The following is a 71,507-nucleotide window of genomic DNA, read 5'->3' on the forward strand; positions in this document are numbered from 1 at the left end:
CCTGCTTTACTAAATCTTGTTATGCGAGAGCAATTTTCTGGTGTTAGTTCTGATGATGCTGCTGCCCATCTCAATAACTTTGTTGAACTATGTGAAATGCAAAAGTATAAAGATGTAGATGGTGACATAATAAAATTAAAATTGTTTCCTTTCTCACTAAGAGGAAGAGCTAAAGATTGGTTGCTATCTCTGCCTAAGAATAGTATTGATTCATGGATTAAATGCAAGGATGCTTTTATTGGTAGATATTATCCCCCTGCTAAAATTATATCTTTGAGGAGTAGCATAATGAATTTTAAACAATTGGATACTGAGCATGTTGCACAAGCATGGGAAAGAATGAAATCTTTGGTTGAAAATTGCCCAACCCATGGACTGACTACTTGGATGATCATCCAAACCTTTTATGCAGGACTGAATTTTTCTTCGCGGAACCTATTGGATTCAGCTGCTGGAGGTACCTTTATGTCCATCACTCTTGGCGAGGCAACAAAGCTTCTTGATAATATGATGATTAATTACTCTGAATGGCACACGAAAAGAGCTCCACAAGGTAAGAAGGTAAATTCTGTCGAAGAAACCTCTTCCTTGAGTGATAAGATTGATGCTATTATGTCTATGCTTGTGAATGATAGGACAAATATTGATCCTAATAATGTTCCGTTAGCTTCATTGGTTGCTCAAGAAGAACATGTTGATGTAAACTACATTAAAAATAATAATTTCAACAACAATGCTTACCGGAACAATTCTAGTAACAACTATAGGCCATATCCTTATAATAATGGCAACGGCTATGGTAATTCTTATGGGAATTCTTACAACAATAATAGGAATACACCCCCTGGACTTGAAGCCATGCTTAAAGAATTTATTAGTACACAAACTGCTTTTAACAAATCTGTTGAAGAAAAACTTGGGAAAATTGATATACTTGCTTCTAAAGTCAATAGTCTTGCTGCTGATGTTGATCTTTTGAAATCGAAAGTTATGCCTCATGAGAATCATAATAATAAAATTGTTACTACAGCAAATGCCATCCAAGTTAGAATTAATGAGAATATAAGATTGATGGCCAAATTGCGTACTAGGTGGGAACAAGAAGAAAATGAAAAAGAAGATAATATAGCTAAAGTCTGGACTATTACCACCACTAGCAATGCTAATGCTACACATGTTGCTGCACCTGCTACTAATAACGGTAAAAGAATTGGTGTTGGCAATGTTTCCACTTCAAATGCATAGAGCGAAAAACTGCCTGAAACTGCCTGTGATAAAACTGCTGAAATTTTTTCCAACATTGGGGATGATGATGCCATTGCTTTAGATTATAATGGTTTGAATTTTGATGATTGTCATATCTCTGAAGTTATAAAGTTCTTACAAAAACTTGCTAAGAGTCCTAATGCTAGTGCTATAAATTTGGCTTTCACGAAACATATTACAAATGCTCTCATAAAAGCTAGAGAAGAGAAACTAGAACGCGAAACTTCTATTCCTAGGAAGCTAGAGGATGGTAAGAGCCCATCATTAAGATGAAGGTATCTTGTCCCATTATATTGGGAAGACCTTTTCTTCGAACTGTTGGTGCTATTATTGACATGAAGGAAGGTAATATTAAATATCAATTTCCTCTCAAGAAAGGTATGGAACACTTCCCTAGAAAGAGAATGAAGTTACCTTTTGATTCTATTATTAGAACAAATTATGATGTTGACACTTCGTCTCTTGACAATACTTGATATACACTTTGTGCGCCTAGCTGAAAGGCGTTAAAGAAAAGCGCTTATGGGAGACAACCCATGTTTTTTACTACAGTACTTTTATTTTATATTTGAGTCTTGGAAGTTGTTACTACTGTAGCAACCTCTCCTTATCTTAGTTTTGTTCATTGTTGTGCCAAGTAAAGTCGTTGATAGTAAGGTTCATACTAGATTTGGATTACTGCGCAGAAACAGATTTCTTTGCTGTCACGAATCTGGGCCTAATTCTCTGTAGGTAACTCAGAAAATTATGCCAATTTACGTGAGTGATCCTCAGATATGTACGCAACTTTCATTCAATTTGAGCATTTTCATTTGAGCAAGTCTGGTGCCTCAATAAAATTCGTCTTTACGAACTGTTCTGTTTTGACAGATTCTGCCTTTTATTTCGCATTGCCTGTTTTGCTATGCTTGATGGATTTTTCGATTCCATTGACTTTCAGTAGCTTTGTGAAATGTCCAGAAGTGTTAAGAATGATTATGTCACCTCTGAACATATAAGTTTTAATTGTGCACTAACCCTCTAATGAGTTGTTTTGAGTTTGGTGTGGAGGAAGTTTTCAAGGATCAAGAGAGGGAGATGATACAACATGATCAAGGAGAGTGAAAGCTCTAAGCTTGGGGATGCCCCGGTGGTTCACCCCTGCATATATCAAGAAGACTCAAGCGTCTAAGCTTGGGGATGCCCAAGGCATCCCCTTCTTCATCGACAACATTATCAGGTTCCTCTAGTGAAACTATATTTTTATTCCATCACATCTTATGTGCTTTGCTTGGAGCGTCTGATTGTTTTTGTTTTTGTTTTATTTGAATAAAATGGATCCTAGCATTCTTTGTGTGGGAGAGAGACACGCTCCGCTGTTGCATATGGACAAATATGTCCTTAGGCTTTACTCATAGTATTCATGGCGAAGTTTCTTCTTCGTTAAATTGTTATATGGTTGGAATTGGAAAATGATACATGTAGTAATTGCTATAATGTCTTGGATAATGTGATACTTGGCAATTATTGTGCTCATGTTTAAGCTCTTGCATCATATACTTTGCACCCATTAATGAAGAAATACATAGAGCATGCTAAAATTTGGTTTGCATAATTGGTCTCTCTAAGGTCTAGATAATTTCTAGTATTGAGTTTGAACAACAAGGAAGACTGTGTAGAGTCTTATAATGTTTACAATATGTCTTTTATGTGAGTTTTGCTGCACCGGTTCATCCTTGTGTTTGTTTCAAATAAACCTTGCTAGCCTAAACCTTGTATCGAGAGGGAATACTTCTCATGCATCCAAATCCTTGAGCCAACCACTATGCCATTTGTGTCCACCAAACCTACCTACTACATGGTATTTCTCCGCCATTCCAAAGTAAATTGCTTGAGTGCTACCTTTAAAATTTCTATCCTCTACCTTTACAATATACAGCTCATGGGACAAATAGCCTAAAAACTATTGTGGTATTGAATATGTACTTATGCACTTTATCTCTTATTAAGTTGCTTGTTGTGCGATAACCATGTTCCTGTGGACGCCATCAACTACTCTTTGTTGAATATCATGTGAGTTGCTATGCATGTTCGTCTTGTCTGAAGTAAGGGAGATTTACCGCTAGAATGGTTAGAGCATTGCATAATGTTAGAGAAGAACATTGGGCCACTAACTAAAGCCATGATCCATGGTGGAAGTTTCAGTTTTGGACAAATATCCTCAATCTCATATGAGAAAATTAATTGTTGTTGAATGCTTATGCATAAAAGAGGAGTCCATTATATGTTGTCTATGTTGTCCCGGTATGGATGTCTAAGTTGAGAATAATCAATAGCGAGAAATCCGATGCGAGCTTTCTCCTTAGACCTTTGTACAGGCGGCATAGAGGTACCCCTTTGTGACACTTGGTTAAAACATGTGCATTGCGATGATAATCCAGGTAATCCGAGCTAATTAGGACAAGGTGCGGGCACTATTAGTATACTATGCATGAGGCTTGCAACTTGTAAGATATAATTTACATAACACATATGCTTTATTACTACCGTTGACAAAATTGTTTCTTGTTTTCAAAATCAAAGCTCTAGCACAAATATAGCAATCGATGCTTTCCTCTTTGAAGGATCTTTCTTTTACTTTTATGTTGAGTCAGTTCACCTATCTCTCTCCACCTCAAGAAGCAAACACTTGTGTGAACTGTGCATTGATTCCTACATACTTGCATATTGCACTTGTTATATTACTCTATGTTGACAATTATCCATGAGATATACATGTTACAAGTTGAAAGCAACCGCTGAAACTTAATCTTCCTTTGTGTTGCTTCAATACCTCTACTTTAAATTATTGCTTTATGAGTTAACTCTTATGCAAGACTTATTGATGCTTGTCTTGAAGTACTATTCATGAAAAGTCTTTGCTATATGATTCATTTGTTTACTCATATCATTTACATTGTTTGGATCGCTGCATTCATTACATATGCTTACAATAGTATGATCAAGGTTATGATGGCATGTCACTCCAGAAATTATCTTTGTTATCGTTTACCTGCTCGGGACGAGCAGAAACTAAGCTTGGGGATGCTGATACGTCTCCGACGTATCGATAATTTCTTATGTTCCATGCCACATTATTGATGATATCTACATGTTTTATGCATACTTTATGTCATATTTATGCATTTTCCGGCACTAACCTATTAACGAGATGCCGAAGAGCCAGTTGCTGTTTTCTACTGTTTTTGGTTTCAGAAATCCTAGTAAGGAAATATTCTCGGAATTGGACGAAATCAACGCCCAGGGGCCTATTTTACCACGAAGCTTCCAGAAGACCGAAGAGGAGACGAAGTGGGGCCACGAGGTGGCCAGACACTAGGGCGGCGCGGCCCAGGTCTTGGCCGCACCGGCCTGTCGTCTGGGCCCCTCGTGTGGCCCCCTGACCTGCACTTCCGCCTACAAATAGCCTTCGTCGCGAAACCCCCAGTACCGAGAGCCACGATACGGAAAACCTTCCAGAGACGCCGCCGCCGCCAATCCCATCTCGGGGGATTCAGGAGATCGCCTCCGGCACCCTGCTGGAGAGGGGATTCATCTCCCGGAGGACTCTACACCGCCATGGTCGCCTCCGGAGTGATGAGTGAGTAGTTCACCCCTGGACTATGGGTCCATAGCAGTAGCTAGATGGTTGTCTTCTCCTTATGTGCTTCATTGTCGGATCTTGTGAGCTGCCTAACATGATCAAGATCATCTATCTGTAATGCTATATGTTGTGTTTGTTGGGATCCGATGGATAGAGAATACTATGTTATGTTGATTATCAATCTTTTACCTATGTGTTGTTTATGATCTTGCATGCTCTCCGTTATTAGTAGAGGCTCTGGCCAAGTTTTTGCTAGTAACTCCAAGAGGGAGTATTTATGCTCGATAGTGGGTTCATGTCTCCGTGAATCTGGGGGAGTGACAGAAACCCCTAAGGTTATGGATGTGCTGTTGCCACTAGGGATAAAATATTGATGCTATGTCCGAGGATGTAGTTATTGATTACATTACGCACCATACTTAATGCAATTATCTGTTGTTTGCAACTTAATACTGCAAGAGGTTCGGATGATAACCTGAAGGTGGACTTTTTAGGCATAGATGCATGCTGGATAGCGGTCTATGTACTTTGTCGTAATGCCCAATTAAATCTCACAATACTCATCATATCATGTATGTGCATGGTCATGCCCTCTCTATTTGTCAATTGCCCAACTGTAATTTGTTCACCCAACATGCTATTTATCTTATGGGAGAGACACCACTAGTGAACTGTGGACCCCGGTCCATTCTTTTACATCGAATACAATCCACTGCAATACTTGTTCTACTGTTCTGTGCAAACAATCATCATCCACACTATACATCTAATCCTTTGTTACAGCAAGCCGGTGAGATTGACAACCTCACTGTTTCGTTGGGGCAAAGTACTTTGGTTGTGTTGTGCAGGTTCCACGTTGGCGCCGCAATCCCTGGTGTTGCGCCGCACTACATCTCGCCGCCATCAACCTTCAACGTGCTTCTTGGCTCCTACTGGTTCGATAAACCTTGGTTTCTTACTGAGGGAAAACTTGCCGCTGTACGCATCACACCTTCCTCTTGGGGTTCCCAACGGACGTGTGCTGTAGGCGTATCAACCATACCTACCTACTATGTGGTATTTCCTGCCATTCCAAGTAAATACTTCATGTGCTACCTTTAAACAATTCAAAATTTACTATCTCTTATTTGTGTCAATGCTTTATAGCTCATGAGGAAGTATGTGGTGTTTTATCTTTCAATCTTGTTGGGCAGCTTTCACCAATGGACTAGTGGCTTCATCCACTTATCCAATAATTTTGCAAAAAGAGCTGGCAGCGGGGTTCCCAGCCCCAATTAATTAACTTTCATTAATAATTCTCTTCACATGTTTTGCTCTGATTCATCAGTAAGCAACTTAATTTTGCAAATAGACACTCCTCCATGGTATGTGAAATGTTGGAAGGCACCCGAGGATTCGGTTAGCCATGGCTTGAGAAAGCAAAGGTGGGGAGGAGTGTCATCTCTAAATAAAACTAAAATAAATAGACACTCCTTCATGGTATGTGATTGTTGGAAGGCACCCGAGGATTCGGTTAGCCATGGTTTGTGAAAGCAAAGGTTGGAAGGAGTGTCACCCAAAAATAAAATAAACTACACTAAAATACATGTGTAAACAAAAGAGAAGAGGGATGATCTACCTTGCTGGTAGAGATAACGTCCTTCATGGGAGCCGCTCTTTGAAAGTCTGTTTGGCAAGGGAGTTAGAGTGCCCACTACCATTCGTTGACAACAACAAACACCTCTCAAAACTTTACTTTTATGCTCTCTATATGATTTCAAAACTTGAAAAGCTCTAGCACATGATTTTATCCCTGCTTTCCTCTGCGAAGGGCCTTTCTTCTACTTTATGTTGAGTCAGTTTACCTACTTCCTTCCATCTTAGAAGCAAACACTTGTGTTAACTATACATTGATTCTTACATACTTGCTTATTTGCATTCATCATATTACTTTGTGTTGACAATTATCCATGAGATATGCATGTTGAAAGTTGAAAGCAATTGCTGAAACTTAATCTTCCTTAGTGTTGCTTCGATGCCTTTACTTTGAATTTATTGCTTTATGAGTTAACTCTTATGCAAGACTTTTGATGCTTGTCTTGAAAGTACAACTATTCATGAAAAGTTTTGCTATATGTTATCTATTTGTTAGCAACTATAGATCATTGCCTTGAGTCACTTCATTCATCTCATATGCTTTACAATAGTATGATCAAGATTATGTAAGTAGCATGTCACTACAGAAATTATTCTTTTTATCGTTTACCTACTCGAGGGCGAGTAGGAACTAAGCTTGGGGATGCTCATACGTCTCCAGCGTATCTATAATTTCTGATGTTCCATGCTTGTTTTATGACAATACCTACATGTTTTGCTCACACTTTATAATGTTTTTATGTGTTTTCCGGAACTAACCTATTAACAAGATGCCACAGTGCCAGTTCCTGTTTTCTGTTGTTTTTGGTTCCAGAAAGGCTGTTCGGGCAATATTCTCGGAATTCGACGAAACAAAGACCCAGTATCTTATTTTTCCCGGAAGACCCCAGAACACCGAAGGAGAGTCGGAGGCGGGCCAGAGGGCCACCACACCATAAGGCGGCGCGGACCCAGGCCTGGCCGCGCCAGCCTATGGTGAGGAGGCCCCAGGCACCCTCCTGCGCCGCCTCTTCGCCTATAAGACCCCTTTCGACCTAAAAACGCGAGACGAATCGACGAAACTCCAGAAAGACTCCAGGGGCGCCGCCGCCATCGCGAAACTCCAATTTAGGGGACAGAATCTCTGTTCCGGCACCCTGCCGGGACCGAGTGGCATGATCTTTGATTTAAGCTCTATAATTATTGCTTAGATTGTATCTACAAGTTGTTTGCACATATTGCTGTCCGGAACCTGAGGCTTCAAAGTGACAGAAATTGGGACAACTGGAGGGGAAGGCTGTGATATGAGGATCACATGTTTTCACCAAGTGTTAATGCTTTGCTCTGGTGCTCTATTAAAAGGAGTACCTTAATAGCCAGTAGATTCCCTTGAGGCCCGGCTGCCACCGGCTGGTAGGACAAAAGATGTTGTACAAGTTTCTCATTGCGAGCACGTATGACTATATATGGAAAACATGCCTACATGATTAATAATCTTGATGTTCTATCTTAATGCTATTTCAATCCTATCAATTGCCCAACTGTAATTTGTTCACCCAACACTTGTCACTTGTTATTGGAGAGTTACCACTAGTATAGATCGCTGGGAACCCCGGTCCATCTTTCATCATCATATACTTGTTCTACATGTCATTGGAAGTAGTATCAACTATTTTCTGGTGCCATTGCCTACGTATTCTTGTTATTATTGTTGCCGTATTCTTGTTACTATTGCTCTCATATTACTGCTACTTTCACATCACCCCTGTTACTAGTGCTTTTCCAGGTGCAGCTGAATTGAGAACTCAGTTGTTAAGGCTTATAAGTATTCTTTACCTCCCCTTGTGTCGAATCAATAAATTTGGGTTTTAGTTCCCTCGAAGACTGTTGCGATCCCCTATACTTGTGGGTTATCATCAACACGTGTAGAGAGGCAAAGAGGCAGCGGGAGGCCGGGCGCGGAAGGAGCCTGCGGGGAATTTAGAATAAATTGTGAAAGCCAGGACTCGAACTTGAGACCATGGGCTCTGATACCATGTTAAACTTCATGCACTAGCCACTTGAACCAAAAGTACGAACTGATGGAAAGGGCTAGGCAATCTACTTATACACTTCAACACCCACTCTCACGTGTGACGGGAAGACGAGAAGACAAGTCAACACGTGTAGAGAGGCAAAGAGGCAGCGGGAGGCCGGGCGCGGCAGGAGGCTGCGGGGAATTTAGAATAAATTGTGAAAGCCATGACTCGAACTTGAGACCATGGGCTCTGATACCATGTTAAGCTTCATGCACTAGCCACTTGAACCAAAGTCCGAACTGATGGAAAGGGCTAGGCAATCTACTTATACACTTCAACACCCCCTCTTACGTGTGACGGGAAGACGAGAAGACAAGTCAACACGTGTAGAGAGGCAAAGAGGCAGCGGGAGGCCGGGCGCGGCAGGAGGCTGCGGGGAATTTAGAATAAATTGTGAAAGCCAGGACTCGAACTTGAGACCATGGACTCTGATACCATGTTAAGCTTCATGCAGTAGCCACTTGAACCAAAAGTCCGAACTGATGGAAAGGGCTAGGAAATCTACTTATACACTTCAACACCCCCTCTCACGTGTGACGGGAAGACGAGAAGACAAGTCAACACGTGTATAGAGGCAAAGAGGCAGCGGGAGGCCGAGCGCGGCAGGAGGCTGCGAGAAGAGGGGGGAGAAGAGATAATTTTTAGAATAAATTGTGAAATCCAGGATTTGAACTCGAGACCTGGGGCTTAGATACCATGTTAAGCTTCATGCACTAGCCAATTAAACCAAAAGTCCGAACTGATGGAAAGAGCTAGGCAATCTACTTATATACTTCAACAGGTACGACTTGTACACTCAAAATTCTCCTTTCTGCTACTGGTGACGAGGCAAAAACACTTTCGAAGAATATTGAGTTTTTGGAGCAGCTAGGAAGCATCTTAGTTTGTATAGAGTCTAGGATGAATCACTTCTCAAAAAGAGTCTATGAGTCTCTTCCAATTGGTTGGATTATAGGGACGATGATTTACTTCACAGGCGAGGTCTCTGGTTTAATTAAGTCCAGGATGGCCAAGCCGCGCCAAGGATAAGAATAGAAGAATCATCTAACTCTTTCATGCATACTCCACTTGGACGGGGAGTGTGTGTGTGGGGGGGTGGTTATAGCTTAGTTGGTAGAGTCCGCTCTTCAACTGGGTCTTGCGATTACAGGTTGGTTGTCTAATTGCCAGACGGTAATGATAGTATCTTGTAACTGAGTTGGTGGCTCACTTTTTCTAAGTAATGGGGAAGAATACTGAAACATGCAACATGATACTGAAAGACTTTACCAAGACAAAAAAAAGGGGGTATCCCTGTGGTGACCCGGCATACCACTGCATGGTGTAGTATGCAAGTCTGATACAACACCAATGAAACACCGTTCCACTAGTATTATATCGCTCAGAGTGGTACAACAGAAACATATGCGGGTCCAAGGCATGTCTATAGAATTACAACTCTGACTCTATTACATAAGATCAGCACAACCTCCTACTTTACAATGAGGTAAATCTGCAAATAAACTTCAGAAGAACGACTCGTAGCCTAGTCTTATCACGAACTCTATTTGTAGAGTATTTACTATCTATAGAGGCTGAGAATAGATTCTAGCTAAGTAGGAACTAGGTTTAGGAAGCTAGTTCCCTTCTATGGCTAAACTAGGTTATCTCCTTGCTGGATGTGGTATTTGACTCCTCTGACTTGGTCCTGTCTCTTGAAGTAGTTGTTGACTCCTCGGTCTTCGAATTGCACTGTAGATCCTCCTTCGAGGCCTCCATATCTAAGCAGGGGATTTAAGAGTGGGATGAGTACGAGCGTACTCAACAAGTTCATTATAGGAAAGAGGTGTTTAATGCACTAGCTACAGTATTAGACCAGAAAGTCCAATACCAATGCAGGTTTTCATAATCATTTCTTCAAAGGGTTGCTTTTATTCAGAAGAACTATGTCCGTCAGCCTTCACCGGTTTACTAGAACTTCATGGAGCTCCTTTCCGGCCGCGTTCGCAGTTCCATATCCCGGAACAGGGAGTGACAGGTCACGGTTCTTTACACTCTGCGAGAGGTGTGTTGCTTTACCCATAAGAGATCTTAACCTTGGTGCCAACCGGGCATATGTTCCCGTCCACACTTCCTTTGGTGTGAGGCCCGGTATAAGGTCTAGCCAATCATGTTCCTCCGCTACCTCGAACACCCACCCTTTGTTGCATGCCCCGACCCTGGGTCCTCGCCGGTCCCATTACTCCCACTCAGGGGTGGACCCCGACCACGACGACAGTTTGGGATCGAACCAAACTCCTTCGCCGGAAGCTGCAACCCATCATAGACCGCAATACCGTGGGGACTTTAGGCTTCCCCAGCCCACCGCTTGCACTTCGAGCGACAAGTGTCTACGGACTATGCCGTGGGGACTTTAGGCTTCCCCAGCCCACCGCTTGCCCTGACAGATACAAGTGTCTACGGTAAAGCGCATCCGTTGATGAACGAGAGGTGGAAACACTTTTGACTACTCCGTCCCACTCCGGATCTTATGGTTAACACGGATATTACGGCACAAGAATCTCTGGCGACATTTGTTGTTTAATCCTAGATGGATATAAACCCGTGCAATGGAACCTCCACCATATCAACACAATCCATGGTTCCATTGCCCACCACATAGTCATATTCATAGTTATGAAAGTAGTGGTTTTGATTTTTATGCAATAGTGATAACCATAATACTTTGCAAGTAATTTGATAGAAATACTCAAATGACATGAGCAAGTGATGAACTTGCCTTTCTTGGCTGCAAGATTATGCAGACAAGGTCTTCGATGCGTAATAACTCCAAATTCTGAAATAGCATCATCGTCCGGTAAGGACGATGTTTAAAAGATTGGCAAGAATGCAATAATGCATAAGAATGAGATGCAATCGCTCTAAGCGTGATCTAACCCCGATGATTTAGGATTAGTGAGTGGTAATGATTAGTTCAGGGTGTGTTGCACTTTTAGAGTGATCCACAAACAAGGTTCTTATTCAGGTAGTATTACTTGGTATCATGGACAGGTAGATAATAACACATAGTAATCAATTGAGCACACAAAAAATAATATTAGGCATAATGTTAACATGTAAAGAATAGTTGTCAGTTTTAGTACTATATGGCATGGTTAATGATTAATTATCATATACTTCAAAAGAATAACTTTTGAAGAACATGTTCTTAATAAAGAACAAGTATGATAATTAGGTTGGTGGGTTCTATGGTTAACTATGGTTCCAATTGGCTCGGAGTAGATATTAGATGGATCCTAACAAGGTTGGATTTATCAATACCAGGTGGAGTTATGCCTAGGCATCCTAAGCAATTAATTACACATGGGTGCTATCAAGATTGATTTATCTTGCTAATGATAGTTGGCTAGGGTTTATAAGTCCTTGTAAGCAGGGTTGGTGATGATTCCTTATTTTCTTCAAAAGAATAACTTTTGAAGAACATACTTCTTAAATAATAAGAAGTATATCAATTAAGGTTGAGGTTGTCTTTTATTAGCTATTGGATCTCTAAGTAGAGAATAGTTGGTTCCTAAATAGGATGGTTCATAAGTATCTCACCTTTGGTAGAGTTTAGGGGAGTATGGTAGGTAATGCAAGACATTAGGTATGATTGCTATTGAGTATTCATCACAATAATGTGTTGTTAAGCATGGATAATTAAAGATGGTGGTCTTGGAAATAGGATCTAGGGTTTACCCTTGGTTAATTCTACTTTGATTATCTAGGTTGGATAAGTACTAGATTTGATTAAGGTGAACACATGGAATGCTAAGCTACTAGTGATAGAGTTCTACATTTGATGTGGTTATAGCAAATATTTAGTTGCTACTATGGTTATATGACTATTATTGAAGTAATATGATCACATGTGAACTTGGGTTTAGGTTTGGAGCTATTTAGAGTTCACACATAAAATAGTGGAGTTAGGGTTTCTAGTGAATTAGGGTTTTGGGTTTACACATGAAATGATGAGTTTCTAGTTCTATTACTTCTGAAATTAGGGTTTTCTAAATACCCTCAAGTTCTTGAGTTAATAACTTCACTTTAAGGTTGAAGTTATTAATAACTTTGGAATAAAATTAATATTTGGATTTGGCATTTTATTACTTTTAAATAATTAATAATTAGGTAATTATTAATTAGGGTTTAAATCTCTCTAATAGAGATTTAACAAATAATAAATAAAGAAAATTAATTTTAATGTTTTCTTTATTTATTTACTGGTTTTTATTTACTTTTGGAATTTTTTACTAATTCTTGAATTTTAATTGAATTTAGAATTAGAATTAAAGGTTTAAATAACAAGTATAAAATAATTGAAAAATAAAAATTTCATTTTATATTTTTATTGGATAGATTTTATTTTTAGGAACATTTTTATATCTCATTTTCATTTTTCTGAGTTAATATGAATTTTCTAAATTACTTCAAAGTTTCTGGAATTATGAGATTTAAATGAACAATAGTTTTGTTACCGTGGCAGACCCTAGGGTTAGACACTGACCTGTGGGTCCCGTGCCACGTAGGCTGCCACGTAAGCGCGACTGGTCAGGTTTGACCGGGCGTGTTGACCTCGCCGACGTTGAGTCGTCGGCGGCCTCCTGGGGACGGCGCCGCCGATCTAAGGCACCCCCGGAAGCGAAACTCGTACCTACGGACTCCCCTAGACACGCTGGACAACATAGTGGTCTTGGATTTTCGAATGGGTCACCGGAGCGTCGCCGGCAAACATGCCCGCGGCGGAGCAACTCCGGCGGGATCTCGAATCGTAGGCTACGGTTAATGAAATTGCACAAATAAGGGGTCTCTGAGCGCGCATACTCACCCTGAAGTTGAGAGCATGCTCGACGAGGAGGATTGACTGCGGTGGCGAGCTCGATTTGGCGAATGTCGAGGATGACCGGAGGAAGGGAATGGCTAAATCGGCCTAGCTCCGACTCCCCCAGGATGCTGGGCTTCTACCAGATGCTTTACACGACGAGGCGCACCTACTCGACCACTGCACGGATACTGGGGAGGCTCCTATCGCCGGCTTCTTCCACGGCTCCGTGACGGTACTTGAGGCTGGTGAGAAATGGAGAGGGTTTGAGAAAGGGTGGAGTGGCTTCGAAGAACAAGGAGTTCACAGAGATCTTCTTGGCCTATTTATAGCCCAAGGAGATCACGGAGGCGATGGCACGTCGCCGGTGATGGCACAAATGCGGCGGTGACGTCGCCGATGATTTCTGGCACGAATTTGATCGTGTTTAGATAAGGTTCGGACGCGGGGATTCTTGTCCATGTTGTTGAGCTGATCGCTGGCATCCGCGCTCGCCCTTATCGACGAGGGTGAGGTGGCCGGCGAAATCCTTCACGGTGTCTCGGTGGCGACCATGCGCAAGAGGAAGGAGAAGACGGTTTCCTCCCTCACGTTCGTTTCACGTTGCCGAAAGGGTATTGGGCCTAATTGGGTTGGAGTGTGGGCTGCTCGGTGGGCTGTAGCGTGGGCTGTCCGGCCAGGTAAGCCTGTTTCTTCTTTTTCTTTTATTTCTATTTTTTCTGTTTTCTGTTTTCCATATAGTTCATTTAAATACTGTTTTGAATTCAATATTTTGTAAACTTCATTGTTTGAATTTAAGTGAGATTCACTTCAGGCACTTAAAAGTTTGTTATTGTATATTATAAAACCTCATAGGAATACTAAAGCATTTATTTATTAATTGCCATTAATATTTGAATTTAAATTTCCATATGGACATGAATTTGAATATTATCTTTGGAACTATTCAAATTCTTTTCTAACTGATAGTTTTCTTACTTAGTGATATGTAGAATTTTATTTGGTTTTTATCTTGAAAGAAACAATTCCAAAGTAATGTTTATTTATGAATTTTAAATAAGAGAGTGGTTTTGATGACATAATTTCATGGGCTAAAATATCTCTAAGGACTTGACCTCCTATTTGAGAATGTTGCCCCTTGCATTATTTTATGTGAACACTTATTTGATAGGGTCTTGTAAGGTTTATAATAACCCTATTTCAAGGTTAGCACTGCTATTATATTTTAATATACCTTGAAATATCAAGAGTAGATATTACTCTCATCATGGTTTGGGTCTTGTTATGAAGATAAGTGGTTGATCACCACTTATGGTTTTTTAATTATGGGATTTAGCATTAGGTGCCTCTTATGTTCAAGAATGGAAGCATAAGATATTAATGAGGTTGCAATACTGATTGCAGCGTTGAGATGACACCATATTGCATTTGTTAGGGTTTAATCTTCCCTAACCATGATAAGGTGGTTACTTGCTTAATATTTCATGTGCTTCTCTAATTACTAAGGATTTGGGAATTGGTTTTTATCCTCAACCAATTAACTTCTATTATTATCCCCAACTTATCATTATAGTAACTATGTTGATTGTAGTTCTTTTTATAGTTAACTTTGGTCATATGGATTGATGATTTCTCACCATATCAAGTATGGAGTTTTACTCTAAAGATTTCTTAGAGGAAGAATAAGTGGAATGTAGGTGTGGTAGAATCCTACTTGTGATCACCAAGTGGTTCACAAGTTAGGGTTTAGGATATAAGTCTAGGTTTGTTTACTAGTGAGCTCCCTATGATTTCTTGTGGGGAATAACATCTACTAATCATATAAGTGTTAGTATTTGGATTATTCTCCTATTTCTCCAAAGCATGGTCATGGATTAAGCATGATCCACTTGTTCTTAATATCTCTACCTCAAGTTCTTAGGGTTTATGATCATCACTCAATTTGTAATGATCAAAGTTTAGCTTCCTAAGATATCTCTCATTTAATAGGTTTCCCACTCTCAAGATCAAGTGTTGTCTTGATCAATTAAATATATACTTTTCTTTTATAGTTTCTTGAATGGGCATGGTTATGGTTATCTCAATTATCTTGGGTATAACACCATAGGTTGAGCTTTCTCATTTAAGAATGGTTATTCTAGGGTTTATGGTGTACTCCTAATATCTCCTTAGGTATCTAGACTAAGGTTTCATTTGTCTAGCTTAATTGGGTTGGTCTCTTCCTCACCTTATCAATTCAGGGGTATTATTATTATTCCATGTGATATTAGGTTATCTCATCATTCCAAGGGAAATGGTTTTCAACCTAATACTTTAATTCAAAGGTTGTCCTTTATTTTTGAATAGGTCAAGCTAGAATTGATATGAATGGGCTCTCTCACTTGGGAAGGTCTTGAATAATATCCTAAGGTTTCTCTTAAAGATGATGGTTTGAATATAATATCTTGGAATAGAAAGATATATATTTATAGGGTTGGTCTTCTTGTTATGTTTCCAAGAATGAAGTAAAATGAATATCATGAGGTTCATGGTAGGATTAAGGATTAGTTTAAGACATGGAAAAGACAAGTGAAGAATGGTTTCCCAATTATTGTTACTTGATTTCCAATTAATTGTAGGTTCATATATTATGACAAGGATTACCATCTTATAATCTTTTATAAGATCAAGGAATTGATCCTTGAGTAAAGTGTTGTTGTGTTGAATATTAATTCCATTTGATCTAATCCCTTAGATCAAATCATCTCTACCCAAAACAAGGTTTTATCAAAGTCACATTGAGGTTTATAGCGCTTGACTTGATGAGCTACTTCAATTCCACCAAGATCAAGTGAAACTTCGATTCTTGTGGTTGTTTTACTTTAAAGCGCGAAAATTCCCCAGATTTTCTATGCATGAATGCAATGCACACATCTGTTTCCTCTATTTTTGTAACCCCATTACCTGGGATATTACAGTCTCTACCCCTTAAACTAAACTTCGTCCTCGAAGTTTGATCTCTCTCACGTTTCCGAAGTGTGGTTCTGACTTATTCAGACTATATCTTTTCTCGAACTCCGTATTGATCTCACTAGATATATTTGAATACATCCCTTGTCCAGATTCTTCCTGGAATCCATTAGGGTTTGTCTCCGAACCATGGTTCTAACTTTGATTCATGGATTTCTTCCAACTCTATAAGCTTGTTTCCTTTCTCATTGAATATTAAATGATTAGGACTTCTTCTGGTCCTGACAGTCTTAATTGAGGACTAGTTGGATAACAATCTCCTATTTGATAAAATAGGTCTTTGTTTTCCCTTCCTACCAAAAGTGCAGTACTGGTACTTGGTAAGGCACTTACCATGGAAATGGTTGTGATGGTTTATTTCCCTAGGAATGGATTAGACTCATTTAGTCCATCCAATCAGGGTTTATAATTGATACCTATAACTATTTTGGGTTATTTAGGTTCCATGAAAGGAACCATTCTATTAGTCTTTAGGTTTGGTATAATCAATATCCTTCGGTCTTTGGCCTTCTCAAGCTGTATTTGGTCTCCGATATTTCCTTTATCCAACTTTCTTAGCCTTAATTTACTTGGGCTATCATACTTCTAAGTAAATATTTCTCACTTTCTCAAGTTATAGTCCAATTCTTACTTCCTCGAGGTATAAACCTCGGCTTCTGGTCTGACATCCTTCTGAAAGTAGTGTTCAACAATCTTATGAAAATAAGATTGAACTTCCTCTCAGTTCAGACCTTCTTCTTCTTTTATGCTCAAAATATTGAGTTATGGTACATCCAACTCAATCTTTACTCTACCCCTTAGAGTTTTCTTATGTTCTTCGACTCCTTTTTATTCCAACCATTGGATTGATGGTTAGAATATTAGTCTAGGTGTAGCTTGTGGTTTATATTCATCTAAGGTCTTGTGAAGAATCCTTGTGGTGTGTCCACTCAATTGTGGACATCCAATGTGAATCCTTTGTCTAAATGCTTATAAGTCATTGTTATTTGGTTAACAAATTTTTTATTTGTGCACAACTTCTTGTTACAAATAATTAAATCGAGGACTATTTGTGATACCAACTAATACCAGCTGTGGTTGTTATACCAACTGTGGCTATTTGATATCTAAAAATGGATTCTATTATAGGTTCTGATCAATTGAACGAGACATCTTCTACTTTATCTTGCAGTATTGATATTATACCAATTGTGGTCTTCTGATATCAACTATGGTCTTCTTATATCTGCTATGGTTTCATAGGTCATCTTCCTTCTGTCAGGGTTTATTTTGCAAGAGAACCACTAATTGACACTATGAATATAGTATCCGAAGTGATTTCCCATGCATTCCCTCTTTCATGATGACTAGGGATCTGCTTGAGCTTCACCATAATCATCATATTTCTCCCTTTCATGCTTCTACTGTACTAAAGTACTCCTCTGTTGAGGTAAGCATGAGTTTCCGATTGTACTTCTTTCAGAGTATTGTGGTTACTTCCCACAACTTTACTTCATTTCTCCGATGAACCTTCATCTTGTCTTCGGAATTTTCCAGAATTCGTCGCTTCCTCACACGAATACTATTACCCTCTAGATCTATAGCATCAAGTAAGGACTTGATATTGCAACATGCATTTGCATATCAAAGTCAAACTTCATGTATGAATCTAGTCAAACAATGAAAATCCAATAAAATCCAAGAAGATTCAGCTTTGTGCATATAATACACACCATCATAAGCCTAAATATACTAGTTGAGTAAGACATCTCTAAACATCAGGCTCTGATGTGTAGTATATAACACCACATAACATAGGTTTATATCGTGATACTTAGCACAAATATATGGGATTCTACTATTTGTCTCAAACTTTACCTTAATTGCACATTTGCAATGAGATAAACTTGGAACAAAGTGGTTTGGGATAGTTAAGGTTAATCTAATTTTCTTTGGAAGTACTACTTAACTTTCATTTTATTGAGGACTATCTCACATGATATGTTTAGGTTCTAACATTGCTACTCTAAACACATAACTACGGAAATATAGCTCATATCCTTCCATATGTTCTTACCATATCACTAGGGTCCTGATGTACTTGACACAGTTCCCATAGTTTTGGAACACAAGTCTTGCACTTATTGTTTTTCACTTGGCTTCTTATTGTACTCTTTTTAATTAATTAAGAGGTTCTAGTCCATCACATAATGATTCTCAGGTGTATCATATATGAGTAATAACTCTACCATGTAAGTAGACATATATTATTCCTATCACTCTTCCTTATTTCCCATGATTGGCTCATCATGGTCTATACTACCTCACATAACTTATAGTTATCACTTACTATCAATTGTTTCACAAGTTTGGATAATTACTTACTCATTACTTAACTTGGTATACATCTTCTATTAGGATATCTTAATTATCTTTATCACTTGATATTACTCCTATTACAGATCTGAATATTTTTATTTAATCGTAACATATGTTGGTACACATCTTCCAATAGGATATCTTCCTTATGGTTGTATCCTCTCTTTGGACTACCATGTATTGTATACCAACTGTGATCTACCCATCTATTGTTTAAGGACTTACTGATATTCTACATACTTGGAATTGGCTATCTTTACTTAGAAAAGGCAGGTAAGAAAGATTGACTCAAGTGTGTCAGGATTATTCTCAAGTGAATATCCATCTCAAGTCATAAGAATTTATTTGGTTTACCTACGACAACTTCCTATAGACACTACCAATCCTATAGGTCTCCTTTAAAGGGTTTTAATCCTAGGGTCAAAGCATTTGCTCTGATACCAACTGTGGTGACCCGGCATACCACTGCATGGTGTAGTATGCAAGTCTGATACAACACCAATGAAACACCGTTCCACTAGTATTATATCGCTCAGAGTGGTACAACAGAAACATATGCGGGTCCAAGGCATGTCTATAGAATTACAACTCTGACTCTATTACATAAGATCAGCACAGCCTCCTACTTTACAATGAGGTAAATCTGCAAATAAACTTCAGAAGAACGACTCGTAGCCTAGTCTTATCACGAACTCTATTTGTAGAGTATTTACTATCTATAGAGGCTGAGAATAGATTCTAGCTAAGTAGGAACTAGGTTTAGGAAGCTAGTTCCCTTCTATGGCTAAACTAGGTTATCTCCTTGCTGGATGTGGTATTTGACTCCTCTGACTTGGTCCTGTCTCTTGAAGTAGTTGTTGACTCCTCGGTCTTCGAATTGCACTGTAGATCCTCCTTCGAGGCCTCCATATCTAAGCAGGGGATTTAAGAGTGGGATGAGTACGAGCGTACTCAACAAGTTCATTATAGGAAAGAGGTGTTTAATGCACTAGCTACAGTATTAGACCAGAAAGTCCAATACCAATGCAGGTTTTCATAATCATTTCTTCAAAGGGTTGCTTTTATTCAGAAGAACTATGTCCGTCAGCCTTCACCGGTTTACTAGAACTTCATGGAGCTCCTTTCCGGCCGCGTTCGCAGTTCCATATCCCGGAACAGGGAGTGACAGGTCACGGTTCTTTACACTCTGCAGAGGTGTGTTGCTTTACCCATAAGAGATCTTAACCTTGGTGCCAACCGGGCATATGTTCCCGTCCACACTTCCTTTGGTGTGAGGCCCGGTATAAGGTCTAGCCAATCATGTTCCTCCGCTACCTCGAACACCCACCCTTTGTTGCATGCCCCGACCCTGGGTCCTCGCCGGTCCCATTACTCCCACTCAGGGGTGGACCCCGACCACGACGACAGTTTGGGATCGAACCAAACTCCTTAGCCGGAAGCTGCAACCCATCATAGACCGCAATACCGTGGGGACTTTAGGCTTCCCCAGCCCACCGCTTGCACTTCGAGCGACAAGTGTCTACGGACTATGCCGTGGGGACTTTAGGCTTCCCCAGCCCACCGCTTGCCCTGACAGATACAAGTGTCTACGGTAAAGCGCATCCGTTGATGAACGAGAGGTGGAAACACTTTTGACTACTCCGTCCCACTCCGGATCTTATGGTTAACACGGATATTACGGCACAAGAATCACTGGCGACATTTGTTGTTTAATCCTAGATGGATATAAACCCGTGCAATGGAACCTCCACCATATCAACACAATCCATGGTTCCATTGCCCACCACATAGTCATATTCATAGTTATGAAAGTAGTGGTTTTGATTTTTATGCAATAGTGATAACCATAATACTTTGCAAGTAATTTGATAGAAATACTCAAATGACATGAGCAAGTGATGAACTTGCCTTTCTTGGCTGCAAGATTATGCAGACAAGGTCTTCGATGCGTAATAACTCCAAATTCTGAAATAGCATCATCGTCCGGTAAGGACGATGTTTAAAAGATTGGCAAGAATGCAATAATGCATAAGAATGAGATGCAATCGCTCTAAGCGTGATCTAACCCCGATGATTTAGGATTAGTGAGTGGTAATGATTAGTTCAGGGTGTGTTGCACTTTTAGAGTGATCCACAAACAAGGTTCTTATTCAGGTAGTATTACTTGGTATCATGGACAGGTAGATAATAACACATAGTAATCAATTGAGCACACAAAAAATAATATTAGGCATAATGTTAACATGTAAAGAATAGTTGTCAGTTTTAGTACTATATGGCATGGTTAATGATTAATTATCATATACTTCAAAAGAATAACTTTTGAAGAACATGTTCTTAATAAAGAACAAGTATGATAATTAGGTTGGTGGGTTCTATGGTTAACTATGGTTCCAATTGGCTCTGGAGTAGATATTAGATGGATCCTAACAAGGTTGGATTTATCAATACCAGGTGGAGTTATGCCTAGGCATCCTAAGCAATTAATTACACATGGGTGCTATCAAGATTGATTTATCTTGCTAATGATAGTTGGCTAGGGTTTATAAGTCCTTGTAAGCAGGGTTGGTGATGATTCCTTATTTTCTTCAAAAGAATAACTTTTGAAGAACATACTTCTTAAATAATAAGAAGTATATCAATTAAGGTTGAGGTTGTCTTTTATTAGCTATTGGATCTCTAAGTAGAGAATAGTTGGTTCCTAAATAGGATGGTTCATAAGTATCTCACACTGGTAGAGTTTAGGGGAGTATGGTAGGTAATGCAAGACATTAGGTATGATTGCTATTGAGTATTCATCACAATAATGTGTTGTTAAGCATGGATAATTAAAGATGGTGGTCTTGGAAATAGGATCTAGGGTTTACCCTTGGTTAATTCTACTTTGATTATCTAGGTTGGATAAGTACTAGATTTGATTAAGGTGAACACATGGAATGCTAAGCTACTAGTGATAGAGTTCTACATTTGATGTGGTTATAGCAAATATTTAGTTGCTACTATGGTTATATGACTATTATTGAAGTAATATGATCACATGTGAACTTGGGTTTAGGTTTGGAGCTATTTAGAGTTCACACATAAAATAGTGGAGTTAGGGTTTCTAGTGAATTAGGGTTTTGGGTTTACACATGAAATGATGAGTTTCTAGTTCTATTACTTCTGAAATTAGGGTTTTCTAAATACCCTCAAGTTCTTGAGTTAATACCTTCACTTTAAGGTTGAAGTTATTAATAACTTTGGAATAAAATTAATATTTGGATTTGGCATTTTATTACTTTTAAATAATTAATAATTAGGTAATTATTAATTAGGGTTTAAATCTCTCTAATAGAGATTTAACAAATAATAAATAAAGAAAATTAATTTTAATGTTTTCTTTATTTATTTACTGGTTTTTATTTACTTTTGGAATTTTTTACTAATTCTTGAATTTTAATTGAATTTAGAATTAGAATTAAAGGTTTAAATAACAAGTATAAAATAATTGAAAAATAAAAATTTCATTTTATATTTTTATTGGATAGATTTTATTTTTAGGAACATTTTTATATCTCATTTTCATTTTTCTGAGTTAATATGAATTTTCTAAATTACTTCAAAGTTTCTGGAATTATGAGATTTAAATGAACAATAGTTTTGTTACCGTGGCAGACCCTAGGGTTAGACACTGACCTGTGGGTCCCGTGCCACGTAGGCTGCCACGTAAGCGCGACTGGTCAGGTTTGACCGGGCGTGTTGACCTCGCCGACGTTGAGTCGTCGGCGGCCTCCTGGGGACGGCGCCGCCGATCTAAGGCACCCCCGGAAGCGAAACTCGTACCTACGGACTCCCCTAGACACGCTGGACAACATAGTGGTCTTGGATTTTCGAATGGGTCACCGGAGCGTCGCCGGCAAACATGCCCGCGGCGGAGCAACTCCGGCGGGATCTCGAATCGTAGGCTACGGTTAATGAAATTGCACAAATAAGGGGTCTCTGAGCGCGCATACTCACCCTGAAGTTGAGAGCATGCTCGACGAGGAGGATTGACTGCGGTGGCGAGCTCGATTTGGCGAATGTCGAGGATGACCGGAGGAAGGGAATGGCTAAATCGGCCTAGCTCCGACTCCCCCAGGATGCTGGGCTTCTACCAGATGCTTTACACGACGAGGCGCACCTACTCGACCACTGCACGGATACTGGGGAGGCTCCTATCGCCGGCTTCTTCCACGGCTCCGGCGGCCAGTACTTGAGGCTGGTGAGAAATGGAGAGGGTTTGAGAAAGGGTGGAGTGGCTTCGAAGAACAAGGAGTTCACAGAGATCTTCTTGGCCTATTTATAGCCCAAGGAGATCACGGAGGCGATGGCACGTCGCCGGTGATGGCACAAATGCGGCGGTGACGTCGCCGATGATTCAGCACGAATTTGATCGTGTTTAGATAAGGTTCGGACGCGGGGATTCTTGTCCATGTTGTTGAGCTGATCGCTGGCATCCGCGCTCGCCCTTATCGACGAGGGTGAGGTGGCCGGCGAAATCCTTCACGGTGTCTCGGTGGCGACCATGCGCAAGAGGAAGGAGAAGACGGTTTCCTCCCTCACGTTCGTTTCACGTTGCCGAAAGGGTATTGGGCCTAATTGGGTTGGAGTGTGGGCTGCTCGGTGGGCTGTAGCGTGGGCTGTCCGGCCAGGTAAGCCTGTTTCTTCTTTTTCTTTTATTTCTGTTTTTTCTGTTTTCTGTTTTCCATATAGTTCATTTAAATACTGTTTTGAATTCAATATTTTGTAAACTTCATTGTTTGAATTTAAGTGAGATTCACTTCAGGCACTTAAAAGTTTGTTATTGTATATTATAAAACCTCATAGGAATACTAAAGCATTTATTTATTAATTGCCATTAATATTTGAATTTAAATTTCCATATGGACATGAATTTGAATATTATCTTTGGAACTATTCAAATTCTTTTCTAACTGATAGTTTTCTTACTTAGTGATATGTAGAATTTTATTTGGTTTTTATCTTGAAAGAAACAATTCCAAAGTAATGTTTATTTATGAATTTTAAATAAGAGAGTGGTTTTGATGACATAATTTCATGGGCTAAAATATCTCTAAGGACTTGACCTCCTATTTGAGAATGTTGCCCCTTGCATTATTTTATGTGAACACTTATTTGATAGGGTCTTGTAAGGTTTATAATAACCCTATTTCAAGGTTAGCACTGCTATTATATTTTAATATACCTTGAAATATCAAGAGTAGATATTACTCTCATCATGGTTTGGGTCTTGTTATGAAGATAAGTGGTTGATCACCACTTATGGTTTTTTAATTATGGGATTTAGCATTAGGTGCCTCTTATGTTCAAGAATGGAAGCATAAGATATTAATGAGGTTGCAATACTGATTGCAGCGTTGAGATGACACCATATTGCATTTGTTAGGGTTTAATCTTCCCTAACCATGATAAGGTGGTTACTTGCTTAATATTTCATGTGCTTCTCTAATTACTAAGGATTTGGGAATTGGTTTTTATCCTCAACCAATTAACTTCTATTATTATCCCCAACTTATCATTATAGTAACTATGTTGATTGTAGTTCTTTTTATAGTTAACTTTGGTCATATGGATTGATGATTTCTCACCATATCAAGTATGGAGTTTTACTCTAAAGCTTTCTTAGAGGAAGAATAAGTGGAATGTAGGTGTGGTAGAATCCTACTTGTGATCACCAAGTGGTTCACAAGTTAGGGTTTAGGATATAAGTCTAGGTTTGTTTACTAGTGAGCTCCCTATGATTTCTTGTGGGGAATAACATCTACTAATCATATAAGTGTTAGTATTTGGATTATTCTCCTATTTCTCCAAAGCATGGTCATGGATTAAGCATGATCCACTTGTTCTTAATATCTCTACCTCAAGTTCTTAGGGTTTATGATCATCACTCAATTTGTAATGATCAAAGTTTAGCTTCCTAAGATATCTCTCATTTAATAGGTTTCCCACTCTCAAGATCAAGTGTTGTCTTGATCAATTAAATATATACTTTTCTTTTATAGTTTCTTGAATGGGCATGGTTATGGTTATCTCAATTATCTTGGGTATAACACCATAGGTTGAGCTTTCTCATTTAAGAATGGTTATTCTAGGGTTTATGGTGTACTCCTAATATCTCCTTAGGTATCTAGACTAAGGTTTCATTTGTCTAGCTTAATTGGGTTGGTCTCTTCCTCACCTTATCAATTCAGGGGTATTATTATTATTCCATGTGATATTAGGTTATCTCATCATTCCAAGGGAAATGGTTTTCAACCTAATACTTTAATTCAAAGGTTGTCCTTTATTTTTGAATAGGTCAAGCTAGAATTGATATGAATGGGCTCTCTCACTTGGGAAGGTCTTGAATAATATCCTAAGGTTTCTCTTAAAGATGATGGTTTGAATATAATATCTTGGAATAGAAAGATATATATTTATAGGGTTGGTCTTCTTGTTATGTTTCCAAGAATGAAGTAAAATGAATATCATGAGGTTCATGGTAGGATTAAGGATTAGTTTAAGACATGGAAAAGACAAGTGAAGAATGGTTTCCCAATTATTGTTACTTGATTTCCAATTAATTGTAGGTTCATATATTATGACAAGGATTACCATCTTATAATCTTTTATAAGATCAAGGAATTGATCCTTGAGTAAAGTGTTGTTGTGTTGAATATTAATTCCATTTGATCTAATCCCTTAGATCAAATCATCTCTACCCAAAACAAGGTTTTATCAAAGTCACATTGAGGTTTATAGCGCTTGACTTGATGAGCTACTTCAATTCCACCAAGATCAAGTGAAACTTGATTCTTGTATTGTTTTTACTTTAAAGCGCGAAAATTCCCCAGATTTTCTATGCATGAATGCAATGCACACATCTGTTTCCTCTATTTTTGTAACCCCATTACCTGGGATATTACAATCCCCTTGAGTTAATTCAAGCCTGCAATGGACCTATTGAGGTGTGGAGTCCATATTCAATAATTTTGGTAAAGTGTTTCCTTAAAGTCGGAACTATGAGACATAGTATTACTTTTGAGTTTAGGATGCAAATCAGGTGGCGCATCAATTAGCTAGGAATCAATTTTTGTAATAAACGATGTACTGTAACTCTTTTAGCAAAGGAATAAAGAGGCAAGGAGTAGTAGCTTTGATAAGGGCATCTCCAGCGGCGCGACGCATTTTAGTGTCCGCGCGCGTCCGTTTGCGTCGCGCAGCGGACGCTGAAATGACCGTTTTCGTCCGCGTGTCCGTTTGCGTCTGGGGTTGGCTCCAGCGGCCCGACGTATTTTTTTTTCTCTTTTTCATTTCAACATACTTCCAAATATTACAAATTGGAAGATTATTTTACACAAACTAATACATAGTTTGGAACATGGTTTACACAAACTAATACATAGTTTGTACCATGGTGGACACAAATATAAATATTTTAAAAATAGAAACCAGTTGTGTTGATTTCCGTATGTTCGCTGCCAAGAAAAAACATTCGAGGGCACACCCAGTCAGCCAAACTGGAAAATCTAGCAGGAGGATTGACGGTGCCCTTGTTGGTTCTACCGATGAGGCGAACAGACAGAAACCTTCCACTACTGGCTTCGTCTGGCCGTAGCCAGATTCGCTGCAAAGAAAGAACACTCTACGTTCTAACTATCGGAGTCCGACTCGGATTCGCCGGTGTGGTAGTGCCTGCGGCAGGCCGTGTCGTCGAAGACCTTGACGACCATCTCACCGTCTCCCTCGTAGAGGAAGGTGAGCTGGCAGCCGGCTCGAGCGCCAGTCACGGGCGAACTTGCCCCACCCGGTGTGCAAGTACATCTTGCCCTGCCCGTCGAAACAGACCTCCACGGCCCGGCGGCGCAGGCTGCACCGGCCTCCCGTAGCCGCAAATGCGCCGGCTCGACGCCGTCGGCGAACTCGGCGAACTTGTCCGGGAGACGCTTGATGCCGAGCGGGTCGTCATCGATGCGGAGGAGGAACTCGGCGGTGTCCCTCCACGTCGGAGGAAGACGAAGAGGGCGCAGCGACGGCGAGCGTGGGGCCGTAGGCTGCTCCACCACGGCGGCCCCCGCCCGTCCCCGGCCGTCCAGGGCCGCGGCCTCGACCGCCTCGCCGGCCACCAGGACCCGCCATGGTCTTCCTCGCGGGGCTGGCTGCGTCGCAGGAACACCTAGGCGGCGGAACGTTGGAGCTTTGTGGCGGCTAGGGTTTCTATGGAGGGAGTGGATGAGGAAGAAGAAGGCGCGGCCCCGTTATATAGACCGGAGGCATGCGGTGGCCGCGGGACGCGTGGCGACGCCATTAACGTGGTTGGCGGAGGTGGGCTACGGCCGCTTGGCAGCCGAGGCATTGCCATTAACGTGATGCCGGCAACGTGTGGCCAGCGCCCGATCGCTGAGCGCGTTTGAGAAGACGCATCGACGCCAGTCGGCGCGAGCGGGCCCGACGAAACGTCCGCCGGATATGACCGGACACTTTCGGCGTCCGCGCGATGTCCGCGGAGACGATCCGGCGCATATTTGGGCTGTTTATGCGTCTCCCCGGACGGCCCGGTCACTTTGCGTCGCCCCGCTGGAGAGGGCGCCAGACGCATTTCCGGTCACGGCGGAGGAAAACGACCATTTGCGTGATTGCGTCGCGCCGCTGGAGATGCCCTAACAGCCGGTTAACATCTCAGGATCAAGGAACGTAAATAAAAGAGTGTTGTAAATTGCCAGGTGCCTGCCATCGGAAGAAACCCGCGAAACCAAGCGAAATCCCACGTCCACGCGCCCGTCGGTGGTTCCTCTAGAATCGGCGGCGGGTCAAGGTCAATCCCCTCCCCTTCCTGGAATCGGCAATCGGAAGCGTTGAAGAAGGCGGGACGAAAGCGCCGCTGTCCTCACGCGTCACGGAAATCCCACCCGCGCAAGAAAGAACGGTTTTGTTTCTTACCAACAAGGCAACAACCCAAGTCTCCTCCCCTTCCTCTTGGCGCTAGTCCCCCTTTCCAATCTACCTCACCAACGCGTCGTCGGCGAGGAGGACAGCATCTATACTTTCCACCATAGCCCCCTCCTGCCGGAGCGGAGCCGCCTCGATTCGATTCGATTCCAATCCAATCCAATCCAATCTATCCGGGGCGGAGGACGTGGTGGTTGCTGCTGGTGGTGCTGCCGTGCAAGCGCGCGCAGGGACGACACGGGAGGGCGGCCGAGATGCACAAGAGCAAGCTGTCGGGCGTCCTGCACAAGGGCTTCAAGCCCGACAAGTGGTCAGTCCAGATCCTTTTGCTTCCGTAATCCTTTCTTGTTTCCTCCCTTGGCTGTGCCGAAATTGAACGCCTTTTCTTGTTTTTTCTTTGTGGCGTCTCAGCAAGATTGCGCTCAAGATGGCCATGGCGCGGATCAAGCTGCTGCGGAACAAGAAGGAGGCGCAGGTGCGCCAGATGCGCCGCGAGGTCGCGCAGCTGCTCGAGGGCAACCAGGACCAGACCGCGCGAATCAGGGTACGCCCAGCTCCAATCACCCTCCAGCAGCCTCTTCGTTTTATCCCCCATTTAGTCCTTTTTTCAAGCGGGATGATCCTTTGCTCATCCGATTGGTGATGACGCAATTCTGTAAACGGGATGTCCTGGCTTCAAACGGAGTTCTCGATTCTTCTTGGGATAAAATCTATACTCGTTAGATGGTTTTATTTATTTATGCGAACATTGTCGAATTAGCCATAGTCTGGAAGAGAAAACAAATAATATGGCCACTTCAGATTTTGTTTAGGTAATTGTGAGCTGGAACAACTAGCACGGCATGTTACCTGTACGATTGATGCATAGCATTGACTTTCCACCCACATGTTTTTCTTGGGTCCATCCGGCTATTTGCCTGTTACCAGTTTACCCCAAATTGCAGCCTGAGTTGGGTTCTGACACCATTCATTCAGTGTGTTGGCTTTCTGGGTATGCATGAGTTCAGTCTTTCCCTAATATAACTCTGATCTCCGTAGGAGTAGGAGAGTTGGAATTTTATCTTATAGAAGTGTCAAGTGGGTGACTTTTGTCCCACCAAACTCTACACAAGGCCAGTAGTTGGCTGATTCTGTTAATGTTATCTTCACCCTTGCACCTTTTTTATGCCAAACTCTGTGCTCAAGTATGTCTGATCGTTCAGCACAAAAGTATATGGTCCTATACAGGTATCTACCTATACTACTAACCTTGTAGGTGACTTTATTGGTTTCTAAGCCACATAACCAAGACGTTCACTTATTCTGTATTGTTGTGCTTTCCCCTCTCAACAGGTTGAACATGTCATAAGGGAAGAGAAGTTCATGCAAGCATATGACTTAATTGAAGTATACTGCGAACTTATAGTGGCACGCATGTCCATTATCGACTCACAGAAGTAAGCCAAGTTTTTCTTTTTGTATTTACCATTACTTACTGGTCCATGTCTTTAGCTGATGTTGCTTGTTTATCATCAAGAGAAGCTGAAACATACATTATTTGTTAGAAGACTGTCACTTAAGTTACATCTCATATTCGGATTATTTCTGTAGCTATTTTTCACTATGATTAGTGAACTATGGGATGATTTCTTAGGTTTTGAGTTGCCTTCCGTTTTTTTCATTATCAGCACATCATGAGTTAGCTTTACAGTTTTGGTCCCAAACAAATAATTGCCACAACATGGGTGAGACAAAATTTGGCTTGTCAGGCTGGCCAGGCATATGCGCACACCGCGCGAACCAAGAGGTGGTTCTCACTGACAATTCTTTTGCCAAAGGTTGGAAGTGGCTTGCAAAATCCTGGCCATAACAGATATTTGCACCTATCCAATCGATGGCCAAGTTTCCAGGGTATTACTGAATTTTGGTGGTTTGCTGGGGCTTGCCTCTATATACGAGTATACTTTTGGGGCACAACTAATCCAATTAGATAAAAAGTGATCTGCTTATGCCTTTCTTCATTATATGTCCATACATGGGACAATTTGTTATCCAGTTCACAAGGTGCTGCAAGTTTCTGAATAGTCGAATCGTAATATGTACAGTATGATTCTCAAGCGAAGTGCTCACTGAAATCAAATTTCACCTTCAGGAGTAGTTGTCCTTGCATAATTGTGTCATAGCTGTTGGGGACCTGTGCGGGACTTTTGGTCAATTTGAAGATTTTTAAAACATCACACGAATATGAAATATTAAGCGCATTTAGATTTTGAATAATTTGTGGCTAGTGTCACGCAATAAACATTTTTATTGGTCCTAAATTGTGCTCGGCTCTCATGGAGCAGATATAGTTTTGTCATGAATATTTTCTATACTTACAGTTACATGTATGTTTACCTGAAATTTAGGACATGCCCTATTGATCTGAAGGAAGCAATAGCCAGTGTTATATTTGCATCGATGAGATGTTCAGATGTCACAGAACTTGGAGATGTTCGGAAGAATTTCACAAGCAAGTACGGAAAAGAGTTCGCCACATCAGCCCTTGAAGTGCGACCTGACAGTGGTGTAAACCGTCTGGTATATTTTTTTTTCTTTATAGGCTTTAAATCTGTCTGAAGGTTTTTTAGCTGTTCACATTTTAATATAATTGTTTTGGACACAGGTAATCGAGAAGCTCTCAGCAGGAGCACCGGATGTACAGACTAAAACAAAAACCTTGAGCTCAATTGCGGCAGAGCACAACATAAAATGGGAGCCGAAAGCGTTTGAGGAGAATACGCAAAAGCAAAATGAAGATCTGACGGTAAACTAACTAACTTGTAATGTTTTCTCGGGCTGAGTATTCTATCTCTAACCTGATTTATTATTTGTCATTTAGTATGGCTCAACATATTCTGGAGGAAACGTTCCAACTTCAGGGTCATCTGCTTCTAGCATTCCAACTCCACAGCCTGCAGCCACTTCTCGTATGCCTACTGGACATTCTTATGAATCTTCTGAAGTTCCAGCAAATAGAAACCCACACGGCGCTGCCAATTCCAGTTCTTCCACACAAGAAAATAGAAGGGTCTCGGATGCTTCAGTTCCTCCTAGGTCCCAACATGGTGCAACTACTTATTCCTCAGCAGAGATTCCGCGATCTAACAATTTCCCTCATGAAAATACTGGAAATTCAAGTGTTTCTAGACCTTACTCTCAATATGGCTCAACAGTTTCAGGTACGGATGAAGGTTATACTATTTGAATATCGTCATCACCTTTTGATTCTTTGGTGATGTTCTTAGTCACTAATTTATTTTGTCTATTCAGACACAATACCCAGGACTGAGGAGATCAATCGGCCTAGGGAAAGGAAGTCTTCAGCTAGCGGCTCCAATTGGAATGTGGAATTCAAGGATGCAGCATCTGCAGCACAGGCAGCAGCAGAGTCTGCAGAGATGGCGAGCATTGCTGCTAGAGCTGCTGCCCAACTTGCTAGCCGTGGAAACTTCTATGAAGAGCAAAACACTGGTGATTATGAATCAGCCGCATATATGCATGACACTACACCCAGGAAGCAACAAGCTGAACATTTGATGAAGAATGATAAGAGGAGTTCTAATGAGCAGAGTTCAGGTCCAAGGAGGACCTCAAGTAATGCAAGAGAAGATGAGGAAAGAGCAGAAACAAGCCATGTGAGTAGTCAGAATATATCAACTACTTACTCCTCATCTCAGCACCACTCTTACGCTCCTGAAAGTCAAAGTCACACCGATATGTATGGCATGCCAACTGAAGCACCTCGTGCTCATTCATCTGAGCCTCCATATTTTGATGATTCGTCTGAGAAAGAGAGCAGCATTGGAAGACATGACGATCATCTGTTTGATTTGCACGAGGAAAGGTTTCCAGATGCTGGATTTGATGGGCACCGCACCAAGGATATGGAAAGCAGACGGGCTAGCTTTAATGAAGAGAACATAAATAACTATGACAGTAATTTTAGTGCTTCCCACAGTGGCAGCAGTCCAACTTGGGACAACCGGAGTGAGAAAGCTGGAGCTGATTCTTCAGCTGTTACTTTTGATCAATATGATTATGATGTTGAAGAAGAGAACTTATTGGATCGTTTATCTTCAAAACATACTGAGGAGATACCAACTGTCCAAGATCACAAGGGATTCTCAAGTGCAGATTGGAGCCAACAGCCTAAAAGTGAATCTCCAGTGGGTCAGAACACTTCAACGCTATTTTCAGAAATAGAAACTCAGCCATCTTATGATTTAGGAGCAAACAAAGAGGATATTCCTTTGTCTCATTCTTATGATACCACACAACCTACTTTTGATTCGGATGGTGCTAGTTCTGATGAGGACATAAGCACAGGCATGCATGGAGAGTCTTTAAGGTCCCATTCAAGAGGATATGATTATTCTGAGAACAAAATGTTCAGTAATATCTCTGGAAAGCTTGTCCCTGATGTCAATGATAACATTGAAGATGATAAATCTAGGTCCAGGAAGCAATACCAGAATCCACCAGGTTATGATGTATTTGATAAGGAGCAACAGAGTGACGGTTCACCTAGATTTGACTATTCAGGGGCACAGGGGAGCTTGGGTAGTGTGCAAATCAGAGATTATGATCTTTCAGAAGAAGAAACAGAACCACCTAAATTGAAAGGTACATCCTCAATAAAAAGAGCAAATGAGAATCGACCCTTGTCTTTTCGCTTGGAAACTTCCGTATTATCTGATGACAACGATGAAGGTGATCTTGGCCTGAACTATGGAAGGTTAACTCCTGGATTAAGAAACAAACCCAGGCAACCTCCACAATACAAGAATTCCGGGGGAAACTTGACGCCAAAGCAGTCCTTACAAAAGGCTCCTTCCAGCATTGAAGAATCTGTGTATTCCAAAGAGAGTGACATGTCATCCAAGCAGACAATTGATACTCCTAAAAGTTCACGCACAACCAAGAATTCTGTTGGTGCAGATTACATCAGTGAAAACTATGACAGGAAACATAATAGTGAAAAACCTGTGGAATCAAGATCATCCGTGACGAGAAATTACTTCGGTTCAGGTGATACAGGGAAGTTATCTGAACGATCTGGTACTACGCCGTCACCAAATCCTATCACAACCAGCAGTCCTGTTAGTGCTAGTTCCAGTCAAGACCTACGTCATGAAAGACCAGGCATTGGAGTGGGCAGGGAAGGTAGATCAAGGAATTCCAGAACTTACTTTGATCCAGATGGCAGTGAGGAGGAGTTAGAACCACGACAGACTGGCCAGACAAAGTTTTCTAAAGAGCCGATACAATCGCGCAGAACCCGGGAGGTAACATCAGATACAAAGAGAGTTGGCCGAGTCCGAACTGGAGCACAGTATGCTGCTGAAACTGAAAGCACACCGAAGGAGAGAAAAACCCCCGCTGAAGCATCCTCGAACTTAAGTACTGAACAAAATAGAGTGGCACCTCCATATTCAAGGGTTTCAGTACAGCAATCTTCGCCAAAGCCTGGGCGTATTGAACCTCCCGCGGCTAGAGGCAAGTGGCAAGAAGATGAACCGGATGGAAGCTCTTCAGAAGATGAGGGAAACGCAGTGGCCTCGGCAGGGACCCCGAAAGGAAGCACTCCAGCGTCTACTCCTGCGCATATCCACCCCAAGCTTCCAACAGACTATGATTCGTTCGCTGCACATTTTAAGTCGCTCCGAACCAATCGCCGTTAGCTTTACACATACATATAGGCACGTAGCACCTGGGGTTTCACTTGCCCAAGGTGTATGCCAATACTAGAAGCAGACCGCATGATACTTTCTAGAACTTGAATTGAAACGTGTACAGTATAGAAATACTCCCAAGTGTTTGGAGAGTATTGTTCCATGGTGGTTTTTTTGCGGGGACAGTTTGGAGTGTCATTGCGTTCTGATTTTTATTCCAAGCACACTATTCTTTCATTCTCTTTTGGTCGCAGATATCCAACAGCTTTGATGATATTTTACTTGTAGGGTTGTAATAAGCAGATCATGCGCACAGATGTACAGAACCTGACGCGGTTTGTTCCATTTGTTTATTTGGCTCCATTGTGAAACAAACTTCCTTGTATGTTCTGGCCATTCATGTATTTTGAGAGAATATTCTTTTGGCATGCAAAATTTTATGTCCTTTATTTACTTTGGCCCGGCGTGAACAACTTCACATGTATATTGCGAATGTTGTTTCTTGGTGGTAGTGATGTGACGGAGCACTGATATCACTAATGGCATACCTTAGAACAACAACGTAGGGTTAATTGGTTCTATGCCACTTCTCAATTCATAAGTTGTGTTTATGTCATTACAAAAATTAAAGTTGTGTCTATGCCACTCTCAATTCTTAATACCCCTTTCTATGCATTTTCAGCAATATAACATCATATACTGCTTATGTATCCAATATTTGTACCCTATACTATAGTTTGTACATACTCTCAGATAATCTCGACCGTATTTTGCACATATGTTTAATGGATCATATATATCCAGAAATGTCTCATATTAGAATAGTAGACTTATATTAGTGTTCTTGATATTCTGTAAAATTTTCAGATTTTTCGAAGAAGTTTGAATATTTGTAAAAAAATTTAACATAACAGAAAATGTTAGTTTTTTGATGCAAATCTGCACATAAATGGCTCAAATTAAAACAATATACTCGTTTCAATGTTTTTGATTTTCTGTAATTTTTTTAGATTTTTCTAATTTTTGCCAGAATTTAAAAAAATAGATTTTTTGCGCCCGAAACACCCAAAAGGCGCTCCAAATCTGATTATTTTGGTCAATACGAAAGTATAAACTGAAATACGACTATTTACTGAATCGTTTTCATGTTGTATTGTTGAAAATTGCATAAAAGGGAGTATTGAGAATTGAGAGTGGCATAAACATAACTTCAGTTTTTGTAATGGCATAAACACAACTTGTGAATTCAGAAGTGGCATAGAACCAATTAACTGTAGTTTTAAATAGCTGGCTATAGCCCACTATAGCCTTTTTCGCAAGGTGCGGCTAACTGCATCAGCCCGCTAAAAGGTGTTAAAGTCTTTAAATAGCCCGCTATACTGTTTTGGGAGGCCACGACTATAGCCTGTAGTCGGCTATTTAAAACATTCGTTGGGAGATTTTTTTTTGCATGGAATCATAGGGCTTTTATTCAGTAATAACATCTCCAACACTATTAGCCATACAACTGGTAGCGAGGAAACTGGGAACCGAGTTCATCCAACAGCTCGTCTCCTCCTGTGAAGAAGCAAACTTTGCGCATAGGTGAGCCGGCATATTGGCTGATCTGATCAGTAACGCCCGGGAACGGCTTACTCCAAGCTCCAACAAAAGCTAAATGAGTCCTGGCGATCCCTCCTGCTCCACCCATTGCTGAGTCTGAACAGATGCTTGCATCCGTGTTGATTTTAACCCAACCTTCGTCAGGCGGCCTCCAACCATGACTTGGAAATATCCGAGCATGCTGCATAGGTATATCAAGAAGGGCCAGCGCATCTCGAGTCATCTTCACTGACTGAGCTGGATCCCAAGCTCCTTTGTCATGTACAATATTGTTCCGCGAAGACCAGATTGACCACATTACCGTGATAGACTTTGAAAAGTTAAACATGCATTACAATTTGAGAGAGAAAGCGTATTTTCCCTACAGAAATATGGTATCCACAATTTTGTTAGTGAGATTATTTTTAAGAACAAAGGTATCTTTTTAGGGATTGAAATATTGGATCATCTTTTCTCTAGGGCTGATATTGGACTAGCTGGACGCCCATACTAACAGAACTGCTCGGCCCACGTCAGTCCGGCCCATAAATCAGCCAAGCGGGCCTAGGGTTTATGAGCTTCCTTACACTATAAAAGGGAGCCTCCAAAACTCGCCGTGCGACCGCAGCCACCACCCGAACCCCAGAAAGAAGCAGATCGGCGGCGCGCCACTCCAATCACAGGTGAGAAGAAACCTTCTATCCTCCCTACGATCTCCTTTCTACATGACTTGATCTGATCTCTCTTAGCCTATGCTGCCACCCTATCAACTGTTTAATCAAGCCCCAATTGTTCGATTTATTCGCACTGTTTCACTCCATTCGTGATTTGCCGCGCTAGCAATTTAGTTTACTGGACAAAATCTCTAGTATTTCTGGCGATGTTTTCCATCTGTGTCATATCTGTGGAACCGTTTGTCTCGTAGTTGTGTAGAAAATCAGGCGGCTTAGTTGCTATGGCCCATGTCGTTGTACATCTAGATAGCTTAGATGCAGAAAATATGGTCTGTGTTGGCAACGTCCCTATGCAAGAGCTCACGGCTGTAGACAACTTGGGAATCTTTTCTTACTAGATGTATGGCGTGTCTTTCTTTCCGCTTTGGGCTTCATATTCAGAAGTTGATATGGTTCCTTTTAGGTAAGGATAAATGGCGACGGCTTCGGATTCTCTGGTCTGGGAGCTTGTCAAGAAGAACAACTGCTTCCTGATCAAGCAGTTCGGCAACAGCAATGCCAAGGTCCAGTTCAGCAAGGAGCCCAACAACCTCTACAATGTCCACTCCTACAAGTACTCTGGTCAGTTGCATTTCTCACCTGACCGGCTGGATTTCTGATGCTATGGGTGTTTCTTCTTCCATGGACTGACTGTAATTGGTGGTTGCTGTTATTTTTCAGGCCTCGCAAACAAGAAGACTGTGACTGTGCAGCCGGCTGCTGACAAGGAGATGACTGTGGTCCTCTCCACAACCAAGACAAAGAAGCAGAACAATCCTGCTGCCTTCTCCCACAGGACTGTCATGCGCAAGGAGTTCCGCAAGATGGCCAAGGCTGTCAAGAACCAGGTAATAGCACTACACCAATCCTATGTCTTTTCTATGTTGAATCATGATACCATGTTCTTATCAAGTACCCTAAATGGCAACTTGTGTTCGAAATAAATATGTGGTTATGAACTTCTATGTAGTTGATGTGATGTTCTCTAACATGTAAGAACCGTTCCACTCTTACATTCAATGATGACTAGAGTTTGTACTGTAATATCTAGAATTTGCAGCAGGGGCTCTGATCTCTAGTCTGCAAGCACTATGCAATCAACTTGGAACTCATATTAGTTTGTGTACGCTAGAAAATTCAAAGAATATATGTATTTACTTGATAATTGTTACTATTTATCGAGTATGTTTGTTTGGTTCATGATACCAATGCCTTAATTAATTATCTTGTATGCCTGAAGCTTCTAGACTGCCTATACCTGGTTGTGCTCTGTTTCTACACTAGTGTTTGGAAATGAACATATACTTCCATGTTTCCTACTTTTTTGGTTTTACATTGCAGACTTTATCCTTGTAGACCATGTAGACCATGTCGGTGCTATTTGTTTTCGTGTCCTGACAATGCCTTTGCTCGTTGCTTGACAGGTTAGCGAGAACTACTACAGGCCTGACTTGACCAAGCCTGCCCTTGCAAGGCTGAGTGCCGTTCACCGCAGCCTCCGGGTTGCCAAGTCTGGCGTCAAGAAGAAGAACAGGCAGTAGGCATGATGGGCCAATGAGCTTATTTTGTGGATCTGTTGGTTTATGTTTCCAACTTTCTAGATTTGTTCTGAGTATGAAGTTGAGTATGATGAATATGAATTATGCGCTCAGCAGAGAGTCCCAAGTTTTCGCAGTAGGTTCTATGTCTGTACTCGTGACATGTATTGAAGCCTCTTATAATCATTTCCACAACTATTGGCTTCGTGAATGTTTCCTTTCTTTGCTGATGAGTTTTATTTTACATTTGCGTGTTGAGATGCTAAGAATGCATGAATGCATTCATCGACTTGAATTTCCTTGCTTTGCCAAGTATTGCTAAAATAAGGTTCTCGAACCTTTAAGAGCCACTTGGCAACTTGAATTTCTACTCAATTCATACATCCACTGATATTCCTCTTTTCTTCTGTGTGCAACACGTTTTCTTCTTTTGAATTAGTTAAGGATTCTATTCCCTTGACTCCGTCTTTTCGAAAAAATCTTGCTTGTTGTTCAGGCAGAAATTTGGCTGCTGAGTCTGGAAGTTCCCAACGCAGAAATTTACCTGAACGTATGCTAGTCAAAATCTGTGTGCTATTGCGTGCACTTGAAAATGCGAAATCGATATGTGCTGCTGAAATATCGATGCCTTGGACGCGAAACCTTGGGCCGTCTTGGAAGGAACCATGGAGCCAAACTCACTCTTCACAAGCCGTGCGGGACACCCACATCTCTACACGTACCGGTATAAAATCGAACGCCATCGATGATTTCACCGGAAAAACCAGGACTCTGGACACATCTCAATCGGCATGAATTCCGCCGAGGACGGCGTGCCAAAGCGCCCGTCCGGCAGCGCTCGGTTCGACCGACTGTTGTCTGGTCTTGCCGCCGGCGCCCTGACGGACATAGATCCTGACAAGCTCAAGGGCGATATCCAGCGATGGGCCAAGGCGGTCGCGGCGCTGGTGCGCCAAGTGAGCTTCGGCGCCTGGCCGGAGAGGAGCAACGGCTCGTCGGAGCACGAGAAAGCAGGCGGCTAAAGATAACTCAATTGACCTGGACAGCTCATGGCACTTCACATGCATCATCAATCCAGGAATGACACTGCTATGACTGGCAACCGCGTACGAGCGATGGCCAACAAGATGAAGATACACACGGTTTATTTAATTCGTTTATTCGTTCGTTCTATTTATGGGCAACGCAGGCTGTTGTATGTATTCTGATGATCCCAGCCTCTCACAAACCTCTACCAAACAGAATGAAAGCTGGGCTGCAAAGATCGTAACTGTAATTGTGAATAGCAATAAACAGCAGCCCGCATGCTTTCCTCTGCAAATCGAACAATTGAAGTTGCTTTGCTGTTGAGCCATGGTGCGGTCTGTACAAAATCGCACCACATATATATCTCAGCTTGCAAGTAACACCCTCTACATCCTTACAATAAGGGCAACATGGCCCCAACCCATACTCCTATAGATTATGTAGCAATATCTACATTTAGCAATTGGAACAGTTAGCAGCAACAGGGCGTCAGTACTCAGTAGTTAGACCACTAAAATTTCTACGCTACCTACCCGAGACGAATCTAAACTCTATCCTAATTTACAAAACTAGCTTTGCCTTCTAATACAGAAGGTCCTCACTCCCACTTCGTATCCAGTTTTGAGATGCTCCTCAAGAGTTGCTTAGAGCAGACAGTTTGTGCCTGAGCTACGTACCGCACACGATTTGCTCTCACCCATGCAGGCTCCTAAACCAATAAGGGAGGAAACAAACCACAAGTCAGATTATCAGTTACTAAGATAAAACCTGTCGCAACAAAAGTCATTGAGATAAAATCATGAAATATGCACAAAACATATGAGCGAAGAAAATCACCTCAGGGACAAAGTGTGAGAAACCAAACTTGATTAAGAGGAGAGCATGCTCCATTATAAGGATTGCCGCGAGTCCTGGCTCAATCCTCCACTTACCCTCCTCATCGTACAAGCAAACAAGAAGCAAGCAGTTGGTGCAGATTGCCATTACGATCAGGAACTGAAATAGAGTGACACAATGAACATCGATACATGCATGTGCCGCTAGCAGGGGTAGTGCAAAACAATAGTGTTAAAGGAACCTGGAATATGTTCAACCACGCTCCAATTGTAGCTGCAGCACGTGGAACAGGTCTTTTCAACATGACTAACAACTTCAATGCGTCCGCTCTTATTTCAGTAACATTGTTCTGTCATGAAGATGGTTTTAATAACTAAAACATGGGGAACCAGCATGCACAGAGGAGAGTACATGACTATAAGCTGTAAATAATCTTTTTGGAATCATTTTCGGGAGAAAGAGTCATGGGGATCACATACCAGGGCAGCAAAGCAGAATATCAAGGGAAACGCACATGCAAACATCATGATCATCCCAAACTGAAGAGCTAGCTCAAGAAAATCTACAACAGATTCAACACTGTAAGCACAAAAGGCATATTGCTTTCTAAGAATACAAAGGCTATTGTTTAATCGAAAAAAGTGGTATGGACCATAGAGAACCAAATAGTATGCAAACTACCATAAAATTGAGCAAGGAAACTACATATTGTTATTACCATCAAACAGACCATCTTCAAGCTCTTCTCCAATGCTTGCGGTATAGGAGGGTTTTAAATATTCTTTCTCCACTCTTGTTGTTAATCGAACTGACTTCCCTGATGGTGATTCTTTCTCTTGTCTTTTCTTGCTACAAAGTGGGAGATGTTTCTTATATTCTTCTATTTGCTTGGAAATAAGAATAGCGGAGTGCAGGGCATAGAATATCAGGAAAACTTACTGAACAGCTTTGTACTTTTTGTAGCTGTATTTGAGATATGGAAAAGAATTCTCAATCAGATTTTCCAACACCTGGAAATTTAAATATATCATCAGAGTGTACAGCATTATCGCTTGATAGTGAAACAATTGCATTACAAAGTGTAGACATGCCTGGGACACAACGAGGCGCTGAATAAGAACTTTCCGGAGTCTCAAAATGTCACGATAAAGAGAAGCATGGTAAAACAACCCAATGTACGACTGCATAAAGTATAGACCGAAGACCTGCGTGTGCAAAAGGAGTAAGAGGCCATACTTAAAGCGCACCACCTTCCTTATGTCATAGTATTTACCTTATAAATCAAACTATCAGCACTAGACTGTTCTCCTTGGTTGTTTTCGTACTTTATTAGAATGACAGACACCTTTCCACCTATCCTGGTATAGTATTGAATTGCAACAAGATATGCTGCAGTCAACACATACCTGCATGATGTAATCTTAGCATCAATAAGAAGTGTACACTTCATTTTCATGATAGCTAAGAATGAAAAAAACATAGCCAAACAACATTTGTAGAGTACGCACTCACTACTCAGAAAAAAATGAACTACCTAACAAGCCATCAGAACATTTTTATGGTACTGCAGATAAACCTTAGTGACATACCTTACAGCCTCAGTTTCAGTCTTTTCATACAAATGAGCATAGGCCAACTCAAATGGCAGCTGAAGACAAATAATACCCAACACAATAATGGCATTGTTCCTAATTCTAAGAAGGACACCAGACCACTCATTTCTCTGCAATCTTCTTTTCTCAGCAGGCGCATCATCAAATTTCTTTTCCTCCACACATTCAACAGACTGAGGATGCCTTAAAGGGTCCAGTTCATTAGCAGAAGCTTTGTATTCTGCAATTGAATAATTAATGCCCCACCTGCTTTCCGCATAGGAACAAAAGAAAGGTTGTGGTCAGGAACTTAATCAACCTGAGCCTGAATAACAATTGGATGTCCAGGTTACCTAGCAAGAAGTGCTGAATTCTTCCGTTTCCAAAATTGCAAAAAGAAGACAGCCCAAGAAATCACGAAGATAAAGAAAGCAGGAAGAACCAGCCACTGCAATGACCTAAGTTCAAAAGCCAGAAGGAAATCTTTAGAGCACTTAACGGACTGTATTAGTTACATATGAACTATGGTTTGGTAAAGAGCCACAGGAAAATGCGTACCCAAAATCTATCAGCTGAGTGGCCAGTCCAGATACGGCTGGAAAGAATAGCCAACGCGTATACATTCCTAGGAAAGCAAAATATGTAGCAATCTGCAGTTCACAAATGGGAGTTTATGGCCTCAAAGGAATTATTCTAAATGAGTTGATTCACATAAAATGGTCTAGAAGTTAACTACATTAGTTGTTGTGTATTACTGTTGTACCTTGGTTCCAAAATAGGAGTAAACTTCATCGATAGGTTGCCATGTGAAGTCATGCCAGTTCAGTGCCCAATTTCTGAGGAGCTGCTTCCTTTTAATTTCATCTGCAAACAAATAGTATGTTGTTATGTAATGCAGCGCATTTCACAGATATTTGCGTCATCGTAGGTTGGTTTACCATGCAAAGGGAAGACTAGCTTCACAACCCCTTCGTCTTCGAGCCTGCGTAACAGCGACTCATTCTGTTTCCAATGAAACTCTTTATCATCAAATTTAAGGGATATATCAGAGTCCATCTTGTTGACCTGCACGTCTCAATACCAACACCCTATCACACAAGGAAATCAGATATTCCCGAATGACAGTAGCTGAAAAGAATGTTCAGATTGGCTACATGCTTTGCTGTAGACACATCATAGTTAACAAATGGCAAGCAGAGTGGATATCCCTACTTTCTGTTAGTTGAGTTGTGCATAGGGGCCTTGTGATGAACAATGCACTGGCATTATAGTATTTAGGAGAGTGTCGAATATCTCAATTTAGTTTCAAGCAGGAGAAGCGATGCTATAAACAAATGAAACTTGATATTTAAGGTGACACAAATGTAGCAGTGCTATCGAAACGATCACAGATCACAATCCTAGTAGAATGCATCCATTTTGTAACATGTAAAACTGCTGTAACTAGAGGAGCATCGTAAAGCTATACAAGAAGAGGAAGGTTGTACTACTCACGATGCCGTAAATCAAGTAGCGGAAGCATGTGAAGCGCTCCCGCCAGCTGAAGAGGGAGCCGTCGGGCTGCGTGACGAAGGCGGCGACCTGGTCCCATTCAAACTGCAGCTCCATTCCTGTAACGGAAGATTAACAGACATCACCTCAGCACATTGCGAAACCAGTGACCCAGTGGACGCTATATTTTGTTAAATAATAGAGGAGTAGTCGTTAATTTGTTTTTACCGATGTAGGTTAGCTTCTTCATCTGCATCTCGGCGGCGGCTCTCCCCAGGGTGCCCATGGGCGCGGAAAGCTAGAATCCAAACACATCAAACCCAGAAGCAGTGTAAGTAAATTGGAGGAGCAAGGGTTCAGTCGTAAGCGGAGCAGACGAGAATCCTAGGGTTCTATATCGGAACCGCCAGCCGAGTTCGAATTAGCATGGCAAACTGAATTCGAAAACCAAAAGTAAAGAGGAAGTCGGCGGTACCTTGATGAACTCTGCGGGCACGCCGCGTACGCGGTCGACGAGCAGGCCGACGTCCTCGAGCTCCCGCACGAGCAGCGCGAGGCAGTGCTCCCCGCCGTCGGCTGCGGCGGCGCGCGGGAGCTTTGGCACGACGATGCCGACTTCGAACCCCGTGGCCTCCTCGTCCACCGGCGCCGCTCCCATCTCCGCGCGCCGCCGGGTCAGCAGGCGGCGGATGCTAGGAGGCGGATCCGCATAGGGGCAGGGCAGGGTAGAGATTGGGGGAATGCGGGTGCGGGGGGAGGAATAAACAAGGGGAGAGAGGGAAAAGGGGAATGGAAGAGTGGCGTTGGGAACGGCGGAGAGGCGCGGGGGGTGCAACGGATTGGGAAGGGACGGGAAGAGGAGCCGGTTTCGTTTGCTTAATTTCGTTTGTTTAAAATCTTGATTGATTACCAGGTTGCGAAGTAACGGGGCGGGTCCTCGTGGGCGTTAATTAAGCGTGGATTTGAACGGGGAGAGGAGCGCCATCCCATCTCATCTCATCTCATCTCATTGCGAGGCGTGCCACTGGCAACAGCTCGGAGGCGATGACTAGGATTATGGGAAGAAGTGATTATGGGAGGCTGTGTGTGTGCTGTAAAGGTGAACTTGGGCTGTTGCTCGAGAAGTGCATGACAGGTGGGCCAACGGTTCAAGGGGTGCGTGGAGGAGGGGAGCGGACGGCCACGGGTGGGAGGCGACTGTCGGGATGAATGATGACGGCGAAATTAGCCGAGAAAACAGTGAGCGGCTGTGGTGCATGCCGCTGGAACTGAAAGCGGGGCCTGCTGGCCCTTTCGGCCTATCCGTCCCCGACTCGACGTGTCGGCACCAACTTTCGGTTTTGCTCCGCTCGTCTTGGCCTCTTGTCCCAATGCTCCCTGAGAAGAATCGAGTGAGAATGAAGTGAATGGATGCTTTATTGATTGTGACTGCAGGCTATATATACTAGCCGAACAGACGTGGTACATATGTCGGTTTACATCTTTCCGTCGCTTCGGAAGAGTCACAGCGACTGTTCGCTATAGACAGCGTTTGGACAACACGAATATTCCTATACAATTATAACTGCCTAATTAGCCTGATACTAACGCTAATAACAGTTCCTAACACTCCCCCTTGGACAAACGTTGTATTCCAAGCTTCATTGTCTTAAGAATCTTTATATGTCTTGAGTGTTGCAAAATCCTTCTTTGATCTTGAAATCTTGAGAATCATTGATCTTGTATAGTCTTATATCTTTCTAAATCCTGTGGAAAAATATAAGAGGAAAATATAGAAATTTTGATATACCGTGGGTATATTATTCTCTCATTAAAACCTATATGAGAAATCCGTTGGAAAACTCATAAGGAAGAGAATACAATATTTATTTATCAGATGATAATTAATAAATTTAGTTCTATGAGTTTTCTCCCCCTAAACTTTGCATTCATTTTGCAATATTGTTTTGTATATAAATCAGATCCATTTGAGAAATGCAAATGGTATTATCTTGATAGATAATGGTAGATGATTCTGTTAAATCTTAACAACATAATATCCGTCTTGATATGATTGCGAACACTTTTCAAGTGTTGTATAGACTTTGATTATAAAATCATCGGCATATACATAGGTCATGTAGAATCCAGGGAGGGATTTTCTTAATAACTGCATGTATGCAATCTTTATCCGAGTATCCTTTTAATAGGGAACTCTCATAGTCGATTGTACCACACAATTTTCGACTTTATTTAGTCATGGAGTGACTTTTGATGTTTTACACAATATATTTTGTGATTTGTTTTTGGACATCCATATAGATATCCGAGATGAGTGATCCATATGAGTATGAAATCACCGCGTCTATGAACTGCATAGATAGTTATTTGTACTGCCAATAATATTAATATCGAAACATAATTCCACTTATACCAAGAGGGTATGTTACATCATAATCGATGTTGGGTCTCTGCGTGAACCCTTGTGCTACAAGCATCGCTTTTTCACCACTTCATTATGAACAAAAATTCATTAAGTTTTCCAAAAGGGAAGATGCTTATGAGAATAATGTATTACTGTGGTAAATACATCTCTTTTGTTTAGCGAATGCTATTCCTAATTGCCTCCTTCTAGTTGAACCAATATATGAGTGCATGAGGCACTCTACCATGGATTTTGGTTCAGGGCCCTAAAGGTTTTAGCAATTTAAGGATAAATATTTGTCGACAAATGTAGTCTTTATGTTATATGATTCTGTTGAATCAACGAAAATTATGGAAATAATATTTACATCTTTATAACTCCTCGTGATTTCCCATAACAATGGAGTCAAGGTGTTTCGATTTCCCAACACTTTAGTGTGCACATTTATGTTGGGTTTGGACGATGAGCATCCGTTATGTTTTATTCAACTTGAGGTTGAACTACATTTACTAGTTGAGGATATAATTTCCTCTATTTTCGCGGATACATATGAGAACTCAAATCTCATGTGACCATGTTTCTCCCCCTAATGCTCTCATTTGGGGAGAATAGTGGCGGTAAGAGATACTTCCACTTTTTATGGCACATTGCATGCATGCATAATGTAATTTCATGACGTCTTTGTCATAGGTAAATGTATTTGGCAGATTTGCAATGTGTTGCAAATATATTGAACTTTATGTTCAGTTTTTAAGTACGTGAATATGTGGACTGAATGTCTTATGGCATTTCTAATTTATCGGCATTCTTTGTGGTATGAATCTCCCCCTAATACCGAAAATGTCCTTATATTAAATGTAATCAGCGTACAAGTTATAAGCTATTCTCCTGATAGGAGCTCGAGATATTAATCATTGACGGATAAATGAATAGTAATATCTCACATAGGTCCTATACGCTGGAGTGGTGATATTGGTAATAACCAAAATATTGCAGATAGGAAATACTTGTTTCATTTCCACGTACTTATTGCAAGGGGAAGCAGTATGATATGCAGTTGGAAAGATCTAGAATAGATCTGTGTGTAAGACCGCAGGTCTCCAACACGATGTTGCTATATTAAAATTCTGTATAATTGGTCCTTGTAATTTTAAGGTGAGAGAGCCTTTTTTTTTTCATGGCACATGTGGTGCACATAAAGTCGATGACTTGAGATTTGCAACTTTAAAGTTGTGACCAACAGAATTGTTAATAATTTTTCTTATCATACCTGTTCGAGGATGATCAAGGCAATGTTGCCAAGTCTTGAATTTATCAAGGTTTCGAGAATTATCTTGTAACATAAGGTACATGTTTTATGTATGTATATAATAATCCGAATGAAGGTATAATCAGAACACAAGAGTGCATTATGAACTACAAAAGTAGTATTTTTCATCGGACTAGTTCCCGGAAATATAAATAGAATGTATAGAATATATTTTTACTCATATATTCACCGACATAATATTTATGTTACAAATATCAAATATAAATTATTACAATATTATGTCTGATTCACACAATACAATATATATAGTCTGATAGACTTTTATTCTACATAGTCTGATAGACTTTATTCTACTAATTGTTATACAATATAACATTTTGTAGTATTTTTAATGGCTAAATGACATCAAGTGTTTACGGAGTTTAATTGAGGTCTCCAAAAACATCTTGGGTGTAGTCCACAAGCATGTCTTCATCGAGGATGATATCATCCTTTGGCTTGAATTCTTCAATAGAACTTTGAGATGGACCAACTTGAGAGTTGTCTTGTATGTCGTTGAAGTGAGCTTCAGCTTTGTTTCCATGAACTTGTTTGACTTCTTTGCCATACTTCATGTATAATTCCACGAGGTGGTCGGGCATATTGCATTCATTAGTACGATGATTCGTACATCCACACCTTTGACAAGTTTGAGAGTTGTCAATTTGGTTATTTTTATTGAAATGACTATTGTTCGATTTCCACTTTCCCTTGAATTTTCGGAAATTCCGTTTACGGTTTCCAAATTTACTAGTAAAATGAGCATTAGCATGTGCTTCAGGGATTGGCATGGCGCCCGTTGGGCGAGCATTGTGATTTTCCATGAGAAGTTCATCATGCTTCTCAGCCTGAAGTAATGTGTGTATAAGCTCAGAATACTTTGTGTATTTCTGTTGACGATACTGCTGTTGCAATATCCTCATCGAGGGGTGGAAAGTGCATAAGGTTTTCTCCATTAAGTCCTCGTCTGAAACTTGCTTATTGCAAAATCTTAGTTTGGAATTAATCTTATGCACTGCAGAATTGTATGCAGCCACAGACTTAAAGTCCTGGAACCTTATGAGAGACCATTCTCTACGGGCTTACGGCAACATTATCGCTCTTTGTTGGTCATATCTCTCCTTTAGGGAGTTCCATAAAGCTAGTGGGTCCTCTTCCATCAGATATTCAGTTTTTAAATCAGGATGGAGGTGGTGCCTTATGAAATGCAATGCCACATACTTTACCACTTGTGGTATTTCTGGAGCATTTTCAGGGGGTGTGGCAATGCAAGGGCCAAGGTTACGTCCAGTCAAATTTATTTTCATATCCATGGCCCATGATAGATAGTTACTTCCATCAACTTGTAGTTCTTCGAATTCTTTCTTATTGATGCCAGCCATTTTTCCTGCATGTATAATCATGCATTTTATTAATTTTACTTGATAGTAAAATTATTTTGGTAAACAAAAATTTTGTTCTAGAGGAACAATTTTAAGCTGATGCTTTTCAAACCAAATATGTGTAGATCTTCGAATTTGAAGTTAACACATTGTAGATAATCTCCATTTTATGGAGTATATCTCTCAGTACTAGGAAGCATAATCTGATGTATGTCAGTAGACGCCCATCTAGCACCCTGTGTTATACTTTGACTGTAATATATTTGGAAGAGCACTTTGGAGATAATCATTCATTGTAACGACAAATGAATATACCTCACAGTAATGGATAATCTGTATTTGTACAGTAGATGCCATTACCTTGTGATTCGCAAATATGATTCGAGATAGTCACATTTTTATCTCTTAATGAGAAATTTGCACGAAATTTAAATTTCAAATGCAAAAATAAAATTATTGTACCAAATAGACATGTTAGAATATGCTACAGGCACATATATAAATAACATGGCACATTACATACTTGTGACTTCTAATAAACATAAGGTCTAGAATAGATGTATTTACATCACACTACACTGCTAATCTGAGTAAAGCAAACAGAGATTTTCAGACAGTAGTACTACACGTAACAGTAGTAAACTAGACACATAGCTTTCCAGACTTTTCAGTACACCGACTGTCTGGGCACATCGCTGCATCAATAGAAAAATAGGGACTAGAGTCTGGGAGGAGCGACTTGGGGAAAATAAAATCCCCTCCGGCCCGTCGTCCTCCTCGCATTATCCTCTACATCCTTCTTCACCTGACCAGCAACCGACTAGTACTTCTTCAGCAGCGGCGCGGCCCCTCCGCTGATGAGGAGGAGTGATGGGAGGCCTCGTTGAGGCGGAGCTCTGCGACGCGGCCGGTGAGGCCGAGGGCCTCGGGGGACCAAGTCCCTCCGCGGATGCCTGCAGGGCGGGCCGCCATGGCCGAGGCGAAGCGGCGGAGGAGCACCCTGGCCTCCGGCGAGGGCGTGGGAAGGGCGAGCACCGGCTTGTTTTCCTCTTTCTCCGGCGCTGGGAGATTGAGGTCGGGGAGCACCGGGGCGGCCGGCGCGGGAGCCACGGCCTCGACCTCCTCCATCGCTGCCTCCGGCTGGACCGCGTTGGGTGGCGCGAAGAACTCCGGCACGGGGTCGTAACCCGGCGGAGCAAAGTGCGCGCGGTCCTCGTCGGAGGGCGTCGGGGATGGGAGGCATGGCTGAAATCCATGCCGCATGCAGTAGTACATCGTCGGAGGCGATGCCGGCGGTGGCGGTGGCACCAGGAGTTCCTCGTCGCCGAAGTCGCGCTCGGGGTCGTCGACAAGCCAGCCGGCGCTTGGTCCGCCCAGCAGCCACTCCATGGGTGGAAGGGCGAACTCCGGCGGCACGGGCATCAGTTCGTTGATGTCCGCGCTGATGTTTGAGGCTGAGGCCTCGTCTTCGTACACTGCATCAACCACTTCTTCGGCAGCAACCGCCGGCGCGGCGACGACGACGGCCGGTTCGGCAGCGACCACCGGGGTTTGTTCCCGGCGCACAACAGCCGTGGTGCTTGGCCCCGGGTCTCCAGGGGCGCGGTGGCGCCGCATCCAGTGGCGGTTGTGGTGCTGGGGCGTCCGCCGGTTGCTGCGGAGGCGGTTGCTGTGGAGGCGACGGCGGAGGCCACCACCACGGAGGCTGAGGCCTCGTCTTTTTCCACCGCGTCGGGGTACCCAGCGGTTGCCGCGGTGGCGGAGGCCACCATTCCAGTCTGGGCGGCCATGACGGCGAGGGCCGAAGTACCAGTGGCTGTGGTTCCGGCGAGGGGCAGTGCGAGCGGAAGCCCGGCGAGGATGGTGTTCCCTTGCCACAAACCGAGCGAAGGAAAAAGCGAGGTCTGAGATGGAAGACATCTTTTTACTCACCTTTCTGTCTCTTCTACTGTGGCCTATTGCTTTTGGCAGGGCGCGTGCATGATAACGTGAGAAGAATCGAGTGAGAATGAAGTGAATGGATGCTTTATTGATTGTGACTGCAGGCTATACATACTAGCCGAACAGACGTGGTACATATGTCGGTTTACATCTTTCCGTCGCTTCGGAAGAGTCACAGCGACTGTTCGCTATAGACAGCGTTTGGACAACACGAGATTCTAACTGCTAGGCAGAATATTCCATAGAATATTCCTATACAATTATAACTGCCTAATTAGCCTGATACTAACGCTAATAACAGTTCCTAACACTCCCGACCACGATGTGTCTCCACTCCAAATCCCTTGGTCCACCTGCACTTGGCCGTCGCGCTCTCCTCCTCCGCCGGTTCGCCTCTCCGCACCTCGCGATACCAAAAATCTCCCAACAAAAAGGTGTGCTCTCTCTCTGGCCGTGGTTTTGAGACACGCCAACAACATTGTTTTGTTTACCATGCTATACATGCACATTTCTGGTAGATCTTGATAGGTTGAAACGGGCCAAGCAAACATGTTCTCCACTTCAACTGGTAGCCCAGGTCATACCACCAGATGCATTTCGGCCTACCGATTCGTGGTCCGCGGGAATGCAGAGAACGATTGTGACGATGCAATGCTGCGTGTTTGCTTCTGCACAGGCTAGGTTTGTAGTCGCTTTTGCTGCTCTTCGGTGGTGTGCTTAACACTGCACACCAAGAATCACTAGACACAGCGACCAACAAATGAACTACGACCATGTAAACCAAGCCCTAGCTACATAGGAATATCACTTATTCATTTAATCACACACATAGACTAATAGTTTATCGGTTCACCACCACTACATGGGGTAGATTTAGAAAAGCGATGCGCATTTCATCGCAAAACTTTCATCGCAAAACGGGAAAGAAGTTCACGCCTAAATGCATAACACCTAGGGGGATCTCTCTCTCTCTCTCTCATTGCGAATCAGGGTTTAGCCGCGGCGAGAGTGCGATAGATTTCGACATGGCCTCTTTGGCACTCGGGTTTGAGGGGAAAGAAAATTGAATTTGAGCTTCAAACTATCACTTTGAATTCAAAATAAAAGTACCGTTGGAGCAGCGCTTGCATTCAAACTACTACCTTTAATTTGAATTCAAATTTGAACATTAAACAAGACTCCAAGTAGAATTTAGATTCAAACATCGAATTATCATTACAGTGTTTCCGAATAAGGAAAATTTGAGCTTTATTGATAAATAAACACATTACATTGTCTTTACAATATTCTTGAGATAATACAATAATGAACGAATAAATAAATGAAAATGTTACAACGTTTACAACACATGAATATATACCTACTTACAATCTTGCTACTCTCATCATTCCATTTCCCTTTCCATTGCTCTGTTTACCTGTAAAATAAAGTTGAAACATGAAAATAAGTGGTACTACAAGTGGAATTCAAAAATAAGCCATTAGGGTGATAATCATCAACTTGGCCGACCCAGTCCACTTGGCTCAGCCCGTCACAACCAAGCGCTCACACATAGGGGGACTAACACACACACACACACACACACACACACACAACACAATCACAGGGGGGGTAGTCACGAGAGTAGTGTCGACCAAGAATTACAGAGCACCTGGTTATATATAAACGAGTAGCTACTGCACCAACTCAAGCATCGGCAACACCAGATCATAGCCATAAACCACCACCATCCAGTTCATACCCGACCATCACAAAACCATAGGATGGTGAACTAGAGCAAGATCAGACAATACATGATCTAGGAGGAGCAAGGCTGATCAAGAAGTATATATTGCTAAAATATCAACCTCAACAAGGTATACCAATACCCTGGAATAGACCCAAGGGATCTATTTCATACCTCAACACAACCACCATATGAATCAACAACAAAAACTAGAATATAAGTTTATCATTATTTGGCATTTGACCAAGTGAAGCTTGCACTCAAATTAGCAACTAGATAAATATTAGAAAACCAAGAAATACTGCTCTTGACATTAGAAAAAAATAGCATAGCCAGAATTAATCTCAACTAGCACAGTTCATCCAAGAAGCCAAGAAAAACACCTAGCTACTAAAGCCTAAACCATCAGAGGAGTAGAGCAGTATGCATTAATCCATTTGGATATTCTCTACTTATTTCTTTCAACATCAAATATATCAGTGGCAAACATATGATGTTCACCTACTGCTGATCAAGCTCACCATCCAAATCCATACTTGCAAATACATTTAGAGATCAAACAAGCAGTAGCAGGAACTACTATTGAAATTCACTGCATCTAAGCAACTGAGGTAACCCACAAGAAAAGTCAATATAATCACGGAAATTCAATTTGGCTCCCGGGTGCGTATGCTCCCCCTACCAAAAATCATATTTCGAAATGTTAAAAGATTTGGACAAAAAATTCTACATGTACATCTCCATAATATACGTGCGTTCGTCAAGTTTCACGAAAAACCAATATTTTATGTGGTCTATATAAAAAATAGAAAGTTTATCTTATGAAAAGCATTATTTTTAGCATTGAATTTTGTCTTTTTTACACACGTCACATAATAAGTCGATTTTTTATGAAATGACTTTATGAGCACGTAGCACGTGAAGATGTACGTGCGAACGTTTAGTTTCAATTTTAAAAAAAATTCAAAATGTATGTAAGATGTATTTTGAAATATAGGGAGCATGTGCACCCATGTTCACTATAAACTTCATATAAGGGCTATATTCATTTCATAGCCAAGGCATCACATCATGCCCCCCAAGCACAATCAAGAATGTACGTTTAACCTTTCTAAAGCAATAGCTCCAAGAAGAGAAGCATGCACAATTCCCAACTAAACTCGAAAACAAATGTTCATCTGCAATCAACTAAAAGGAATCATTCAACTACTGCACATGAGCAGCAGAATGAATATCAGTCCAGTACAAAGTACACGTGTAGATAGATACACCGTGGCCAACTTAATGATAGAACCGAGTGATCATAGTAAAAATGGAGAAGTAACAAAGATTAGCAGCATAGTTTAGTCAATTAGAGCCACTAGGAACTACTCCTAGGTCCAATCTTTACTATTAAATACGAGTTGGTCGTTTGACACTCAACGCACTTTGCGGTCGTCATTAAAATCATCCGGGCCGTCCAATTTACATCTAATGGTACAATAGGTCGTAGTAATCCCTGGTTCATCTAATTACCCTTCTCTGCCACCGATAAGTGAGAAATACCCATTCGGAACACCACAGCGAAAAAGAAGCAACAGTCGGGCCTCCTTCCATGGAACCCTAGCATAGGGTCCTGCCGCCGCCCCTCGTCTCGCCCCTGCGAGTAGGGCGTGGTCGCCCTCCTCCTTCCAGATCGCCTCCAGCCGGGCGTGGTCTTGGAGCGCCGCCGCCGATGTTTCCCAGCGCATCAAGAAGGATCTGCCGCAGCAGGACCCGTGCAAGTTGGCTCTGGGGCGGAGGTTTCCGTACAAACTGTTGCAGGAGCGCAGGGGAGGGGCACTCGAGCAGTCGAGCGTGGCAGGGAGAGGAGGGACCACAAGTCGCGGCGGCGGCCATAAAGGTCATCTTGCCGGGCTGGAGCACCTCCGCCGCGTCATGGCGCACAACCAGCTGCCGGCCGTCGGGATGCAGGGGAGGGCCGATGGTGGTCGCGGTGTCGAGGAGACCGGTGTATTAGGAAGATGCGCTTGAGATTGAGGTTGAACAGATCCAGGCCCACGAGCGCCGCACCACCTGCTCCGGCAAGCGCCCCCGCACTGACCCTGTCCCACTCTCCCAATTCAACGACAACCAGCTCATCTCAGGTACCCTCCCGCCTCCTCAACCATCTCCTAGACTATTGATCCCTCTACCCCAATCCAGCCAATCTCTCGACGTACACAGGGTTCTATGCTTACCTTACCGTCCCTGTTTATCTCTGTGTGATTACAGCCTGCTGGAGTGGACGAGCCAGGTCAGGGAATCGGCAAACGGGTATTTTCTGGCTGCAACTACGGGGGGCGGGGAGGCGACAGAGGCACGGTACAATCCTGCCTGTTTTTCCTCCGCAGGGCGGCGCAACGCTGGGGCATCTGGCTCTTCTTCCTGCCCAGGGGCATGACAAGGAGAGAGAAGAACCGTTCGCGGCACTTCTACAGGTCTATTTTGATGTCTTCTTTAATGTTGCTATTTTGGACCGATAGGCCTGTAGATTGTTCCTTAATTTGATTCCTAGATATATGACCACAATGGTGTTATCACTTAGAATATAAATCAATTTAACTGAAATTGGAAATAACGTAAGTAAATGGATGCAATAAAAAGTAATCCTCCGATCCCAAAAAAGTATTGGAATCCTAATGAAAATCACATTTTACAATTACGCCCTACTAAATTCACAAAAAGAAGTACAACGCCATCCGTCAACCCAAACTGCCCGAGTCCAGGAATCGCGTGGAGCGGCTCAGTAGTCTCGACCCAAGCAGCTGCAGCATGCAGGGAATCACACGGAGCGGCTCAGTACCCCGGTTTTTTTTTTTACATAATGGCCACTTCCGACGCTTTTATCATCGGTGGGAGTAAAATGCTTCTATATGTTCAAATGTTGCTTGTCCTACGTACTTTGGTAATCATCTTAATTGACACCAGTGTGAGCTCTACAATTATCGGTGCTTGGAAGTTTAGTGAGTTTGCTTTAGAATCCGTGAATGTATGGTTCATGTCATATTTACTGTACTAATTATGATTCAGTTTAGCATTTACATTATTCACAATTGGCACATGAACTGAGAGTCTCACACTAATAAGTTCCCAGTCAAAAATTTCATCTCCTTGATATTTCGGCAATACAACAACACTATTAACATCTATACTACCAATATCTTGAGGATTAAAAGTATATTCCACTTTGTTAATAATATTTGCAAGCACCCTTACATGTATATATCTCTATGCAGAAAGGACTGCATGTACTGGACACTTGAATGGATGCCTCATTCGACAGATATTGTCCTAACTGATCATCAGTAAGTTTATGCTAATCTTTTGGCACTGAATGCTCCTACTATTTTTCCAGTATAGAACGCCTTGTTACCGTAGCAACGTTTCAATATTTCAACATATGTACGCAAGATCTGTCTATCATTCTCAACTTGCTATTTGAAGATTTCAACATGGACAGCTTAAATTTCCTCCTATTGCAAGTATGTTGGTGTTGCAACTTTTGGGAACACTGGTCCGATGTGCTTCTTTACATCGAAACAACATGATGCCTAAGGTAATAGCAATCATAAACTAAATAAGGAACAGTAGAATGCTCCTGAAGCACGGAACTTACTAATGTTTAAATGATACCTGTTCTTCAATATTTGTTTTTGAAAATACACTGAGGACAACAAGTGCCATTTAGTAGCAAGATTGCAGTCACCCCACCCTTGTACATGTTGCTGTTCAAAATTTTAAATGGAATAAATTTTCGAGAAATTGTTAGATCAGACTAAATCTTGTTAAATAAGAAAATTCATTAGCATTTGGTGTAACCATGTCATGGAGGGAGCAATGAGCATTCGGTTCTAATATAGCTGAAGCAATCATCCTTACATGTATGCCTACAAGGTGGAGATATGTGCATACATTCTTTCTTATTTAGGTGTGAGGGTACTCAGATATTTCTTCTTCAAGATGATAGCGGTCCATTTAAAGAATAACTGATAGTTGGTATATATAGCAGAGATGATAAAATTATAATACTCCCTCCGATCCATATTACTGGCGTTGAAACACATGTATCTAGACACTAAAATGGGTCTAGATACATCCATTTATGCGGCAAGTAATATGGATTAGAGTGACTACTGCAATTTTTTATGTATTGTATAATGTCCTTGAATATTATATAATGCGAAGGCATGTACTACTAAAAGGCGCTCCTATCCAGAACAACCTTTCTGAACTATGGGCATTGATGCACTTCTGCATGCCTTCAAAATTGGGCCGCCGATGAGCTTCTTTCTACTTTCAAGGGAGCAGATAATTTGCTAGCAAGTGCGTACCATAATTAATACCCGCTCCATCCCAAAAATGATATCTCATTTTTTTCTAAATTAGGATGTACTCCCTCCGTTTCTAAATATAAACCATTTTTTGAGAAAAATCCAGAATATAAGGTTTACTGTGTTGCCTCACTTGTATGGACAATATTTTTAGGGATTTGATTAGGTTTCCTTATCTTATGCAAAACTCTCTATTAGCTCATGTCAATAGCCTAGGGTTAATCCCAGCCAAACATGGTGTATTTTTTTCTAAATGTATGTTCCTTAATTTCCATGCCAGAAACTATATGGCTTATATCTAGGAACGGAGGAAGTTTATAAGTAATATAATGGAGGGATTCATCTTCAGCTCTAATCAATATCCAGGGTAACATTTGCTTTTCCTAACAGAAACAACATTTATGCACCATGGTGTTAGCAATATATGCCTCATGTGTTATCAGTCTAATGTTTTTCAGTAAGCTGCCACATTGGGTGCTAGCATACTTTTTTTTTTTGCTTCATGATGTATATGTTTGGGTAGGTGCATGGTGATGGATTAGCTAAATTCTACAGCCAATTTTTGTGGGAACACATAAAAGCAGAACATACCTTATACTCCCTCCGTATAAAAAAAAGCTTCTCAACTTTGTCTAGATACGGAGGTATCTAGACACATTTTAGTTATAGATACATTCGTATCTAGAAAAAGTTAAGCAACTTTTTTTTGGAACGGAGGGATACATATTTTTGTTTGTTTGTTTTGATATAGTGACTTGATTGACAATCCTCTCTTCATGGCAGCATAAAGTACCTGTGCTTTTACAAGTATTAAATTACCACATTATCATTGCTAAGGCGTACAAATCAGATACACCATATGTCCCTGACACTGATGTTAAATGATATTTCACAGTTTTCTGAACATGGAGGATAGATCCACGCTGTGATTGGAGCAGGCAGGAAAACGGAGTAGAGGGATGCTGCATTGGCTTGTGTCCGGAGAGATGTCTAAACCACTAAAAAGGATTGACCTGTGAGTATATTCTTTAGCGCATCTATGTACATTTTGCATCTCCACTCTATGATATTACAGAAAATGTCTCTTATCCTTTTCTTCTTTAGTTACACCACTGCTTAGCAGATGTTTCTCTTGGAGACAAGACACATGTCATGTCTCAAGGTTAACTTGCTATCGAATACAGAATTCCAAAAAAATCTTATTGTTATTGGTGCCTGCCATGCTCAATATCTACTGGTTCTTTAGCACAAGTTCAAAATAAACATTTTACCCTTTCTAGAGTTAATTGTGACTCCATTACTTTTATGTAGTTGAAATGTAGTACATGTCAGCAATGCTATTGTGGGCAATGTGAAGTTGCACCTAAGGGAGCAAAAACTGTTTTCCCAAAGTCAGACATTTTTGGGCATGCAATGTTAATAATATTCTTTTATGTGTGTAAATTTCTAAGAAAAAAAAGGGACAAGTTAGTTTTCATCAGAGGACAGAGGTGTTGCACAGCGGGAGGGGAAGGGAAGAAAAACATATATTCAATGTTGTCATGATAAGACTATTGATAATCTGTTCTCTTGCCCAGTTGTAAAATATGAACAAAGAGTAGTACTCCCTCCGATCCATATTAATTGACTTCAATATGGATGTATCTAGAACTAAAATGTGTCTAGATACATCCATAGAACTAAAATATGAACAAAGAGTAGTTCAATCTGCTCTCAGTATAATTGTGTCCTCGACAAACTTATCTTGTGTGTGATAGTTTGTTGGCATTAATATCTAAACTTAGGAGTAATGATTGGATGGTTTTCATATGGTCATGTGGAATGCTGGCAATAGTCAATGCTTTCAGGGCATAGTTCCTGCTAATGCCCTGACTTTGATATCCATAATCTGTTATTGAGTTGATCTTTGGTCTAAACTGCAGATAACTGCAACAAGTGGCTCTTCGTTAAGGACCCCATAAATTTGTGGTTGTTGCTTCTGGGGGTATTTAATACAGGACAAGGTTGGGTGTCGAAGAACTTGCGGAGAAATGTGCTGGTGTGTGCGCCATTTTGTGTTGGATATACAATTGCCTTTGGTTTTGGGAACATTGTCAGGGGCTAAGGGAAGGTTGTGGCGGCTTCCCAAAACTTTTGTGGCCCCTGGTAATCTTTTTTTTCCTTTTATCGTCTTATTTATTCCTTGAAGTAATATATTTCAATTTTGTTAATCAAACCGAGGAGTAAATCCATGAAACAAGTGATTTCAAAATCACATATTTGCGAAGGAACTGGGAGTGTATTAATTAGTACTCTTTTGGTATCTTTGGTGACATATTTTTATCTCACCAAACACAACAATTCTTAAGTGTCCAAGAAACATAAAAATGAGAGGAGACATATATCACCATCACTGCCATGTTCTTTTGATTGTAGTAAGGCATAACCCAGCCAGGAAGTAAGGAAGCTCTGTGAATTCTTAGCCTTCTAGCTGGTTTAGGATGACACGCAACATATATGTTGGAAATTATTGGGGTGCGTCTGGGAAGCTATAAAGAAGAATATGTGAAATATCACGCGTTTAGTGCGCTGTCCTAAAGATATAATACTACCATTTCTTGGAATACATAAAGCAATAAGGAATCCTAATTTTTTATAACACATGAATATTCATATGTATTATGACAACATTCTGAATGAGAAAAAAAGATACCGTGGCAACGCACGGGCATTCAACTAGTACCTTTAACATAGTAGATCAAGCAATTCAATCTAGAACAGGAATTCTAGCAGAGCAACCAAACGAGAATGGAAATGCAGAAGATCAATAGAGAGAGGGAGTACAAAGAGAGAGGGGAGAAAATTACCTGCATACGAGAGCAGTAACCACGACATGGTGAGGCAGTGCTCATGCAGTCTTGATCACTGGAACACTACAAGGACGGTGCCGACGTTAAGCCGGCGAAACCATCAAGGAAGATTGGTGCACGAGTACTAGGAGGCCACCAGGGATCTCAACAACACCGACAAGGTCAGGTCAAGGGACAGAAAATCCCCAAACTAAAACCCTAGAATCTTGCCAAGGGTGCGCGAGCCCCACAGAGGAGGCCCTAGCTCATATGATCTCAACTATGTATTCATAGAATATAGTGCTACCAATTTCTGCCGCAACGATCGGGGAATCACCTAGTTTGCTATTGAAAGCATCCATGTGTTGTCACCAAGAGCAATAGATTAATTTTGACCAAACAACAATGTTATTCTTTAGATACACTCTTTTTTGCAATGTTGATCTTACATGGTAGCAAAACAAAACAAATAAATTAGAGCATCTCCAGTCGCGTCCCCCAAAGCGTCCCCCAAACCGATTTGGGGCGCGCCGGACAAAAAAATGGTTCCAGCCGCGTCCCCGAAAGCCGATTTTTGTCCGGCGCGGCCCGATACGGTGTCCGGCGCCCCGAGCCCATCCCCGTCCCACAGGGGACGCACCGGGCACGCCGGACACAATGAAAAGCGAGGCGAAACGACGCGGGCCTGACGCGTCAGCGACACAGGGAAAATACGTCTCCCACTCCCGCAAAATCCTGCCCCTCCCGCCACATCGCGCCAATCTCGCCGCACATTTCTGTCCTCCCAACACATATCCCACCGCCGATTCATTTCTCCTATCCTGCCGATTTGTTTCTCCCTCCCGCCGTCCACCCGCCGCCGCTACCCTCTCCCCATTTCATGGCACCGCCGACAGCCCCAAAAAAGATGGCCAAGAAAGCGGCCAAGAAGCCGCTGGGCAATGAGACGAAAGGGGCGAAAGCGCCGTTCGCGAAGCCGCGGAAGGCGCCGGATCCGAAGAAGAAGCCGGAAGGATGGACCGATGATCAATGGCAGCAAGATTGTCTGCGCCGGAAGATGGCGACGGCGGAGCGGAAAGGACGGAAGGCGGCGGAGCAGGAGAAGAAGGCTCTGGTGGCGCGCCAGCACCAACACATAATGGCCGGGTGTATCTCTGCCACCAACGCGAGCCCATGGAGTACGTCCTTTCTGGTGTACGTTCCGGGAGTGATCTCTCCGTCGACATCCGCCTTCTACAACGACGGCCCCTCCGCCACTTGTGTCGCCCCAGTACCGGGATGGGCTGCCGCATGGCGGCTTCAACCCCAACAACCTCTTCTACTTCCCGGCTCTACTGGCAACAAGGCTGCCAAGGCCGCCTTGGCCGACGCTGCATCATTTGAGAAGACGCAGGCGTCGATCACGAAATGTCTCGCCGACGTCTCCTCGACCTTTCTCTCCCGCAACAAAAAGGCCGATGAAAGGTGGGCGGAGCTGCTCAAGAGGCAAGAGGAGAAGTTGGAGCTCAAGAAACGCAGGGACGACATGTCCCTGCTGAGAGCATCGACAGAGGGAATGTCTCCCCGGACGCGGGCGGTGCACAACTTCTTCAAAGGTCAGATCCTCGACGACATCGAAGCCAAAATGGCGACGCCCGAGGCTGCGGCCGACACAGCGGCCCAGGCAGCGGCAGCAATCGCGGAGCAAGAGCCGGCAGACGCGTCTTCTACTGCTACACCTGCGTCGGCCTCTGCCTCTGCGTCGGCGACGGAGCAGACGGAGCATGCACAGCACCGGGCAGATCGCGACAAGGTGATCATGATCGACGGGCCTACGTCGACTCAGGATACGTCGCCGTCGGCCAACCCCTTCTTCTAATTTAGCATGCACCACCGGTCTGTAATATGATCGCGCGCCCAGTACTTTGATCGCCGTTACTCTGATCGCGATCTCTTTTGAATGCAAACTATATGAATTTCTGATTGGGGGCGGCGTTTGGGGGACGCGGCTGGGGAGCGACATCCCCCCAAACGCGGCACGAACAAAACACGTCCCTCAAACGCTCGATCCGGCGCTCTTTGGGGGACGCTTTGGGGGACGCGACTGGAGATGCTCTTAGCACACTTCCAATTATTTTCTACTCCATTTGAACGCATCAGGTTTTATAATCGGTTGTTTTCTTTTTTTATAAATTGTGAATATATACTCTATTTGACCAGGTTCACATTTTTGTTTCAGCAACCAAACATCTCCATTTGTTTTTCACAACGCTTATATCATAAAATAAACTCAATGTCAAATTAACAAACCAAAGCGCGCCTCCCTACTGGGCTACCCAGTAGAAGGTGCAGATGATGCTTGATGCACAAGACTCACGAAAAATAAATAAATACAAATAGAAGAAATCAGCGAATCAAAGCGTGCAAGATCCATCTAGTACTCTTGAATAGCGAGGGAGGGGGAGGTTGTGAGGACTAACCGCTCATTAACCGGCACGTCACATGTTTTATATTTTTGTATTGATTACACAATTAAGCTGGGCAATCCTTCATTGTACCTATGTGAGGATATTTATTAGTTTGTGCGTTGTAGAACACTCTATGAACGTATTTGATGGTAGCAAATTAAATGTAATATATAAATGTGCTATGGTACATATAAGTGGCACAAAATATTGCATCGTTAATGTGATTTTGCCATCATTGTGACTTATGATTATATTTTGAAAAAATCCGTTCTACAAATTGTGTAAAACTAAAACTTGAAAAACAATAACTTAATATTCGATGACAATACATAGTTCTATATGCATAAACTATAGTGTGTAATAATTTACATATGAATTGTGAAAATAGCAAAATTATAGTTCCATGTCACAAAGGAACTTATGTGATCAATGCTATTAGATACAAATGAAAAAATACTTAATTATTATGCTAATGTTGCAAGTGAAATAACTTAGTGAAGGTTTTATATGAGAATTGCCTACAAATAAGTAAAACTGTTTATTATAAATTAGTGATGGGAATTTTGTAACGCTTGTGATGGCAGACATTGGAAGCTTAGTGTGAATAGATTGTACAGATCTCATCTCCCGACTAATTATAGCATTGGTTGCTACACATATCTTGCTAAGCTTGATGTCAATAATGAGTCACCCCATCATAACCTGATGTCAGGGAACTAGTGCTAATAGACGACATAATTGAAGATATAAGCAGTAATGTGACATGGATAAAAGAAAACAATGTAACTTGGCTAGCTAGGAAAAGAAATAACAAGACAAGAAGCAAAACAAAGTAGCCACTTTAGGGTTTTTTGTGTAGTACCACCCAACCACCCCCTCTTTGAGCTTCCAATGTTTTACAAAATTATTACTATTAGGATAAGCCAAGTGCAACACTTTTATAAGGAAAAAAATTATCTACCATGGGATCTATACTTTATATTACTAGAGGATACCCGCGCGTTGCAGCGGATCCTTTTAGAAGATTATTACTGGGCAATATAAATGTTGAAATATCATATATAGATAAGATGGCATAACCTAAAGGTTACAGATCTAGTATTCAACTAAGGATAATATAGTGTGGACAAAATAATGGTTTAGCAACCTATATAGAAGTAAGAATTGGAAAAAATCAATACAGCTGATATTGATTAGAGCAATATATTTTATACCAATTTGATACATTGTAGACAACATGCTGAAATCAAGTATAAGCTACATAAGGGTAGGTAGAACGTGAACCCAAAGATGCACCGCTGAGTTTTTTTTTTTTACTATCAAGTCATGGTTTCTTATTTTAGTACATCACCTTCTCATTACTTTTATAGATTAAATCTCATGTCATCGTTCAGCTATTCTGAAAGTGAACCAAAACAAACATGAGTATTGAGTTATTATTTAACAAAATTGCATATATAGAAGAGGAAACACAATGAATAATAAGTGACCAGGCCAATAGTTGCAGCTTGTCCAAGATGGACAATTGATCAATAGATGTACAAATCGGTCGGTAGCTGATAGAAGCTATATGGACCTGGATGTGAGCAACACAACAGAGACTATTAGAAGCAAAGAACAGCTGAACATCTGTGAAGTAGAAGACGAACAAAATAGTTTTTTTTTCTATATTGCATGAACATGTCAGTGTGTAACTACGTTTAACTATCATCGCCAGTTCACCATATGCTCCCTGCAAAAAGAATCAATTAAATGAATCAATTACAATAGATCAAATTAAGAGGATGTCCTAATTATAAAACAAAAATCAAGTGCCAAGCTAGTCCAAGATCTCATATTGAAAAACTAAGCACAATCTCAGCAGAAGAATCAATTCTGCTATAGATCTTGCAATTGGGCTACACCAAAAATGAAATCAATCTAGACATCAATGAATCGATGTCAGAAACTTTTGGATGAGCTCACGGAAGGGTTGGAATTTGGCAACCAAGTATGGTGCGAGCTGGTGACAACCTGATGGTACGATAGCGGCTGGCAGTGTGTGAATAACATGGATATAATTCAAATTTAGATTTGGATTAATAAGAAGACAGGAAGATCAAGAAATAGCAACAGTGTGTGAAAGGACTAATGACCAAGAAATATGGCGGCTCTTTCATCCAAGTTATCTAACACATGAGGTTACCATAAGCCTTATTCATGGGGGAGAAGTGTAGGATAACGTTGCATAGAAAACAAAAAATTTCCTACGGCGAACACGCAATCCAAGCCAAGATGCAATCTAGAAGACGGTAGCAACGAGGGGGTATCGAGTCTCACCCTTGAAGAGATTCCAAAGCCTACAAGATGAGGCTCTTGTTGCTGCGGTAGACGATCACTTGCCGCTTGCAAAAGCGCGTAGAAGATCTTGATCACGATCGGTTCCGGCGCCACGAACGGGCAGCACCTCCGTACTCGGTCACACGTTCGGTTGTTGATGAAGACGACGTCCACCTCCCCGTTCCAGCGGGCAGCGGAAGTAGTAGCTCCTCTTGAATCCGACAGCACGACGGCGTGGTGTCGGTGGCGGTGTAGAAGTCCGGCGGAGCTTCGCTAAGCAATGCGGGCAATATGGAGTGGAGGAGCTTGGCTAGGGTTTGGGAGGGGGTGGCCGGCCACTCTATGGGGGGCGGCCAGCTTATGGTCTTAGGGGGTTGCCGGCCCCCTCCCTTGGCCCCTCATTATATAGGTGGATCCCAAGTGTTGGTGTCCAAGTCTTCGAATAAGACCCGAAACCAAAACCTTCCATAGGAGGGGGAAACCTAGCCCAACTAGGACTCCCACCCAAAGGTGGGATTCCCACCTCCCATGTGGGGGGTGGCCTTCCCCCTATGGTGGAGTCCACTTGGGACTCCACCCCATCTAGGGCTGGCCGGCCATGGAGGTGGAGTCCCTTGTGGACTCCACCTTCCTTGGTGGTTTCTTCCGGACTTTTCTAGAACCTTCTAGAACCTTCCATAGAACCTTCCGCGACATTTTATTTCACATAAAATGACATCCTATATATGAATCTTATTCTCCGGACCATTCCGGAACTCCTCGTGATGTCCGGGATCTCATCCGGGACTCCAAACAAATATTCGAACTCCATTCCATAATTCAAGTGCTACCATTTCAACATCCAACTTTAAGTGTGTCACCCTACGGTTCGAGAACTATGCGGACATGGTTGAGTACTCACTCCGACCAATAACCAATAGCGGGATCTGGAGATCCATAATGGCTCCCACATATTCAATGATGACTTTAGTGATCGAATGAACCATACACATATATTACCAATTCCCTTTGTCTCGCGATATTTTACTTGTCCGAGGTTTGATCTTCGGTATCACTCTATACCTTGTTCAACCTCGTCTCCTGACAAGTACTCTTTACTCGTACCGTGGTATGTGGTCTCTTATGAACTCATTCATATGCTTGCAAGACATTAGACGACATTCCACCGAGAGGGCCCAGAGTATATCTATCCGTCATCGGGATGGACAAATCCCACTGTTGATCCATATGCCTCAACTCATACTTTCCGGATACTTAATCCCACCTTTATAGCCACCCATTTACGCAGTGGTGTTTGGTGTAATCAAAGTACCTTTCCGGTATAAGTGATTTACATGATCTCATGGTCATAAGGACTAGGTAACTATGTATCGAAAGCTTATAGCAAATAACTTAATGACGAGATCTTATGCTACGCTTAATTGGGTGTGTCCATTATATCATTCACATAATGACATAACCTTGTTATTAATAACATCCAATGTTCATGATTATGAAACTAATCATCCATTAATCAACAAGCTAGTTTAAGAGGCATACTAGGGACTTCTTGTTTGTCTACATATCACACATGTACTAATGTTTCGGTTAATACAATTCTAGCATGATATATAAACATTTATCATAAACATAAAGATATAAATAATAACCACTTTATTATTGCCTCTAGGGCATATCTCCTTCAGTCTCCCACTTGCACTAGAGTCAATAATCTAGATTACATTGTAATATACCTAACACCCATGGCATTAAATTGTTGGTCATGCTTTGCCCTAGGGAGAGCTTTAGTCAACGGATCTGCTACATTCAGATCAGTGTGTACTTTGCAAATCTTTACTTCTCCATCTTCGATGTACTCGCGAATCGAGTGGTAACGCAGCTTGATATGCTTCAGCCTCTTGTGTGACCTTGGCTCTTGTGCATTGGCGATGGCACCCATGTTATCACAGTAAATGCACTAGGAACCACACCGAGCTCTACAATGAACCTCTTCATCCATACCGCTTCTGATGAAGCCTCTGAAGCCGCTATGTACTCTGATTCTGTTGAAGACTTCGCCACCGTGCACTGCTTCGAGCTTGCCCAGCTTACTGCAGCACCATTCAATATAAACACGTACCCAGATTGTGACTTAGAGTCATCAGGATCAGTGTTCCAACTTGCATCGGTGTAACCGTTTACAACGAGCTCTTGGTCACCTCCATAACAAAGAAACATATCCTTAGTTCTTTTCAAGTACTTCAGGATATTCTTGACCGCTGTCCAGTGTTCCATTCCTGGATCACTTTGATATCTGCTAGTCAAACTAACAGCATGTGCTATATCCGGTCTAGTACATAGCATGGCATACATGATAGATCCTCTTTGCCGAGGCATAGGGGATGTTACACATCCTTTCTCTTTCTTCTCTCGTAGCCGGTCCTTGAGTTTTACTCAATACCTTGCCTGGTAACATAGGTAAGAACCCTTTCTTACTTTCGTCCATTCTAAACTTCTTTAGAATCTTGTCCAGATATGTACTCTGTGATAGCCCTATTAGGCGTTTTGATCTATCTCTATAAATCTTGATGCCTAATATATACGATGCTTCACCAAGGTCTTTCATTGAAAAACTATTATTCAAATAACCCTTAACACTGCTTAATAGTTCTATATCATTCCCGATCAATAATATGTCATCTACATATAATATCAGGAATGCTACAGCTCCCACTCACTTTCTTGTAAATACAGGCCTCTCCATGACCTTGTATAAACCCGAAGTCTTTGATCACCTTATCAAAGCGTCGGTTCCAACTTCTTGATGCTTGCTTCAGTCCATAGATTGAACGCTGAAGTTTGCATACTTTGTCAGCATTTTTAGGATCGACAAAACCTTTGGGTTGTACCATATACAACTCTTCCTCAATATCTCCATTAAGGAACGCCGTTTTGACATCCATCTGCCAAATCTCATAATCGAAAAATGCAGCTATTGCTAACAAAATCCTCACAGATTTTAGCTTCGCTACGGTGAGAAAGTCTCATCGTAGTCAACTCCTTGAATTTGTCGGAAACCCTTTGCGACAAGTCGAGCTTTATAGACAGTAATATTACCATCAGCATCTGTTTTTCTCTTGAAGATCCATTTATTCTCGACAGCCTTTCGGCTATCAGGTAAGTCTACCAAAGTCCATACTTTGTTATCATACATGGATCCCATTTCGGATTTCATGGCTTCTTGCCATTTGTTGGAATCAGGGCTCATCATCGCTTCTTCATACGTCGCAGGGTCCTCATCATTGTTATCTACAATCATGACATTTAGACAAGGATCATACCAATCAGGAGTGGCACGTTCCCTTGTCGATCTGCGAGGTTCAATAGTTTCCTCGTTCGAAGTTTCATGATCATTATCATTAGCTTCCTCTGTTGCCGGTGTAGGCGGTACAGTACAACTTCGATCTGCGCTACTCGATCAACGAGTATAGATTCATCAATCTCATCGAGTTCTACTTTTCTTCCAGTCACTTCTTTAGTGAGAAATTCTTTCTCAAGAAAGGTTCCGTTCTTAGCAACAAAGATTTTGCCTTCGGATTTGTGATAGAAAGTGTACCCTATAGTTTCTTTAGGGTATCCTATGAAGACGCATTTCTCCGCTTTGGGTTCTAGCTTGTCTGGTTGTAACTTCTTTACATAGGCTTCGCAACCCCAAACTTTCAGGAACGACAGCTTAGGTTTCTTGTTAAACCATAATTCATACGGTGTCGTTTCTACGGATTTTGATGGTGCTCTATTTAAAGTGAATGCGGCTGTCTCTAATGCATAACTCCAAAATGATAACGGCAAATCAGTAAGAGACATCATACTACGAACCATATCTAAGAGAGTTCGATTACGACGTTCGGACACACCGTTTCGTTGAGGTGTTCCCGGCGGTGTCAATTGTGAAAGTATTCCGCATTTCTTTAAATGCATGCCAAACTCATAACTCAGATATTCACCTCCACGATCAGATCGTAGAAATTTGATCTTCTTGTTACGTTGATTTTCTACTTCACTTTGAAATTCCTTAAACTTCTCGAAAGTTTCGGATTTATGTTTCATGAAATAGATATACCCATATCTACTCAGATCATCTGTGAAGGTTAGAACATAACGATAACCACCGCGCGATGCTACGCTCATTGGTCCACATACATCTGTATGTATGATTTCCAATAAGTCGCAGCTCGCTCCATCATACTGAGAAAATGGAGTCTTTGTCATTTTACCCATTAGACATGCTTCGCATCTATCAAGTGACTCAAAGTCAAGTGATTCAAGTAATCCATCGGTATGGAGTTTCTTCATGCGTTTCACTCCAATATGACCAAGGCACGATTGCCACATATAAGTAGAATTATCATTAAGTTTAATTCGCTTAGCATCAATGTTATGTATATGCGTATCACTACTATCGAGATCTAATAGAAATAAGCCATTCTTTTGTGGTGCTCGACCATAAAAGATATTATTCATAAAAATAGAACAACCATTATTCTCAGACTTGAATGAATAACCGTCTTGCATTAAACAAGATCCAGATATAATGTTCATGCTCAACGCAGGTACAAAATAGCAATTATTTAGGCTTAAAACTAATCCCGAAGGTAGATGTAGAGGAAGTGTGCCGACTGCGATCACATTGACCTTGGATCCGTTTCCAACGCGCATCGTCACTTCATCTTTCAGCGGTTGTCGTTTATTCTTTAGTTCTGTTTCGAGTTACTAATATGAGCAACCGAACCGATATCAAATACCAGTGTACTAGAACGAGAACCAGTGAAATGAACATCTATAACATGTATATCAAATATACCTTCTTTCTTCTTCTTGACAAGGCCGCTCTTCAGATCAGCCGGATACTTGGAGCAATTACGCTTCCGGTGTCCCTTCTCCTTGCGATAATAGCACTCAGCATCAGGCTTAGGGCCGTTCTTAGGTTTCATAGGAGGCGTGGCAGCTTTCTTGCCACCCTTCTTGAATTTTCCCTTAGACTTGCCTGTTTCTTGAAAGCTGGTGGTCTTGTTGACCATCAACACTTGGTGCTCTTTCTTGATCTCAATCTCAGCAGCTTTTAGCATGCCAAAAAGTTCAGGTAACTCCTTGTTCATGTTACGCATATTGTAGTTCATCACAAAGTTCTTGTAACTTGGTGGCGATGATTGAAGGACACGATTAATCCCGATCTGTTAGGAATCACTATTCCCAAGTCAGCGAGTTTCTTCGCATGCCCGGTCATGGCGAGCATGTGCTCACTAACGGAGCTGCCTTCTTCCATCATACAGCTGAAGAAATGTTTCGATGCTTCATAGCATTCCTTTGCCGCATGAGTCTCGAATATAGCTTTCAGCTCATTCATCAACTCATGAGGATCATGGTGCTCAAAACGTTTTTGAAGATCGGATTCAGACTGCACGGGATGGCACACTGAACTTGAGAGTACCGAGTTTTCCGAGTCGCGTAAACAGTTTTTACTTCATCGGATTCATCTTCTGCAGGAGGGTCACCTAGCGGTGCATCAAGCACAAATTGCAGATTTCCGCCAGAGAGGAAGATCCTCACATGACGGAACCAGTCGGTGAATTTGCTACCGTTGCTCTTAAGTTTCTCTTTCTCTAGGAACTGATTAAAATTGATTGGGGACGCCATCTCTACAACATATATTTGCAATAGTTTAGACTAAGTTTATGATAAATTGAGTTCAAATTTTAATTCAACATAATTAAAAACCTAAGTGAACTCCCACTCAAAACAATATCCCTCGCATTGTCTTAGTGATCACACGAACCAAATCCACCGCACCTAAACCCGATCATCACGAGAAAAGGTGTGATTTCAATGGCGAACACTCAAAGTGTTCATCATATCAACCATATGATTCATGCTCTACCTTTCGGTATCACGTGTTCCGAGACCATGTATGTACATGCTAGGCTCATCAAGGCCACCTTAGTATCCGCATGTGCAAAACTGTCTTGCACCCGTTATATGTACTTATTGAATCTATCACACCCGATCATCACGAGGTGCTTCGAAACGACAAGACTTGGCAACGGTGCTACTAAGGATGAACACTTTATTATCTTGAGATTTTAGTGAGGGATCATCTTATAATGCTACCGTCGCGATCTAAGCAAAATAAGATGCATAAAAAGGATTAACATCACATGCAGTTCATATGTGATATGATATGGCCTTTTTGTTCTTGCGCCTTTGATCTTCATCTCCAAAGCACGGATATGATCTCCATCATCTTCGGGCATGATCTCCATCATCGTCGGCGTAGCGTCAAGGTCAATGGCGCCGTCTTCATGATTGTCCTCCATGTAGCAACTATTACAACTACTTTGAAATACTACTCAACATGAAATTTAAAGACAACCATAAGGCTCCTGCCGGTTGCCACAATACAATAATGATCATCTCATACATATTCATCATCACATTATGGCCATATCACATCACCAAACCCTGCAAAAACAAGTTAGACGTCTCTAATTTGGTTTGCATATTTTACGTGGTTTAGGGTTTTCGAGAGAGATCTAATCTACCTACGAACATGAACCACAACGTTGATACTAATGTTTTCAATAGAAGAGTAAATTGAATCTTTACTATAGTAGGAGAGACAGACACCCGCAAAGCCTCTTATGCAATACAAGTTGCATGTCGAACGAGGAACAAGTCTCATGAACGCGGTCATGTAAAGTTAGTCCGAGCCGCTTCATCCCACTATGCCATAAAGATGCAAAGTACTCAAACTAAAGATAACAAGAGCATCAACGCCCACAAACCATTGTGTTCTACTCGTGCAACCATCTATGCATAGACACGGCTCTGATACCACTGTAGGATAACGTTGCATAGAAAACAAAAATTTTCCTACGGCGAACACGCAATCCAAGCCAAGATGCAATCTAGAAGACGGTAGCAACGAGGGGGTATCGAGTCTCACCCTTGAAGAGATTCCAAAGCCTACAAGATGAGGCTCTTGTTGCTGCGGTAGACGATCACTTGCCGCTTGCAAAAGCGCGTAGAAGATCTTGATCACGATCGGTTCCGGCGCCACGAACGGGCAGCACCTCCGTACTCGGTCACACGTTCGGTTGTTGATGAAGACGACGTCCACCTCCCCGTTCCAGCGGGCAGCGGAAGTAGTAGCTCCTCTTGAATCCGACAGCACGACGGCGTGGTGTCGGTGGCGGTGTAGAAGTCCGGCGGAGCTTCGCTAAGCAATGCGGGCAATATGGAGTGGAGGAGCTTGGCTAGGGTTTGGGAGGGGGTGGCCGGCCACTCTATGGGGGGCGGCCAGCTTATGGTCTTAGGGGGTTGCCGGCCCCCTCCCTTGGCCCCTCATTATATAGGTGGATCCCAAGTGTTGGTGTCCAAGTCTTCGAATAAGACCCGAAACCAAAACCTTCCATAGGAGGGGGAAACCTAGCCCAACTAGGACTCCCACCCAAAGGTGGGATTCCCACCTCCCATGTGGGGGTGGCCGGCCCCTATGGTGGAGTCCACTTGGGACTCCACCCCATCTAGGGCTGGCCGGCCATGGAGGTGGAGTCCCTTGTGGACTCCACCTTCCTTGGTGGTTTCTTCCGGACTTTTCTAGAACCTTCTAGAACCTTCCATAGAACCTTCCGCGACATTTTATTTCACATAAAATGACATCCTATATATGAATCTTATTCTCCGGACCATTCCGGAACTCCTCGTGATGTCCGGGATCTCATCCGGGACTCCGAACAAATATTCGAACTCCATTCCATAATTCAAGTGCTACCATTTCAACATCCAACTTTAAGTGTGTCACCCTACGGTTCGAGAACTATGCGGACATGGTTGAGTACTCACTCCGACCAATAACCAATAGCGGGATCTGGAGATCCATAATGGCTCCCACATATTCAACGATGACTTTAGTGATCGAATGAACCATACACATATATTACCAATTCCCTTTGTCTCGCGATATTTTACTTGTCCGAGGTTTGATCTTCGGTATCACTCTATACCTTGTTCAACCTCGTCTCCTGACAAGTACTCTTTACTCGTACCGTGGTATGTGGTCTCTTATGAACTCATTCATATGCTTGCAAGACATTAGACGACATTCCACCGAGAGGGCCCAGAGTATATCTATCCGTCATCGGGATGGACAAATCCAACTGTTGATCCATATGCCTCAACTCATACTTTCCGGATACTTAATCCCACCTTTATAGCCACCCATTTACGCAGTGGTGTTTGGTGTAATCAAAGTACCTTTCCGGTATAAGTGATTTACATGATCTCATGGTCATAAGGACTAGGTAACTATGTATCGAAAGCTTATAGCAAATAACTTAATGACGAGATCTTATGCTACGCTTAATTGGGTGTGTCCATTATATCATTCACATAATGACATAACCTTGTTATTAATAACATCCAATGTTCATGATTATGAAACTAATCATCCATTAATCAACAAGCTAGTTTAAGAGGCATACTAGGGACTTCTTGTTTGTCTACATATCACACATGTACTAATGTTTCGGTTAATACAAT

At 41.9% G+C, this 71,507-nt stretch overlaps 5 protein-coding genes across 6 annotated transcripts; 4 read left to right on the forward strand and 1 right to left on the reverse strand.

Annotated features, from left to right (window-relative positions):
- The first annotated feature begins 27,719 nt into the window (after positions 1-27,719).
- On the forward strand, positions 27,720-33,684 carry LOC127343536 (uncharacterized). Its single transcript, XM_051369660.2, has 7 exons — positions 27,720-28,064; positions 28,166-28,298; positions 29,087-29,190; positions 30,142-30,313; positions 30,399-30,539; positions 30,615-30,954; positions 31,046-33,684. Exons 1-7 carry the CDS (start codon positions 28,009-28,011, stop codon positions 33,454-33,456), a joined length of 3,357 nt encoding a protein of 1,118 aa, XP_051225620.1. The 5' UTR covers positions 27,720-28,008; the 3' UTR covers positions 33,457-33,684.
- Positions 33,685-35,575: 1,891 nt separating this feature from the next.
- LOC127343537 (large ribosomal subunit protein eL28z) lies at positions 35,576-37,490 on the forward strand. Its single transcript, XM_051369661.1, has 4 exons — positions 35,576-35,711; positions 36,166-36,323; positions 36,423-36,589; positions 37,166-37,490. The coding sequence occupies exons 2-4, from the start codon at positions 36,176-36,178 to the stop codon at positions 37,280-37,282; spliced, it is 432 nt and encodes a 143-aa protein (XP_051225621.1). The 5' UTR covers positions 35,576-35,711; positions 36,166-36,175; the 3' UTR covers positions 37,283-37,490.
- A 559-nt stretch (positions 37,491-38,049) lies between these two features.
- LOC127343539 (uncharacterized) lies at positions 38,050-38,600 on the forward strand. The gene has a single exon (XM_051369663.2). The coding sequence runs from the start codon at positions 38,071-38,073 to the stop codon at positions 38,299-38,301; it is 231 nt and encodes a 76-aa protein (XP_051225623.1). The 5' UTR covers positions 38,050-38,070; the 3' UTR covers positions 38,302-38,600.
- On the reverse strand, positions 38,588-43,093 carry LOC127343538 (anoctamin-like protein Os01g0706700). The gene is made up of 16 exons (XM_051369662.2): positions 42,701-43,093; positions 42,454-42,523; positions 42,229-42,344; positions 41,673-41,799; positions 41,498-41,598; positions 41,293-41,384; positions 41,088-41,192; positions 40,732-41,001; positions 40,416-40,548; positions 40,234-40,347; positions 40,082-40,152; positions 39,861-39,991; positions 39,622-39,704; positions 39,384-39,491; positions 39,143-39,301; positions 38,588-39,014 (listed from the first exon to the last, which is right to left on the reverse strand). Exons 1-16 carry the CDS (start codon positions 42,881-42,883, stop codon positions 38,904-38,906), a joined length of 1,974 nt encoding a protein of 657 aa, XP_051225622.1. The 5' UTR covers positions 42,884-43,093; the 3' UTR covers positions 38,588-38,903.
- Positions 43,094-52,553: 9,460 nt separating this feature from the next.
- Positions 52,554-57,605, forward strand: LOC127343541 (uncharacterized). 2 transcript variants are annotated; one of them, XM_071828359.1, is made up of 6 exons: positions 52,554-53,113; positions 53,241-53,446; positions 54,245-54,313; positions 55,620-55,706; positions 56,235-56,354; positions 57,262-57,605. In XM_071828359.1, exons 1-4 carry the CDS (start codon positions 52,991-52,993, stop codon positions 55,639-55,641), a joined length of 420 nt encoding a protein of 139 aa, XP_071684460.1. In that variant the 5' UTR covers positions 52,554-52,990; the 3' UTR covers positions 55,642-55,706; positions 56,235-56,354; positions 57,262-57,605. The 2 variants fall into 2 exon arrangements, with proteins under 2 accessions (XP_071684460.1, XP_051225625.1); XM_051369665.1 differs by lacking the exon at positions 55,620-55,706.
- The last annotated feature ends 13,902 nt before the right edge of the window (positions 57,606-71,507 follow it).

The sequence above is a fragment of the Lolium perenne genome, chromosome 3 (genome assembly GCF_019359855.2).
Source record: "Lolium perenne isolate Kyuss_39 chromosome 3, Kyuss_2.0, whole genome shotgun sequence".
Taxonomy (NCBI): Eukaryota; Viridiplantae; Streptophyta; class Magnoliopsida; order Poales; family Poaceae; genus Lolium; species Lolium perenne.

What these genes read in the sequence shown, in the direction of transcription:
- LOC127343536 (XM_051369660.2), top strand. Translation starts at nt 28,009, where the DNA reads ATGCACAAGAGCAAGCTGTCGGGCGTCCTGCACAAGGGCTTCAAGCCC. An exon ending in ACAGTGGTGTAAACCGTCTG is followed by an intron (nt 30,314 to 30,398) that starts GTATATTTTTTT and finishes TTTTGGACACAG; the next exon opens with GTAATCGAGAAGCTCTCAGC. An exon ending in AGCAAAATGAAGATCTGACG is followed by an intron (nt 30,540 to 30,614) that starts GTAAACTAACTA and finishes TTTGTCATTTAG; the next exon opens with TATGGCTCAACATATTCTGG.
- LOC127343537 (XM_051369661.1), top strand. Translation starts at nt 36,176, where the DNA reads ATGGCGACGGCTTCGGATTCTCTGGTCTGGGAGCTTGTCAAGAAGAAC. An exon ending in CCACTCCTACAAGTACTCTG is followed by an intron (nt 36,324 to 36,422) that starts GTCAGTTGCATT and finishes GTTATTTTTCAG; the next exon opens with GCCTCGCAAACAAGAAGACT. An exon ending in CCAAGGCTGTCAAGAACCAG is followed by an intron (nt 36,590 to 37,165) that starts GTAATAGCACTA and finishes GTTGCTTGACAG; the next exon opens with GTTAGCGAGAACTACTACAG.
- LOC127343539 (XM_051369663.2), top strand. Translation starts at nt 38,071, where the DNA reads ATGAATTCCGCCGAGGACGGCGTGCCAAAGCGCCCGTCCGGCAGCGCT.
- LOC127343538 (XM_051369662.2), bottom strand. Translation starts at nt 42,883, where the DNA reads ATGGGAGCGGCGCCGGTGGACGAGGAGGCCACGGGGTTCGAAGTCGGC. An exon ending in ACTCCTATTTTGGAACCAAG is followed by an intron (nt 41,385 to 41,497) that starts GTACAACAGTAA and finishes TGTGAACTGCAG; the next exon opens with ATTGCTACATATTTTGCTTT. An exon ending in ACTGAAACTGAGGCTGTAAG is followed by an intron (nt 40,549 to 40,731) that starts GTATGTCACTAA and finishes TACATCATGCAG; the next exon opens with GTATGTGTTGACTGCAGCAT.
- LOC127343541 (XM_051369665.1), top strand. Translation starts at nt 52,991, where the DNA reads ATGCGCTTGAGATTGAGGTTGAACAGATCCAGGCCCACGAGCGCCGCA. An exon ending in CGACAACCAGCTCATCTCAG is followed by an intron (nt 53,114 to 53,240) that starts GTACCCTCCCGC and finishes GTGTGATTACAG; the next exon opens with CCTGCTGGAGTGGACGAGCC. An exon ending in ATTGTCCTAACTGATCATCA is followed by an intron (nt 54,314 to 56,234) that starts GTAAGTTTATGC and finishes GATATTTCACAG; the next exon opens with TTTTCTGAACATGGAGGATA.